Consider the following 70,139-nt stretch of genomic DNA (forward strand, 5'->3'; position numbering starts at 1 on the left):
TTGTCCCTTCTTCTGGGTTCCAGGTCCGAAGGCAAGCTCTTTCCAAGACCTCCAGCAACTGGAGTGGCCCGTGCACCGCTTAGCCCCAGCCCCAAAAGGAACATGCAGGAAGAGGCTGGTGATGACAATGCAAAGAAAGGTAATGTAAGACCCGACCCGACTTTCCGTAGCAGTTTGCAGGCTTTCGCTTTGTCCTTCTTGCTCGGGAATTCTAGCCAAGACGCAAATGCAATGCAGGGACAGGTACAACTGATTTGCTCACCGCTGTCCCTCTTCCAGGGAATCTTCCGGGGAAGCGCTTGTGTCGCCAACAGAGCCATTCTTCCCGGAGCGTAAGTGGGGTCCCTGTGCCGGCCAAAGGGAGGCAGAAGAGCCAGTCTCCTGTGAGGTGAGAGCTTTGCAGAAGGCAGCTGGGCACACAGTGTGCTCTGGTACTTGTGGGCAGGCAGTGTTGCTGGGACACAATGTTCTTCTGCACTCGGAAAGGTTGTTACCCTTCTCCCACCGTGGCTTCTGCTTTCTTGCTGAACAGCAAGCAGGTAGCGGGTTTTGCTAAGGCACTTCTGTCTGGCTCATTTTTCCCTTCCTCTTGCTTCCAGGTCCAAATGCAACCTTTTCCCAAGACCTCCAGCAGCTACAGCACACCGTGCACCTCTCAGCCCCAGCCCCAAAAAGAACAGGGAAGATCAGCTTGACAAGGACAATACAAACAAAGGTAATGTAAAAACCCAGAGGAGAATTTCCGGACGCTTGTAGGCCTTTGCTTGCTTCTCCTTGCTTGGGAATTCTAGCCACGATGCAAAGGCAAGGCACGGCCTCGTAGAGCCGATGAACTCCCCACTGTCCCCCTTGCAGGGAGTCTTCCTGGGAAACGCCAGTTTCCCCAACAGAGCCATTCTTCCCGGAGCATCAGTGGGCTCACTGTGCCGGCCAAAGGGAGGGAGAAGAGCGAGTCTCCCGCGAGGTGAGCGCTTTGGAGAAGGCGACTGGGCGGATAGTGTGCTCTACTACTTGTGGGAGGGGGATGTGGTGCTGGGACACAATGTTCTTGTGGACTCCGAATGTTGTTACCCCCTGCCACCACGGCCCCTGCTTTCTTGCTGCACCGCAAGCTTTTAGCAGCAGCTTGTGTCTCTGTCATGCCATACTCACCTCTGTCTCCTTGCTTCCAGGTCAAGCCTTTGGACAACCCCCAGAAGACCACCTTTAAAAAGTTCCTCTCTTCTCCCAAAGTCCTCCCACATGAAGAGGATGGCAGAAAGGGAGAGTACGGCCACAAACATGGCCACGAGGAAGTGCCCGACTTACTGGGAGACACTACAGGCACTAGGTTTGTTCCCTGTGGCAAAGGGAAGGCTAAGGCAGGCTGCCTGTATGGCTTGCTTTGACTCCCCCTCACACCCCCTTACTCACACCCACTGGTTGGTTACAGGGAAGACAGAGTCAGAGCTTTCTCAGGGGTACCCAGGGAGGGGTCGAGAGGCAAGAGGGAGAGGTTGCTGGAGGAGAAGCGCCCAAAGCCAAAACCATTCACAGGGAGGGCATGCAAACTTCAGACCAGGTTGCCAGGAGAGACCCTGGAATGGCCATCCTCGGCGATACTTCACCCTTGGCTGGACAGGAACCTGAGGACCCTGATCCAAGGCGGCCCCGCTCTCTGAAGAGTTTTCTCATTTCACCCTGTCAGGGAGCCTTCCTCTAACCCCTGCCTGCAAGCGACTCCTTGCTCGAAGGAGGATAACGCCTCAGAAGTTGGCGGCTAGAGCTAAGACTGTGCAGGAAGAAATGAGGAAGAGTGCCTATCGAGACGAGTCTCCTGTGAGGTGAGAGCCTTGCGCAAGCCTGTACTTGTGCATGGGCAGAGATGCTTCCCTTGGACACTGAGTCTCGCTGAGCTCGAGAGCTCTTGTCACAGTGACCTGTGCTTTCCTGCTGCAGGGCAGGCAAGGGCACAGCACGTTTCCATGAGACTCTCCATCTGCCCCTGCTTCTGGTGCTGGCCCATCTTTATCTGCTTCTTCCTTCCAGGTCTGAGCTTGAGATGGCACCTAAAAGAGCCGGCTCCAGATCTACCATCCTCCATGCTACACCCGCCCAAGGTAGTAAGCCCCAGGAAGAAGGGAACGTGGCCACGAAGGTCCCTAGGGGGCGAGCGCACGTGGTGGTCAAGGAGATGCTGGGGCATCTGGGTGTGGGGCAGAGAGGGCCTTGGCGGTGGGGGGAGCATTGTACTAGTGCCTTCAGCTACCCAGTGGGCAGTTTCTCCCAATTCCTGCTTTCAGGGAGCCCCGCAAAGTGCCTCCTTACGCTAAAGAGGCTTCGTCTTCAAAAGCGGTCCCAAGTTCATGTGCTGCCCAGCCTCAAGGAAGAAGCAGGGGAGGTGGCCAGCAGAGCAGTGCCTTCTGTCAGGTGAGACTCTTGGAGAAGTGCGGTGGGGTGGCCCTGTGTTCTTGTCCTGTGCGAGGGAGAGGTTTCCCCGGCACACAGGGTCTGCATGCACTCGGGAAGGTCTCTAGCAGCTGTGCCAAGTGGTGCGCATAGCTGCCTTCTCTTGTTGGGGAGGAAGGGTGTCACAGGTTGTTACGAGACTCCCATGTTGAGCTCGCTTTTCGGGGGACGGTGCTTCCAGTGCACACATCTCTTTGGGAACTAAGTGCAAGTAACCATTCACGAGGCTTAGCATCTTTGCCTCATTCCTTCTGCATTTAAAGGACCTTGATCCTTTTGATTCACAGGAGCCGTCTTCAAGATCTATAAGCATTTCATGACAAGGGGAGAAGTCAAAATGCTCTCCAGATAGCTTCCCAAGAGGGCACTTGTGGGAGCAATGACACTGCTCCTATTCTTGCTCTCTCTTACAGAGAGGGGGCCCAGGCCTGAGCTCCCTGCACCATGCTTGCGGAGTATTGGGGCACATCTGAGGGTTACAGCTCAGGGTTTTGCCTTCCTCTTTTGGTTTATCAAGCCCAGGAAGGCACTCCTGCAGAAGCACCTCCTGCTGCGGAAGCAGGCGTGCAGCTTTTGAGCACAAGGGGGACAACAAACTTATCCCGCACACACGTGAACGCATCTCTTTGCGTACTTGCAGATTGCCACCATATCCCAGCGGCTGCCGAGGGCAGGAAACCCGTGAAGCCCAGCGCCAGGCAGCACACCCTGTGTGTGAAGGATGTCTGACAGCAGGACAGGTACACTGTACGGATTGGTACGATTCTTGTGTCTGACTGCAGACAGCTGCACGAACACACTTGAACGGGTATTGAGCAGGGAGCCCTTCCTATGTGTTCATAGTAACATGCGGTTACTTCTTTTGGCTCTTACTTTCAAAGATGCCAGCTGCTCCACGTTTTTACAGAGTACTCTTCATGCCTAGAGTCTCACAAAACACTTTACAGCTCCTTCTTGGGGCATTGTTCATCCCAGAATGGTTAATTGCAAGGCTTTTGGGGGATAGCAAATGTGCAGTTTCCTTGTAGCGCCCTGATGGTTTCGAACTCCGGTCAATGCAGAAGGGCCACTCAGTTGTGCCTTGAGAACAAAACGCTGTGGACAGAAAGGCACGAAGAGAAGGGGCAGAAGCGAGAGCGAGCACTAGCTACTCGTCTGAAAAAGAAAAAGAAAGAAAAAAGGAGAAAGAAAAAAAGCTGAGACTAATCCTGCATACTCTTGCCTTTGTGTGGCCCTGCAGGAAATGTGCTTCCACTGCCTGCAGGAGGAGCAAAGAATCTTCTGGGCTTCTGTGGCTGCAGATATACAAAGGAAAGAAAAGGAAGAAAGAAAGAGATGGCAAGAGAGGCGGAAAGCAATATAAACGGGAAGCGGCATTCAAAGAAAGCGCCTGTGAGCCTTTGTCCTTTCCCATTCAAGTGCTGCCTGCTTGCGAGAGATGAGTTAGCCAGCTTTCCAGCTGAAGGGCATTGCTCTTGCCTGGTGCTCACTGGCATGCCCAGCCAGGGGCAGCAAGGAGTTTGGAGGTCACTGGGGGACCAGGCACTTCTGGGACAGAACCTAGGCTGAGGGAGGGCATCCTGGCCTCAGGGGCCATTAGCGTGCTGCCAGGCTGAAGAGAAAGGCTTCTCTCGGAACTATGTCAAGGCCCCACAGAAACATCTCTAAGTGTACCTCCCGCCGTACGCATGCACGCACCTGAACACGGATAAATAAGGCAGAGATACCTGCTTTTATTCTCTTTCTTATAGACATATGACTGATAGGAGTATATATGTACAAGGGAGGGCACATAGATAAAAGCATACATTTATCCACATATGTATGCATTTTATATATATATATATATATACACATGCCCCCCACTATTATCCTCCATTGCCCTCAGAGCAATGTCTGCTAGGCACCTCCAGGTGTACTCAGGCCCCCACCTGCTCCCTCCCTGTGTTTTCAGTGCTTCAAGTGCTGCTGTTGCAGAAAGAAAGGCAGCGGTTTCTTCCCTCTGCCACAGACTCACTTCCCTGCCTGGCCGTCACAGTGCCACTTCCACAGGAGAGCAGGAGCGCAATGGTGAGAGTGGAGAAGGCTGAAACCACCTGGGAGCTGGAAGGCTCAGAGGGGGCTAGCTAAACCATAATCAGGCTTCTTAAAAGCACCACGTTACACACTGGCCTTTTCTGTCCAACCATTTCCCGCCTGTGAGCGGGAAGCTTTCCAGCAGACAGCTGACCCAAGGGATGACCTCCTTCTTCCCTCACCTGCACCTGGTTGTCCCCTTCAGACCTCTCCTGCTGAGGCCTGGGCACTTGTCTCAGCGGGCAAATGAGCACGTACGAATGGCAGCCCCACCATCTCTCTGCTGCACCCGGCCAGGCTCTTCCATGCCGGCAGACAGCCCCAGAGGCACGCACAGCTGACTGCTGCAGCCACTGCTGCAACTCTCCTCACCAAGTCCCCAGGCAGGAGGCTTTGGAGACTGCTTCCTCCCCTCCCCGGGCTCCCCAGCAGCACTCCCTCAGCTGATGCTGCCATAGGGATGGGGGCTGCCGGAGAGGGCGTGCTCATGGCCCGGGCCACTGCGGCTGTCTTCAGCACGATCGGCGCTCTGGCTCTGACACCACCAGCCAGGGCAAAGGGCCACCAGGTGCCTTGACGGGAGGCCTGAGACCACCCCGACACACACTTTCCGCCTCTTCTTTCCCAAGCCCCGTCCTCCAGGGGCATGGGACCCCCTTCAGCACCTGGAAACCACTCCACATTTTCCCACACGCACGTATTGTCTGCAGAGCGAGCAGCCCCCTCCGAAGCCCAGGAGGCAGTGAGCAGTGCCCAGTCTCTTGGCTCTACGCCCACGCGGAGGTCTGCCCCAGGCAGGTAGGGCGCTGCCCTTCCTGGAGCACTTGGAGCACGCAGACACACAGAAGCCAACTCTGCCAGCACCGTTGCTCCCGCCCCACTGACCACGGTGCCACTGACTCCCCTGCTGCATGTAAAGCCTGACCAAGGTAATCACGTGCAGCAAGGAGAGAGGACAGCCACCAAGGTCATTAGGGGACAGGAACAGGAGTGGTGTTAGCTTGCTGGAGGGCATGGAGGGAGGCAGCACCATGCTTCTACTGCCCCTGGCTCTGCCCTCCAAACGCCTGAGTGCTGATGCAGAAAGGGCTTGTCATGGCTGCTTTCAAGGCATTCATTTGTGCTGTGTAAGTGAAATGACACTTTCTGGAAACCAGCTGTCTGGTATGGTGGTAAACAGTCCAGCACGTGCAGTCCTCAGAATGTGAGAAGTGCTCATAGAGCGGTGTGGTGCGAGGCCTTCTTTCCCACACGTTGTCAGGTTGGCCACCTGTAGGCGCCTCTGCCTTAACCCTAACCCCCTTATGAAAGAGCAGGTGGTGCTGGGCTCTCGGAAGATGCTTTGAGGAATGGCAAGGGCAGAGAAATCCCATTTGCTCGCCAGTCTCTACCATTCTAATGCCAGACTAATAAACACAGGGGAGCATCTCCATCGAAGCAGCACACTTCCATTGCACATGGAATGGGAAGCAGATGAACCCCTGCTAGAAAGCAGCTTTTGGTTTCTATACCTGTTGGGTTGTGTAGTATTGTTGGTAGTGCGCGTAGGCACTCAGCTAACACTGGTGCATGAGATCCCCGAAAGAGAAAAGCCAAGAGCAGCCAGACAAGCAGTCAGGGCAACGACTGTGGCTGGCTACCACAGAAATGCTGTAGTTTGGCTGAGAAATGCTCTCCTTGGCAAGCTTTCACCTACTTTCTCTTCCTGGTCAGAAGGGGTTTAAAGGCCCCCTGACTCTTTTCTCTCCCTTCAATCGGGCTGGGCGCTGTCAGCATTTCTTCTCCATTGTCGCGGCCTCTTTCATCAGGAGCCCCTCTGGATGCGGGGCCGCTTGGGTTTGCGAGGGTTAGGGGGGATTTGTAGTCTTTGGAGGCTCAAAGGGTATTGTAAAGTGTTCACTGAGGAAGCGCCCCGAGTTGTATCCCCTTTCCTGTCTGTCTCTCCTTCAGGGGAATTCTGGTGGATTTCATCGTCCGTTTGTTTGAGGCTTGCTTGTTGTTCCCAGTGGGGAAAGAAGACTTGGCGAGGGAGTGCGTGTGTGGGGTGGACTTAATTCGACAGTGCGTGTGAAAATACTTTCTCCTGCAAGAAGCACTCGTGTGGCAGTGATGCTGCCTGAAGCAAGTTACTTAGCAGGTTTGTGCCCAAGTCCCATTCAGCAGTATCAGTGCAGGAGAGATCAGCAGTCCCGGGGGCCTGGGCAGTGAAGAGGACGAAGAAACATGAGGGGAACGACTTTGCCCTGAGATTTCTCTGAGGAGGAAAAGGGGAAATGATGCCTAGCCATGAGCACCTAGTGGCATCCGTTGTGCTCTCCCTTATCCATGAGCTGATCATGTAGCTTGTTAGGAAGCCATCCGTGAGGGCAGGCATCAGATCTGTCTCTGTGCAAGGCGGCCTGGGACTTTCGAGCTTCTCAGCTCCCGTGCACTACCTCTGGAGCCAACGGTTCAGGCTGCAGGCTAGCTCTGTGCATTCTTGATCAAGGCGCACTGGTGAGCACAGGGCAAGGGTGCCTACCTGGCTTCCTGAGGGGGACAGCCACACCGGAAGGGACTTGGTGAGACAGAAAACGGGGGGAAAACTTGGCTCGGCAGGACACACTGCTCCCTGCCCTGATTCTTCCATTGCAGCCGTGTCCCAGGGGGAAACTCTCCTTTCTGCAGGAGTGCTTACTACTGCAGGGGCTAGAGACCTGGTGCTTTTCAAAGGCTCGTGTGTGACTGAGGAGTGTGACCCCGAGAGAGCTGTAAATCATCAGATTATGTTACAGGCGGGCGCTATTTCCAGGCATCGTTGGGGTCCCTCTTGTTGTGTTGCCATGATCTGGATCAGGAGTGGGTCTAAAAGTCCTCCAGAGGACAGGAGTGTGGGAGGCTGCAAGTGAGTTTTGTGGCCTGCTTGCACAAAAGGAGCAATCTGCAGTCAAAGTTGGTGTTCAGCCTCCCATCACAACCTCAGCCTCGATCTCCTCCCGTGTGATTGTGAGGACTGCTTAAGAAAACACAAACGATGTCACACCAAAAGAACCCCCCCCACCACCACCACCCCAGCCTTCTCAGCGCTCCTCAGCATGGCGGGAGATTTGGGCAGCACGAGCAGAAGCAAACTGTCCCGTGTCCGACTGGAGAGTCTTCACAGGCTTTGGCACCACCTGGTGGCAACCACGATAAGACTTGCTTCCAAGTTTTTGAGAATCCCTGTGGGAAGAGGAAGTAACCCTTCCTCAAGCTGACAGGGGAAATCTCTGCTCCTTTGCCAGGCTGTGCTATTTCCACGCGCATGGCCTACTGAAATACCAGCCAGCATCAGCCCTTCCTTCCCACTGGCCGCATGAGCGTATAGCCAACAGTGCAGGCCTCTTTATTCATTCCCTCCCCTGGGCAGCAGGGAGAGCAGGAGGAGGGCAGCTCCCCCAAAGGGCCAGTGCCACCGCCATGTCCATTGTAGGGCATGATCTGGCAGGCCGGTCAGGGCCCTGCAGCCCCTCCGGGTGTGACAAGGCCTGGGGTCACAGTGGGGCACTCACGCATCATAGCCACAGCTCCCCTCTCCCCACGGGGCCCCTGGCTCCCACCCGCACTTCACTGTGAGGCCTGCAGCATCCCCAGCGCTAGCTGCTGCTCTCTGTGCTGCCTTTCTCCTCCTCAGGAGCTGCTTTTCCGAGAGACGGAGAAGGCAAAGGGAGGCAGTACACTAGCAGTGGAGGGCCGTTTGGTGAAGTGCAGAAGGGGAGAAGGAGAAGGAGATTGGAGAGGAGGAAGTTCCTTTTCCCCCGCCTTCTGCTGGTGTTAAGCTGGAGAGAGGGTGTGGAAAGATGGAAGGCATGAAGCCTGGCATGTTTCCAACGCTGCGCGATCTCACCACTGATGGTAAGGCCTTGCAGAGCCGTTTCATGTCTCTATTTGAAGAGAGGAGCAAGTGTAAGAGGTGCTGTGAAGACCCTGGAGCCTGTGGGGGACGTCTGGGCAGGACTGGGAGCTGCAAAGGGAGCCCGGAGAGAGATTGTCCCTCACGGGCCTGGGTGTCAGTTTGGCAGCCAGCATTCCGGGGTTCTGTTGCCTTGGAGAAGGCACTGGCCACCGCTGGCAGGAAGAATTGGCGTTGCCCCTGTGGAAGTGCCAAGTCTGTGCGGGCAGGCATCGAATATGGGTGAAGCTGGCCCCTGCCAGGGACAAACCTCGGCATTCCCTGAGCCCATGGGACTCCTGCGGGCACAGCAGCATCCTCTTGCGGGCTGGGAGCCCGTTGGCGAGTTTCCCTAGGGAATGGCTCTCACTTGGAGAGCTGCCCAGGACGGAGAGGAGTCTCCTTTCCAGATGGCTCAGCTGTGCGGCAGCTCTGGCCCAACTCGAGAGAGGCTGCCTGAAAGGCAGGTCTGCAAAGTGAAAGCTCGTACTTTTGACAGGCGGATCTCAAGAGCACTTGGAGCTCTCTGTTTCCCTTTGGGAGCTCTCCTGGGCTGAGAATGAGGCTGATAGCATAACGCCACGCAAAATGTTGGCTCTGCAGCCCCCGCCTCGGGTGCTTTTGATGTGGGAGGGCGCCGGAGGAGGCGAGGCTCGCTCATTCCCTTTGCAGCCACTGCCTCCCTGGTTAGGAGCGAGCAGGATGATTGTGAGCTTGCTGACTTAGAGCACGGTTATCTCTCGCTTGCCTTCCAGATATCGTTGCTATCTGGGGTGGTGTGTCGGATTACATTTTCCGAGAACTTATCCTGGACAAGGTATCCCCTTTCTCCCCTCAAATTCCAAGGATGTGGGTAGCCCTGACACCCCCGTGCCATCGAGTGCCCTAATGCTCCCCCTCCTTTTAAGGCAGAAAAGACAGCCCAGCAGTGCCCTGCGCTTGACCAACGTGGGGCAGAGCAGCTTCTCTCTCACTTGGGAGAAAGGAAAAAGCCCAGCTCTAGCAGAAGAAAGGGCTGTGCACTTTCTGCGGCTCCTCGAGGCCCCACAGCCAGAGTGGAAGGAGCAAGCCCAGACAGCCTTGGACACTTTGCGGGGCCTGTCCCATTGTAGGACACCCGTGGAGCTGAGCTAGCATAGGGAAGTTGCTCTGCTTCTGCTTCGCCCGCTGTCTGTTAGAGCGGGCAGAGGCAAGAGAGCACCAGACTCCACATCTTCCCCAAAGCTCTCCCAAGCTGAGAGACCCTTTGTGCGTCTGGAGTGGGCAAGGCACCAAGCACCAGGGCCATGCTCTGACAAGCCATCAGTCACTTTGCCTGCCTAAACAAAGATGTTTTCTTCCTGCCCTTCTCTTCTCTTCTCTTCTCTTCTCTTCTCTTCTCTTCTCTTCTCTTCTCTTCTCAGGCTGTCAGAATGGAAATCGGGACATTCTGCCTTCTGGACCAGGACCTCTACATGAAAAACCGTGCCCCTTTGACTGTTCGGAGGCCTGTGTTTTGTCTGTCTGCCTCCTATGCACAGTCATTAGGGCTCAGACCTGTCTGCAATGATATTTCTGGTAAGCAGACCGATCCAACCCTTTGCTTTGCTCCGCAGCGTATGTGGAGCATGCACTGCCTGGGCTCTGGCCACGGCTGGTCGATGTACAGAGGTCCCTGAGAAGCTCCTGAGAACAACTTCAGCTCTTGAAAACCAAATAGCCACCAAGTAGCACAAACTTAGGCTACGTGCCTTGGAACGGCTTTAGCCACATAGGGGCAGCTGCGGCTCTCTCAGGCCGTCCACCTTGTACAGGGAACTGGCCCCATTCTGCCCGACTTGTCCTGCAACCCTCTTCTGCTCTTCCCTAGGTTTTATGCAAACTGTTCCGCTCAACTCTGCTCTGATAACCTTGGCCACCCGGTACCCTCAGCACACGGTGGAAGCCTGTATCCGAGAGACGCTGCGTTTCTTCTCTCGGGTCTTAGCCAACGGGAAGGATGCTGACTTGGTTTTCAACAACATTGGCATCCTGGTTATCAGAGAAAAGAAAGTGAAAATGAGGTTTTACGAGGACTTTCTTCAGAGCGTGGATAGGACGGGGTACCTGCTGGAATCTCTTCTCTGTGTAAGTTGGGGCGTTTCCGCGGTGCTCCTTGCAGTTCCTTCCCAACCCGGCCAAAGCTCCATTGATCTGATCACTGCTGGCCTGCCAGGACCCAAGGAGCCCCACGGCCTCAGCATGTTCTGCACTATTGACAGCTCTCTGCAGATTTACTCTCCAGCATTTGGTGCTCTTTGCAACATAGAAGAGGTGTCTTGGGTCAGACAAAGATCGGAGTTGCTCTCTATCCCATGGTGCTTCCCTTGCTCTTCCCACACACACCTTCCAGAAAGCCATGCCTTAGAGTCCCTTTGTGTGAACAAAACGTGGTGATCCGTCTCTGCCACTGTTGCAGACCCCCTGGGCAAGGGATTCGGTCATACGAAGCAGCAAAGCCACTGTCTTTGACATGCGTTCCGTTGGTGTCTTCCTGCTTCCAAGGTGAGTAGGTTGCTTTCTGTAGCCCCTGGCTGACCAAGCTGGCAGCTTCTCGGCTCCAGAGTGGTAGCAGCACATTTCCAAGGCTTGTCTACTTGTGAAGTCATTCACAACTAGTGCTTTCTAAGGAACGGTTCCCCCGTAACTCCAAGCCTGTGACACGGAGAGGAGCTAAGGCAACCTTTCCCACACAGCTTCAGCCCATTGCTCTCTTAGCAGGTGGCTCAAAGAGCAGGTCCATCCAAGTCATCTGCTTGTGACTTGGGCGGACCACATCTCTTGGAGGACTCCAGTAAATAAAAGTTACCAGAAAGCCTTTGTCTTGGGCCAAAAGTGTACAGGACGAGGGATTTCTCAGCAAAACCTCCCGTGGGTCTCTGCGGAGATGCGTGCAAAGGGAATCCAGTGCTGCTAGGAAGTTCCGTTAGGGACCTAGGCGACTGACACTACGCTTCCCAGTCGCAATGACATGGCGTTACTCAGGGAGGGTCTGCAAGTGAACTCAAGGGCGAGATTAGAATTTAGTTTCACCGTGGCAACTGGGAGGAAAACCAGACGGTTCTCCACAAACTTTATGAGCCCCAGGCGAGAGCTGGGCTAACAGCACAAGAGAGCGCACTGGTGTTCGAATACGCTTTCTCACAGTAAGGCCCCCCAAAGCCCCTGAGCTTACTAACAAAGATGCTCCTGGCATCCTCCAGGCACGGGAATTCTTTCCTGTGTAACTCGCGTTCTGAATATAGCCCCCCCAGACATTGCATATTCTGCTTTGGAAAACTATGGCCTTCCCAACAGCCCTGGGACACCTACACAGCGGCCTTGCTAGCGCAAGCTACAAAGGGACCTGGAGGCCTGTGTTCAAACTGATGTTGTCCGCTTGTTTCCAGGTTCGAGCTCCACCTACCCCCAAAGAGAAGAGGCACAAAATTGGCCACCGTGTCCGTAAAGCCCAGAGCAGAAGAGGCTGCGGAAGAAGAGACCGATGGTCACGGTAACAAACAAGGTAACGTAAGAGCAGGCACATGAGCACGCTTTCTACACTTTCATCCTGGCCGTCTTGCTATGCGATTTGAGACACCTCGTGAATGCACTGCAGGGGACAAGCAGACTGTGGCAAGACTACCTACCCATCATGACAAATCTCCCTACAAGCACCCTACAAATCAAGCTCAGAGAACAGCCCAGCACTGCAAACTGCAGTTGGCAGGGCCGGAGGACACTTCCCGCCGGACTCTCTTCCCTCACAGTCACAGACATTGCAAACTGCCCTTTGCTTTGCGGTGGAGAAGAGGAAACCTGTAGGCAGGTCTCATCAGCCTTCTGGGGGACTAATTCTACCTTGAGTCATCAGCTATGGCAGGGGTTGACCCCATGTCGGGAAAACTGGTTGTACTCTTTCCATGAGAAGAGGGGGCTCGGACTGAATAGGCGGCTAGCAAGATTGTCTGTATGAGAGTGATACAGACATGCCAAAACGTGCTCCCCTGGTGTGAAGGTATTCCCCTAAAAGAGACTATGTCAGCTCCTGGAAAGGTCCCTGCTATCCACCCTGTGAAGCACAGGGACTGGGAAAAGCAGGCAAAGGGTGATGCCCCAGGGAATAAGGCTCGGCTGTGGACGTTCAGAGGCAACAAGGCAGCTGCCCTAGCCACGGAGGATAAAAGAGCCCAAAGACCTCTTCAGAAGCATGGCGTGGATGGAATGCGGCTTGCTGCTGCCATTTTCTAAGAGGCTGGATCAGATCGGAACGGCGTTTTAGTTCAAGCTGACCATGGGCTTCTGATCTGAGGAGCTCTCTCCTGTTGCCCTTGCAGGGAATCTTCCTGGGACGCGCCAGTTTCCCCAACAGAGCCATTCTTCCCGGAGCATGAGTGGGCTCACTGTGCCGGCCAAAGGGAGGGAGGAGAGCAAGTCTCCTGTGAGGTGAGAGCCTCGGAGAAGGCAGCTGGGTGGATTGTTTGCTCTGGTACTTTGGGGAGGGGAATGTGGTGCTGAGACACAATGTTCTTCAGCACCCGGAGGGATTGTGGCTCCCTGCCACCAGGGCCTCTCTGTTCTTGCTGCGTGGCTAGCAGGTATCGGGCTTTGGTGAGACTCTCCTGTCAGGCTCATTTGCCTCTTCCTCTTTGTTCCAGGTCTGAACGCAAGCTCTTTCCAAGACCTCCACCAACTAGAGTGGCCCGTGCACCGCTTTGCCCCAGCCCAACAAGCAATGTGGAAGAAGAGCTGGGCCGTGACAATACAAACAAAGGTAACGCGAAAACCCAGGGGAGAATTTGTGAAGGTTTGTAGGCCTTTGCTTTCTTCTTCTTGCTCAGGAATTCTAGCCGAGACGCAAGTGCAGTGCAGGGACCATTAGAGCTGATGTACTCTCACTGCTCGCCTTGCAGGGAGTCTTCCTGGGAAGGGCCAGCTTCCTCATCAGAGCCATTCTTCCCGGGGCACAAGTGGGCTCCCAGCGCTGGCAAAAGCAGGGACAAAGAGCAAGTCTCCTGTGAGGTGGGTGCCTTGGAGAAGGGGATTGGGCTGATCCTGTGCTCTGGTACTTGTGGAGGGAGATGTGTCACTGGGACACAATCTTCTTCCGGACCCGGAAGATTGTTACCCTTTCCCACCAGGGCCTCTCTGTTCTTGCTGCACGGCAGGCAGGTAGCTCTTCCAGGTGAAATTCTCCTGTCAGGATCATTTGTCCCTTCTTCTGGGTTCCAGGTCCGAAGGCAAGCTCTTTCCAAGACCTCCAGCAACTGGAGTGGCCCGTGCACCGCTTAGCCCCAGCCCCAAAAGGAACATGCAGGAAGAGGCTGGTGATGACAATGCAAAGAAAGGTAATGTAAGACCCGACCCGACTTTCCGTAGCAGTTTGCAGGCTTTCGCTTTGTCCTTCTTGCTCGGGAATTCTAGCCAAGACGCAAATGCAATGCAGGGACAGGTACAACTGATTTGCTCACCGCTGTCCCTCTTCCAGGGAATCTTCCGGGGAAGCGCTTGTGTCGCCAACAGAGCCATTCTTCCCAGAGCGTAAGTGGGGTCCCTGTGCCGGCCAAGGGGAGGCAGAAGAGCCAGTCTCCTGTGAGGTGAGAGCTTTGCAGAAGGCAGCTGGGCACACAGTGTGCTCTGGTACTTGTGGGCAGGCAGTGTTGCTGGGACACAATGTTCTTCTGCACTCGGAAAGGTTGTTACCCTTCTCCCACCGTGGCTTCTGCTTTCTTGCTGAACAGCAAGCAGGTAGCGGGTTTTGCTAAGGCACTTCTGTCTGGCTCATTTTTCCCTTCCTCTTGCTTCCAGGTCCAAATGCAACCTTTTCCCAAGACCTCCAGCAGCTACAGCGCACTGTGCACCTCTCAGCCCCAGCCCAAAAAAGAACAGGGAAGATCAGCTTGACAAGGACAATACAAACAAAGGTAATGTAAAAACCCAGAGGAGAATTTCCGGACGCTTGTAGGCCTTTGCTTGCTTCTCCTTGCTTGGGAATTCTAGCCACGATGCAAAGGCAACGCACGGCCTCGTAGAGCCGATGAACTCCCCACTGTCCCCCTTGCAGGGAGTCTTCCTGGGAAACGCCAGTTTCCCCAACAGAGCCATTCTTCCCAGAGCATCAGTGGGCTCACTGTGCCGGCCAAAGGGAGGGAGAAGAGCGAGTCTCCCGCGAGGTGAGCGCTTTGGAGAAGGCGACTGGGCGGATAGTGTGCTCTACTACTTGTGGGAGGGGGATGTGGTGCTGGGACACAATGTTCTTGTGGACGCCGAATGTTGTTACCCCCTGCCACCACGGCCCCTGCTTTCTTGCTGCACCGCAAGCTTTTAGCAGCAGCTTGTGTCTCTGCCATGCCATACTCACCTCTGTCTCCTTGCTTCCAGGTCAAGCCTTTGGACAACCCCCAGAAGACCACCTTTAAAAAGTTCCTCTCTTCTCCCAAAGTCCTCCCACGTGAAGAGGATGGCAGAAAGGGAGAGTACGGCCACAAACATGGCCACGAGGAAGTGCCCGACTTACTGGGAGACACTACAGGCACTAGGTTTGTTCCCTGTGGCAAAGGGAAGGCTAAGGCAGGCTGCCTGTATGGCTTGCTTTGACTCCCCCTCACACCCCCTTACTCACACCCACTGGTTGGTTACAGGGAAGACAGAGTCAGAGCTTTCTCAGGGGTACCCAGGGAGGGGTCGAGAGGCAAGAGGGAGAGGTTGCTGGAGGAGAAGCGCCCAAAGCCAAAACCATTCACGGGGAGGGCATGCAAACTTCAGACCAGGTTGCCAGGAGAGACCCTGGAATGGCCATCCTCGGCGATACTTCACCCTTGGCTGGACAGGAACCTGAGGACCCTGATCCAAGGCGGCCCCGCTCTCTGAAGAGTTTTCTCATTTCACCCTGTCAGGGAGCCTTCCTCTAACCCCTGCCTGCAAGCGACTCCTTGCTCGAAGGAGGATAACGCCTCAGAAGTTGGCGGCTAGAGCTAAGACTGTGCAGGAAGAAATGAGGAAGAGTGCCTATCGAGACGAGTCTCCTGTGAGGTGAGAGCCTTGCGCAAGCCTGTACTTGTGCGTGGGCAGAGATGCTTCCCTTGGACACTGAGTCTCGCTGAGCTCGAGAGCTCTTGTCACAGTGACCTGTGCTTTCCTGCTGCAGGGCAGGCAAGGGCACAGCACGTTTCCATGAGACTCTCCATCTGCCCCTGCTTCTGGTGCTGGCCCATCTTTATCTGCTTCTTCCTTCCAGGTCTGAGCTTGAGATGGCACCTAAAAGAGCCGGCTCCAGATCTACCATCCTCCATGCTACACCCGCCCAACGTAGTAAGCCCCAGGAAGAAGGGAACGTGGCCACGAAGGTCCCTAGGGGGCGAGCGCACGTGGTGGTCAAGGAGATGCTGGGGCATCTGGGTGTGGGGCAGAGAGGGCCTTGGCGGTGGGGGGAGCATTGTACTAGTGCCTTCAGCTACCCAGTGGGCAGTTTCTCCCAATTCCTGCTTTCAGGGAGCCCCGCAAAGTGCCTCCTTACGCTAAAGAGGCTTCGTCTTCAAAAGCGGTCCCAAGTTCATGTGCTGCCCAGTCTCAAGGAAGAAGCAGGGGAGGTGGCCAGCAGAGCAGTGCCTTCTGTCAGGTGAGACTCTTGGAGAAGTGCGGTGGGGTGGCCCTGTGTTCTTGTCCTGTGCGAGGGAGAGGTTTCCCCGGCACACAGGGTCTGCATGCACTCGGGAAGGTCTCTAGCAGCTGTGCCAAGTGGTGCGCATAGCTGCCTTCTCTTGTTGGGGAGGAAGGGTGTCACAGGTTGTTACGAGACTCCCATGTTGAGCTCGCTTTTCGGGGGACGGTGCTTCCAGTGCACACATCTCTTTGGGAACTAAGTGCAAGTAACCATTCACGAGGCTTAGCATCTTTGCCTCATTCCTTCTGCATTTAAAGGACCTTGATCCTTTTGATTCACAGGAGCCGTCTTCAAGATCTATAAGCATTTCATGACAAGGGGAGAAGTCAAAATGCTCTCCAGATAGCTTCCCAAGAGGGCACTTGTGGGAGCAATGACACTGCTCCTATTCTTGCTCTCTCTTACAGAGAGGGGGCCCAGGCCTGAGCTCCCTGCACCATGCTTGCGGAGTATTGGGGCACATCTGAGGGTTACAGCTCAGGGTTTTGCCTTCCTCTTTTGGTTTATCAAGCCCAGGAAGGCACTCCTGCAGAAGCACCTCCTGCTGCGGAAGCAGGCGTGCAGCTTTTGAGCACAAGGGGGACAACAAACTTATCCCGCACACACGTGAACGCATCTCTTTGCGTACTTGCAGATTGCCACCATATCCCAGCGGCTGCCGAGGGCAGGAAACCCGTGAAGCCCAACGCCAGGCAGCACACCCTGTGTGTGAAGGATGTCTGACAGCAGGACAGGTACACTGTACGGATTGGTACGATTCTTGTGTCTGACTGCAGACAGCTGCACGAACACACTTGAACGGGTATTGAGCAGGGAGCCCTTCCTATGTGTTCATAGTAACATGCGGTTACTTCTTTTGGCTCTTACTTTCAAAGATGCCAGCTGCTCCACGTTTTTACAGAGTACTCTTCATGCCTAGAGTCTCACAAAACACTTTACAGCTCCTTCTTGGGGCATTGTTCATCCCAGAATGGTTAATTGCAAGGCTTTTGGGGGATAGCAAATGTGCAGTTTCCTTGTAGCGCCCTGATGGTTTCGAACTCTGGTCAATGCAGAAGGGCCTCTCAGTTGTGCCTTGAGAACAAAACGCTGTGGACAGAAAGGCACGAAGAGAAGGGGCAGAAGCGAGAGCGAGCACTAGCTACTCGTCTGAAAAAGAAAAAGAAAGAAAAAAGGAGAAAGAAAAAAAGCTGAGACTAATCCTGCATACTCTTGCCTTTGTGTGGCCCTGCAGGAAATGTGCTTCCACTGCCTGCAGGAGGAGCAAAGAATCTTCTGGGCTTCTGTGGCTGCAGATATACAAAGGAAAGAAAAGGAAGAAAGAAAGAGATGGCAAGAGAGGCGGAAAGCAATATAAACGGGAAGCGGCATTCAAAGAAAGCGCCTGTGAGCCTTTGTCCTTTCCCATTCAAGTGCTGCCTGCTTGCGAGAGATGAGTTAGCCAGCTTTCCAGCTGAAGGGCATTGCTCTTGCCTGGTGCTCACTGGCATGCCCAGCCAGGGGCAGCAAGGAGTTTGGAGGTCACTGGGGGACCAGGCACTTCTGGGACAGAACCTAGGCTGAGGGAGGGCATCCTGGCCTCAGGGGCCATTAGCGTGCTGCCAGGCTGAAGAGAAAGGCTTCTCTCGGAACGATGTCAAGGCCCCACAGAAACATCTCTAAGTGTACCTCCCGCCGTACGCATGCACGCACCTGAACACGGATAAATAAGGCAGAGATACCTGCTTTTATTCTCTTTCTTATAGACATATGACTGATAGGAGTATATATGTACAAGGGAGGGCACATAGATAAAAGCATACATTTATCCACATATGTATGCATTTTATATATATATATATATATACACATGCCCCCCACTATTATCCTCCATTGCCCTCAGAGCAATGTCTGCTAGGCACCTCCAGGTGTACTCAGGCCCCCACCTGCTCCCTCCCTGTGTTTTCAGTGCTTCAAGTGCTGCTGTTGCAGAAAGAAAGGCAGCGGTTTTTTCCCTCTGCCACAGACTCACTTCCCTGCCTGGCCGTCACAGTGCCACTTCCACAGGAGAGCAGGAGCGCAATGGTGAGAGTGGAGAAGGCTGAAACCACCTGGGAGCTGGAAGGCTCAGAGGGGGCTAGCTAAACCATAATCAGGCTTCTTAAAAGCACCACGTTACACACTGGCCTTTTCTGTCCAACCATTTCCCGCCTGTGAGCGGGAAGCTTTCCAGCAGACAGCTGACCCAAGGGATGACCTCCTTCTTCCCTCACCTGCACCTGGTTGTCCCCTTCAGACCTCTCCTGCTGAGGCCTGGGCACTTGTCTCAGCGGGCAAATGAGCACGTACGAATGGCAGCCCCACCATCTCTCTGCTGCACCCGGCCAGGCTCTTCCATGCCGGCAGACAGCCCCAGAGGCACGCACAGCTGACTGCTGCAGCCACTGCTGCAACTCTCCTCACCAAGTCCCCAGGCAGGAGGCTTTGGAGACTGCTTCCTCCCCTCCCCGGGCTCCCCAGCAGCACTCCCTCAGCTGATGCTGCCATAGGGATGGGGGCTGCCGGAGAGGGCGTGCTCATGGCCCGGGCCACTGCGGCTGTCTTCAGCACGATCGGCGCTCTGGCTCTGACACCACCAGCCAGGGCAAAGGGCCACCAGGGGCCTTGACGGGAGGCCTGAGACCACCCCGACACACACTTTCCGCCTCTTCTTTCCCAAGCCCCGTCCTCCAGGGGCATGGGACCCCCTTCAGCACCTGGAAACCACTCCACATTTTCCCACACGCACGTATTGTCTGCAGAGCGAGCAGCCCCCTCCGAAGCCCAGGAGGCAGTGAGCAGTGCCCAGTCTCTTGGCTCTACGCCCACGCGGAGGTCTGCCCCAGGCAGGTAGGGCGCTGCCCTTCCTGGAGCACTTGGAGCACGCAGACACACAGAAGCCAACTCTGCCAGCACCGTTGCTCCCGCCCCACTGACCACGGTGCCACTGACTCCCCTGCTGCATGTAAAGCCTGACCAAGGTAATCACGTGCAGCAAGGAGAGAGGACAGCCACCAAGGTCATTAGGGGACAGGAACAGGAGTGGTGTTAGCTTGCTGGAGGGCATGGAGGGAGGCAGCACCATGCTTCTACTGCCCCTGGCTCTGCCCTCCAAACGCCTGAGTGCTGATGCAGAAAGGGCTTGTCATGGCTGCTTTCAAGGCATTCATTTGCGCTGTGTAAGTGAAATGACACTTTCTGGAAACCAGCTGTCTGGTATGGTGGTAAACAGTCCAGCACGTGCAGTCCTCAGAATGTGAGAAGTGCTCATAGAGCGGTGTGGTGCGAGGCCTTCTTTCCCACACGTTGTCAGGTTGGCCACCTGTAGGCGCCTCTGCCTTAACCCTAACCCCCTTATGAAAGAGCAGGTGGTGCTGGGCTCTCGGAAGATGCTTTGAGGAATGGTAAGGGCAGAGAAATCCCATTTGCTCGCCAGTCTCAACCATTCTAATGCCAGACTAATAAACACAGGGGAGCATCTCCATCGAAGCAGCACACTTCCATTGCACATGGAATGGGAAGCAGATGAACCCCTGCTAGAAAGCAGCTTTTGGTTTCTATACCTGTTGGGTTGTGTAGTATTGTTGGTAGTGCGCGTAGGCACTCAGCTAACACTGGTGCATGAGATCCCCGAAAGAGAAAAGCCAAGAGCAGCCAGACAAGCAGTCAGGGCAACGACTGTGGCTGGCTACCACAGAAATGCTGTAGTTTGGCTGAGAAATGCTCTCCTTGGCAAGCTTCCACCTACTTTCTCTTCCTGGTCAGAAGGGGTTTAAAGGCCCCCTGACTCTTTTCTCTCCCTTCAATCGGGCTGGGCGCTGTCAGCATTTCTTCTCCATTGTCGCGGCCTTCTTTCATCAGGAGCCCCTCTGGATGCGGGGCCGCTTGGGTTTGCGAGGGTTAGGGGGGATTTGTAGTCTTTGGAGGCTCAAAGGGTATTGTAAAGTGTTCACTGAGGAAGCGCCCCGAGTTGTATCCCCTTTCCTGTCTGTCTCTCCTTCAGGGGAATTCTGGTGGATTTCATCGTCCGTTTGTTTGAGGCTTGCTTGTTGTTCCCAGTGGGGAAAGAAGACTTGGCGAGGGAGTGCGTGTGTGGGGTGGACTTAATTCGACAGTGCGTGTGAAAATACTTTCTCCTGCAAGAAGCACTCGTGTGGCAGTGATGCTGCCTGAAGCAAGTTACTTAGCAGGTTTGTGCCCAAGTCCCATTCAGCAGTATCAGTGCAGGAGAGATCAGCAGTCCCGGGGGCCTGGGCAGTGAAGAGGACGAAGAAACATGAGGGGAACGACTTTGCCCTGAGATTTCTCTGAGGAGGAAAAGGGGAAATGATGCCTAGCCATGAGCACCTAGTGGCATCCGTTGTGCTCTCCCTTATCCATGAGCTGATCATGTAGCTTGTTAGGAAGCCATCCGTGAGGGCAGGCATCAGATCTGTCTCTGTGCAAGGCGGCCTGGGACTTTCGAGCTTCTCAGCTCCCGTGCACTACCTCTGGAGCCAACGGTTCAGGCTGCAGGCTAGCTCTGTGCATTCTTGATCAAGGCGCACTGGTGAGCACAGGGCAAGGGTGCCTACCTGGCTTCCTGAGGGGGACAGCCACACCGGAAGGGACTTGGTGAGACAGAAAACGGGGGGAAAACTTGGCTCGGCAGGACACACTGCTCCCTGCCCTGATTCTTCCATTGCAGCCGTGTCCCAGGGGGAAACTCGCCTTTCTGCAGGAGTGCTTACTACTGCAGGGGCTAGAGACCTGGTGCTTTTCAAAGGCTCGTGTGTGACTGAGGAGTGTGACCCCGAGAGAGCTGTAAATCATCAGATTATGTTACAGGCGGGCGCTATTTCCAGGCATCGTTGGGGTCCCTCTTGTTGTGTTGCCATGATCTGGATCAGGAGTGGGTCTAAAAGTCCTCCAGAGGACAGGAGTGTGGGAGGCTGCAAGTGAGTTTTGTGGCCTGCTTGCACAAAAGGAGCAATCTGCAGTCAAAGTTGGTGTTCAGCCTCCCATCACAACCTCAGCCTCGATCTCCTCCCGTGTGATTGTGAGGACTGCTTAAGAAAACACAAATGATGTCACACCAAAAGAACCCCCCCCACCACCACCACCCCAGCCTTCTCAGCGCTCCTCAGCATGGCGGGAGATTTGGGCAGCACGAGCAGAAGCAAACTGTCCCGTGTCCGACTGGAGAGTCTTCACAGGCTTTGGCACCACCTGGTGGCAACCACGATAAGACTTGCTTCCAAGTTTTTGAGAATCCCTGTGGGAAGAGGAAGTAACCCTTCCTCAAGCTGACAGGGGAAATCTCTCTGCTCCTTTGCCAGGCTGTGCTATTTCCACGCGCATGGCCTACTGAAATACCAGCCAGCATCAGCCCTTCCTTCCCACTGGCCGCATGAGCGTATAGCCAACAGTGCAGGCCTCTTTATTCATTCCCTCCCCTGGGCAGCAGGGAGAGCAGGAGGAGGGCAGCTCCCCCAAAGGGCCAGTGCCACCGCCATGTCCATTGTAGGGCATGATCTGGCAGGCCGGTCAGGGCCCTGCAGCCCCTCCGGGTGTGACAAGGCCTGGGGTCACAGTGGGGCACTCACGCATCATAGCCACAGCTCCCCTCTCCCCACGGGGCCCCTGGCTCCCACCCGCACTTCACTGTGAGGCCTGCAGCATCCCCAGCGCTAGCTGCTGCTCTCTGTGCTGCCTTTCTCCTCCTCAGGAGCTGCTTTTCCGAGAGACGGAGAAGGCAAAGGGAGGCAGTACACTAGCAGTGGAGGGCCGTTTGGTGAAGTGCAGAAGGGGAGAAGGAGAAGGAGATTGGAGAGGAGGAAGTTCCTTTTCCCCCGCCTTCTGCTGGTGTTAAGCTGGAGAGAGGGTGTGGAAAGATGGAAGGCATGAAGCCTGGCATGTTTCCAACGCTGCGCGATCTCACCACTGATGGTAAGGCCTTGCAGAGCCGTTTCATGTCTCTATTTGAAGAGAGGAGCAAGTGTAAGAGGTGCTGTGAAGACCCTGGAGCCTGTGGGGGACGTCTGGGCAGGACTGGGAGCTGCAAAGGGAGCCCGGAGAGAGATTGTCCCTCACGGGCCTGGGTGTCAGTTTGGCAGCCAGCATTCCGGGGTTCTGTTGCCTTGGAGAAGGCACTGGCCACCGCTGGCAGGAAGAATTGGCGTTGCCCCAGTGGAAGTGCCAAGTCTGTGCGGGCAGGCATCGAATATGGGTGAAGCTGGCCCCTGCCAGGGACAAACCTCGGCATTCCCTGAGCCCATGGGACTCCTGCGGGCACAGCAGCATCCTCTTGCGGGCTGGGAGCCCGTTGGCGAGTTTCCCTAGGGAATGGCTCTCCCTTGGAGAGCTGCCCAGGACGGAGAGGAGTCTCCTTTCCAGATGGCTCAGCTGTGCGGCAGCTCTGGCCCAACTCGAGAGAGGCTGCCTGAAAGGCAGGTCTGCAAAGTGAAACCTCGTACTTTTGACAGGCGGATCTCAAGAGCACTTGGAGCTCTCTGTTTCCCTTTGGGAGCTCTCCTGGGCTGAGAATGAGGCTGATAGCATAACGCCACGCAAAATGTTGGCTCTGCAGCCCCCGCCTCGGGTGCTTTTGATGTGGGAGGGCGCCGGAGGAGGCGAGGCTCGCTCATTCCCTTTGCAGCCACTGCCTCCCTGGTTAGGAGCGAGCAGGATGATTGTGAGCTTGCTGACTTAGAGCACGGTTATCTCTCGCTTGCCTTCCAGATATCGTTGCTATCTGGGGTGGTGTGTCGGATTACATTTTCCGAGAACTTATCCTGGACAAGGTATCCCCTTTCTCCCCTCAAATTCCAAGGATGTGGGTAGCCCTGACACCCCCGTGCCATCGAGTGCCCTAATGCTCCCCCTCCTTTTAAGGCAGAAAAGACAGCCCAGCAGTGCCCTGCGCTTGACCAACGTGGGGCAGAGCAGCTTCTCTCTCACTTGGGAGAAAGGAAAAAGCCCAGCTCTAGCAGAAGAAAGGGCTGTGCACTTTCTGCGGCTCCTCGAGGCCCCACGGCCAGAGTGGAAGGAGCAAGCCCAGACAGCCTTGGACACTTTGCGGGGCCTGTCCCATTGTAGGACACCCGTGGAGCTGAGCTAGCATAGGGAAGTTGCTCTGCTTCTGCTTCGCCCGCTGTCTGTTAGAGCGGGCAGAGGCAAGAGAGCACCAGACTCCACATCTTCCCCAAAGCTCTCCCAAGCTGAGAGACCCTTTGTGCGTCTGGAGTGGGCAAGGCACCAAGCACCAGGGCCATGCTCTGACAAGCCATCAGTCACTTTGCCTGCCTAAACAAAGATGTTTTCTTCCTGCCCTTCTCTTCTCTTCTCTTCTCTTCTCTTCTCTTCTCTTCTCTTCTCTTCTCTTCTCTTCTCTTCTCTTCTCAGGCTGTCAGAATGGAAATCGGGACATTCTGCCTTCTGGACCAGGACCTCTACATGAAAAACCGTGCCCCTTTGACTGTTCGGAGGCCTGTGTTTTGTCTGTCTGCCTCCTATGCACAGTCATTAGGGCTCAGACCTGTCTGCAATGATATTTCTGGTAAGCAGACCGATCCAACCCTTTGCTTTGCTCCGCAGCGTATGTGGAGCATGCACTGCCTGGGCTCTGGCCACGGCTGGTCGATGTACAGAGGTCCCTGAGAAGCTCCTGAGAACAACTTCAGCTCCTGAAAACCAAATAGCCACCAAGTAGCACAAACTTAGGCTACGTGCCTTGGAACGGCTTTAGCCACATAGGGGCAGCTGCGGCTCTCTCAGGCCGTCCACCTTGTACAGGGAACTGGCCCCATTCTGCCCGACTTGTCCTGCAACCCTCTTCTGCTCTTCCCTAGGTTTTATGCAAACTGTTCCGCTCAACTCTGCTCTGATAACCTTGGCCACCCGGTACCCTCAGCACACGGTGGAAGCCTGTATCCGAGAGACGCTGCGTTTCTTCTCTCGGGTCTTAGCCAACGGGAAGGATGCTGACTTGGTTTTCAACAACATTGGCATCCTGGTTATCAGAGAAAAGAAAGTGAAAATGAGGTTTTACGAGGACTTTCTTCAGAGCGTGGATAGGACGGGGTACCTGCTGGAATCTCTTCTCTGTGTAAGTTGGGGCGTTTCCGCGGTGCTCCTTGCAGTTCCTTCCCAACCCGGCCAAAGCTCCATTGATCTGATCACCGCTGGCCTGCCAGGACCCAAGGAGCCCCACGGCCTCAGCATGTTCTGCACTATTGACAGCTCTCTGCAGATTTACTCTCCAGCATTGGTGCTCTTTGCAACATAGAAGAGGTGTCTTGGGTCAGATAAAGATCGGAGTTGCTCTCTATCCCATGGTGCTTCCCTTGCTCTTCCCACACACACCTTCCAGAAAGCCATGCCTTAGAGACCCTTTGTGTGAATAAAACGTGGTGTTCCGTCTCTGCCACTGTTGCAGACCCCCTGGGCAAGGGATTCGGTCATACGAAGCAGCGAAGCCACCGTCTTTGACATGCGTTCCGTTGGTGTCTTCCTGCTTCCAAGGTGAGTAGGTTGCTTTCTGTAGCCCCTGGCTGACCAAGCTGGCAGCTTCTCGGCTCCAGAATGGTAGCAGCACATTTCCAAGGCTTGTCTACTTGTGAAGTCATTCACAACCAGTGCTTTCTAAGGAACGGTTCCCCCGTAACTCCAAGCCTGTGACACGGAGAGGAGCTAAGGCAACCTTTCCCACACAGCTTCAGCCCATTGCTCTCTTAGCAGGTGGCTCAAAGAGCAGGTCCATCCAAGTCATCTGCTTGTGACTTGGGCGGACCACATCTCTTGGAGGACTCCAGTAAATAAAAGTTACCAGAAAGCCTTTGTCTTGGGCCAAAAGTGTACAGGACGAGGGATTTCTCAGCAAAACCTCCCGTGGGTCTCTGCGGAGATGCGTGCAAAGGGAATCCAGTGCTGCTAGGAAGTTCCGTTAGGGACCTAGGCGACTGACACTACGCTTCCCAGTCGCAATGACATGGCGTTACTCAGGGAGGGTCTGCAAGTGAACTCAAGGGCGAGATTAGAATTTAGTTTCACCGTGGCGACTGGGAGGAAAACCAGACGGTTCTCCACAAACTTTATGAGCCCCAGGCGAGAGCTGGGCTAACAGCACAAGAGAGCGCACTGGTGTTCGAATACGCTTTCTCACAGTAAGGCCCCCCCAAAGCCCCTGAGCTTACTAACAAAGATGCTCCTGGCATCCTCCAGGCACGGGAATTCTTTCCTGTGTAACTCGCGTTCTGAATATAGCCCCCCCAGACATTGCATATTCTGCTTTGGAAAACTATGGCCTTCCCAACAGCCCTGGGACACCTACACAGCGGCCTTGCTAGCGCAAGCTACAAAGGGACCTGGAGGCCTGTGTTCAAACTGATGTTGTCCGCTTGTTTCCAGGTTCGAGCTCCACCTACCCCCAAAGAGAAGAGGCACAAAATTGGCCACCGTGTCCGTAAAGCCCAGAGCAGAAGAGGCTGCGGAAGAAGAGACCGATGGTCACGGTAACAAACAAGGTAACGTAAGAGCAGGCACATGAGCACGCTTTCTACACTTTCATCCTGGCCTTCTTGCTATGCGATTTGAGACACCTCGTGAATGCACTGCAGGGGACAAGCAGACTGTGGCAAGACTACCTACCCATCATGACAAATCTCCCTACAAGCACCCTACAAATCAAGCTCAGAGAACAGCCCAGCACTGCAAACTGCAGTTGGCAGGGCCGGAGGACACTTCCCACTGGACTCTCTTCCCTCACAGTCACAGACATTGCAAACTGCCCTTTGCTTTGCGGTGGAGAAGAGGAAACCTGTAGGCAGGTCTCATCAGCCTTCTGGGGGACTAATTCTACCTTGAGTCATCAGCTATGGCAGGGGTTGACCCCATGTCGGGAAAACTGGTTGTACTCTTTCCATGAGAAGAGGGGGCTCGGACTGAATAGGCGGCTAGCAAGATTGTCTGTATGAGAGTGATACAGACATGCCAAAACGTGCTCCTCTGGTGTGAAGGTATTCCCCTAAAAGAGACTATGTCAGCTCCTGGAAAGGTCCCTGCTATCCACCCTGTGAAGCACAGGGACTGGGAAAAGCAGGCAAAGGGTGATGCCCCAGGGAATAAGGCTCGGCTGTGGACGTTCAGAGGCAACAAGGCAGCTGCCCTAGCCACGGAGGATAAAAGAGCCCAAAGACCTCTTCAGAAGCATGGCGTGGATGGAATGCGGCTTGCTGCTGCCATTTTCTAAGAGGCTGGATCAGATCGGAACGGCGTTTTAGTTCAAGCTGACCATGGGCTTCTGATCTGAGGAGCTCTCTCCTGTTGCCCTTGCAGGGAATCTTCCTGGGACGCGCCAGTTTCCCCAACAGAGCCATTCTTCCCGGAGCATGAGTGGGCTCACTGTGCCGGCCAAAGGGAGGGAGGAGAGCAAGTCTCCTGTGAGGTGAGAGCCTCGGAGAAGGCAGCTGGGTGGATTGTTTGCTCTGGTACTTTGGGGAGGGGAATGTGGTGCTGAGACACAATGTTCTTCAGCACCCGGAGAGATTGTGGCTCCCTGCCACCAGGGCCTCTCTGTTCTTGCTGCGTGGCTAGCAGGTATCGGGCTTTGGTGAGACTCTCCTGTCAGGCTCATTTGCCTCTTCCTCTTTGTTCCAGGTCTGAACGCAAGCTCTTTCCAAGACCTCCACCAACTAGAGTGGCCCGTGCACCGCTTTGCCCCAGCCCAACAAGCAATGTGGAAGAAGAGCTGGGCCGTGACAATACAAACAAAGGTAACGCGAAAACCCAGGGGAGAATTTGTGAAGGTTTGTAGGCCTTTGCTTTCTTCTTCTTGCTCAGGAATTCTAGCCGAGACGCAAGTGCAGTGCAGGGACCATTAGAGCTGATGTACTCTCACTGCTCGCCTTGCAGGGAGTCTTCCTGGGAAGGGCCAGCTTCCTCATCAGAGCCATTCTTCCCGGGGCACAAGTGGGCTCCCAGCGCTGGCAAAAGCAGGGACAAAGAGCAAGTCTCCTGTGAGGTGGGTGCCTTGGAGAAGGGGATTGGGCTGATCCTGTGCTCTGGTACTTGTGGAGGGAGATGTGTCACTGGGACACAATCTTCTTCCGGACCCGGAAGATTGTTACCCTTTCCCACCAGGGCCTCTCTGTTCTTGCTGCACGGCAGGCAGGTAGCTCTTCCAGGTGAAATTCTCCTGTCAGGATCATTTGTCCCTTCTTCTGGGTTCCAGGTCCGAAGGCAAGCTCTTTCCAAGACCTCCAGCAACTGGAGTGGCCCGTGCACCGCTTAGCCCCAGCCCCAAAAGGAACATGCAGGAAGAGGCTGGTGATGACAATGCAAAGAAAGGTAATGTAAGACCCGACCCGACTTTCCGTAGCAGTTTGCAGGCTTTCGCTTTGTCCTTCTTGCTCGGGAATTCTAGCCAAGACGCAAATGCAATGCAGGGACAGGTACAACTGATTTGCTCACCGCTGTCCCTCTTCCAGGGAATCTTCCGGGGAAGCGCTTGTGTCGCCAACAGAGCCATTCTTCCCGGAGCGTAAGTGGGGTCCCTGTGCCGGCCAAGGGGAGGCAGAAGAGCCAGTCTCCTGTGAGGTGAGAGCTTTGCAGAAGGCAGCTGGGCACACAGTGTGCTCTGGTACTTGTGGGCAGGCAGTGTTGCTGGGACACAATGTTCTTCTGCACTCGGAAAGGTTGTTACCCTTCTCCCACCGTGGCTTCTGCTTTCTTGCTGAACAGCAAGCAGGTAGCGGGTTTTGCTAAGGCACTTCTGTCTGGCTCATTTTTCCCTTCCTCTTGCTTCCAGGTCCAAATGCAACCTTTTCCCAAGACCTCCAGCAGCTACAGCGCACTGTGCACCTCTCAGCCCCAGCCCAAAAAAGAACAGGGAAGATCAGCTTGACAAGGACAATACAAACAAAGGTAATGTAAAAACCCAGAGGAGAATTTCCGGACGCTTGTAGGCCTTTGCTTGCTTCTCCTTGCTTGGGAATTCTAGCCACGATGCAAAGGCAACGCACGGCCTCGTAGAGCTGATGAACTCCCCACTGTCCCCCTTGCAGGGAGTCTTCCTGGGAAACGCCACTTTCCCCAACAGAGCCATTCTTCCCGGAGCATCAGTGGGCTCACTGTGCCGGCCAAAGGGAGGGAGAAGAGCGAGTCTCCCGCGAGGTGAGCGCTTTGGAGAAGGCGACTGGGCGGATAGTGTGCTCTACTACTTGTGGGAGGGGGATGTGGTGCTGGGACACAATGTTCTTGTGGACTCCGAATGTTGTTACCCCCTGCCACCACGGCCCCTGCTTTCTTGCTGCACCGCAAGCTTTTAGCAGCAGCTTGTGTCTCTGTCATGCCATACTCACCTCTGTCTCCTTGCTTCCAGGTCAAGCCTTTGGACAACCCCCAGAAGACCACCTTTAAAAAGTTCCTCTCTTCTCCCAAAGTCCTCCCACGTGAAGAGGATGGCAGAAAGGGAGAGTACGGCCACAAACATGGCCACGAGGAAGTGCCCGACTTACTGGGAGACACTACAGGCACTAGGTTTGTTCCCTGTGGCAAAGGGAAGGCTAAGGCAGGCTGCCTGTATGGCTTGCTTTGACTCCCCCTCACACCCCCTTACTCACACCCACTGGTTGGTTACAGGGAAGACAGAGTCAGAGCTTTCTCAGGGGTACCCAGGGAGGGGTCGAGAGGCAAGAGGGAGAGGTTGCTGGAGGAGAAGCGCCCAAAGCCAAAACCATTCACGGGGAGGGCATGCAAACTTCAGACCAGGTTGCCAGGAGAGGCCCTGGAATGGCCATCCTCGGCGATACTTCACCCTTGGCTGGACAGGAACCTGAGGACCCTGATCCAAGGCGGCCCCGCTCTCTGAAGAGTTTTCTCATTTCACCCTGTCAGGGAGCCTTCCTCTAACCCCTGCCTGCAAGCGACTCCTTGCTCGAAGGAGGATAACGCCTCAGAAGTTGGCGGCTAGAGCTAAGACTGTGCAGGAAGAAATGAGGAAGAGTGCCTATCGAGACGAGTCTCCTGTGAGGTGAGAGCCTTGCGCAAGCCTGTACTTGTGCATGGGCAGAGATGCTTCCCTTGGACACTGAGTCTCGCTGAGCTCGAGAGCTCTTGTCACAGTGACCTGTGCTTTCCTGCTGCAGGGCAGGCAAGGGCACAGCACGTTTCCATGAGACTCTCCATCTGCCCCTGCTTCTGGTGCTGGCCCATCTTTATCTGCTTCTTCCTTCCAGGTCTGAGCTTGAGATGGCACCTAAAAGAGCCGGCTCCAGATCTACCATCCTCCATGCTACACCCGCCCAAGGTAGTAAGCCCCAGGAAGAAGGGAACGTGGCCACGAAGGTCCCTAGGGGGCGAGCGCACGTGGTGGTCAAGGAGATGCTGGGGCATCTGGGTGTGGGGCAGAGAGGGCCTTGGCGGTGGGGGGAGCATTGTACTAGTGCCTTCAGCTACCCAGTGGGCAGTTTCTCCCAATTCCTGCTTTCAGGGAGCCCCGCAAAGTGCCTCCTTACGCTAAAGAGGCTTCGTCTTCAAAAGCGGTCCCAAGTTCATGTGCTGCCCAGCCTCAAGGAAGAAGCAGGGGAGGTGGCCAGCAGAGCAGTGCCTTCTGTCAGGTGAGACTCTTGGAGAAGTGCGGTGGGGTGGCCCTGTGTTCTTGTCCTGTGCGAGGGAGAGGTTTCCCCGGCACACAGGGTCTGCATGCACTCGGGAAGGTCTCTAGCAGCTGTGCCAAGTGGTGCGCATAGCTGCCTTCTCTTGTTGGGGAGGAAGGGTGTCACAGGTTGTTACGAGACTCCCATGTTGAGCTCGCTTTTTGGGGGACGGTGCTTCCAGTGCACACATCTCTTTGGGAACTAAGTGCAAGTAACCATTCACGAGGCTTAGCATCTTTGCCTCATTCCTTCTGCATTTAAAGGACCTTGATCCTTTTGATTCACAGGAGCCGTCTTCAAGATCTATAAGCATTTCATGACAAGGGGAGAAGTCAAAATGCTCTCCAGATAGCTTCCCAAGAGGGCACTTGTGGGAGCAATGACACTGCTCCTATTCTTGCTCTCTCTTACAGAGAGGGGGCCCAGGCCTGAGCTCCCTGCACCATGCTTGCGGAGTATTGGGGCACATCTGAGGGTTACAGCTCAGGGTTTTGCCTTCCTCTTTTGGTTTATCAAGCCCAGGAAGGCACTCCTGCAGAAGCACCTCCTGCTGCGGAAGCAGGCGTGCAGCTTTTGAGCACAAGGGGGACAACAAACTTATCCCGCACACACGTGAACGCATCTCTTTGCGTACTTGCAGATTGCCACCATATCCCAGCGGCTGCCGAGGGCAGGAAACCCGTGAAGCCCAACGCCAGGCAGCACACCCTGTGTGTGAAGGATGTCTGACAGCAGGACAGGTACACTGTACGGATTGGTACGATTCTTGTGTCTGACTGCAGACAGCTGCACGAACACACTTGAACGGGTATTGAGCAGGGAGCCCTTCCTATGTGTTCATAGTAACATGCGGTTACTTCTTTTGGCTCTTACTTTCAAAGATGCCAGCTGCTCCACGTTTTTACAGAGTACTCTTCATGCCTAGAGTCTCACAAAACACTTTACAGCTCCTTCTTGGGGCATTGTTCATCCCAGAATGGTTAATTGCAAGGCTTTGGGGGGATAGCAAATGTGCAGTTTCCTTGTAGCGCCCTGATGGTTTCGAACTCCGGTCAATGCAGAAGGGCCTCTCAGTTGTGCCTTGAGAACAAAACGCTGTGGACAGAAAGGCACGAAGAGAAGGGGCAGAAGCGAGAGCGAGCACTAGCTACTCGTCTGAAAAAGAAAAAGAAAGAAAAAAGGAGAAAGAAAAAAAGCTGAGACTAATCCTGCATACTCTTGCCTTTGTGTGGCCCTGCAGGAAATGTGCTTCCACTGCCTGCAGGAGGAGCAAAGAATCTTCTGGGCTTCTGTGGCTGCAGATATACAAAGGAAAGAAAAGGAAGAAAGAAAGAGATGGCAAGAGAGGCGGAAAGCAATATAAACGGGAAGCGGCATTCAAAGAAAGCGCCTGTGAGCCTTTGTCCTTTCCCATTCAAGTGCTGCCTGCTTGCGAGAGATGAGTTAGCCAGCTTTCCAGCTGAAGGGCATTGCTCTTGCCTGGTGCTCACTGGCATGCCCAGCCAGGGGCAGCAAGGAGTTTGGAGGTCACTGGGGGACCAGGCACTTCTGGGACAGAACCTAGGCTGAGGGAGGGCATCCTGGCCTCAGGGGCCATTAGCGTGCTGCCAGGCTGAAGAGAAAGGCTTCTCTCGGAACTATGTCAAGGCCCCACAGAAACATCTCTAAGTGTACCTCCCGCCGTACGCATGCACGCACCTGAACACGGATAAATAAGGCAGAGATACCTGCTTTTATTCTCTTTCTTATAGACATATGACTGATAGGAGTATATATGTACAAGGGAGGGCACATAGATAAAAGCATACATTTATCCACATATGTATGCATTTTATATATATATATATATATACACATGCCCCCCACTATTATCCTCCATTGCCCTCAGAGCAATGTCTGCTAGGCACCTCCAGGTGTACTCAGGCCCCCACCTGCTCCCTCCCTGTGCTTTCAGTGCTTCAAGTGCTGCTGTTGCAGAAAGAAAGGCAGCGGTTTCTTCCCTCTGCCACAGACTCACTTCCCTGCCTGGCCGTCACAGTGCCACTTCCACAGGAGAGCAGGAGCGCAATGGTGAGAGTGGAGAAGGCTGAAACCACCTGGGAGCTGGAAGGCTCAGAGGGGGCTAGCTAAACCATAATCAGGCTTCTTAAAAGCACCACGTTACACACTGGCCTTTTCTGTCCAACCATTTCCCGCCTGTGAGCGGGAAGCTTTCCAGCAGACAGCTGACCCAAGGGATGACCTCCTTCTTCCCTCACCTGCACCTGGTTGTCCCCTTCAGACCTCTCCTGCTGAGGCCTGGGCACTTGTCTCAGCGGGCAAATGAGCACGTACGAATGGCAGCCCCACCATCTCTCTGCTGCACCCGGCCAGGCTCTTCCATGCCGGCAGACAGCCCCAGAGGCACGCACAGCTGACTGCTGCAGCCACTGCTGCAACTCTCCTCACCAAGTCCCCAGGCAGGAGGCTTTGGAGACTGCTTCCTCCCCTCCCCGGGCTCCCCAGCAGCACTCCCTCAGCTGATGCTGCCATAGGGATGGGGGCTGCCGGAGAGGGCGTGCTCATGGCCCGGGCCACTGCGGCTGTCTTCAGCACGATCGGCGCTCTGGCTCTGACACCACCAGCCAGGGCAAAGGGCCACCAGGTGCCTTGACGGGAGGCCTGAGACCACCCCGACACACACTTTCCGCCTCTTCTTTCCCAAGCCCCGTCCTCCAGGGGCATGGGACCCCCTTCAGCACCTGGAAACCACTCCACATTTTCCCACACGCACGTATTGTCTGCAGAGCGAGCAGCCCCCTCCGAAGCCCAGGAGGCAGTGAGCAGTGCCCAGTCTCTTGGCTCTACGCCCACGCGGAGGTCTGCCCCAGGCAGGTAGGGCGCTGCCCTTCCTGGAGCACTTGGAGCACGCAGACACACAGAAGCCAACTCTGCCAGCACCGTTGCTCCCGCCCCACTGACCACGGTGCCACTGACTCCCCTGCTGCATGTAAAGCCTGACCAAGGTAATCACGTGCAGCAAGGAGAGAGGACAGCCACCAAGGTCATTAGGGGACAGGAACAGGAGTGGTGTTAGCTTGCTGGAGGGCATGGAGGGAGGCAGCACCATGCTTCTACTGCCCCTGGCTCTGCCCTCCAAACGCCTGAGTGCTGATGCAGAAAGGGCTTGTCATGGCTGCTTTCAAGGCATTCATTTGTGCTGTGTAAGTGAAATGACACTTTCTGGAAACCAGCTGTCTGGTATGGTGGTAAACAGTCCAGCACGTGCAGTCCTCAGAATGTGAGAAGTGCTCATAGAGCGGTGTGGTGCGAGGCCTTCTTTCCCACACGTTGTCAGGTTGGCCACCTGTAGGCGCCTCTGCCTTAACCCTAACCCCCTTATGAAAGAGCAGGTGGTGCTGGGCTCTCGGAAGATGCTTTGAGGAATGGTAAGGGCAGAGAAATCCCATTTGCTCGCCAGTCTCAACCATTCTAACGCCAGACTAATAAACACAGGGGAGCATCTCCATCGAAGCAGCACACTTCCATTGCACATGGAATGGGAAGCAGATGAACCCCTGCTAGAAAGCAGCTTTTGGTTTCTATACCTGTTGGGTTGTGTAGTATTGTTGGTAGTGCGCGTAGGCACTCAGCTAACACTGGTGCATGAGATCCCCGAAAGAGAAAAGCCAAGAGCAGCCAGACAAGCAGTCAGGGCAACGACTGTGGCTGGCTACCACAGAAATGCTGTAGTTTGGCTGAGAAATGCTCTCCTTGGCAAGCTTCCACCTACTTTCTCTTCCTGGTCAGAAGGGGTTTAAAGGCCCCCTGACTCTTTTCTCTCCCTTCAATCGGGCTGGGCGCTGTCAGCATTTCTTCTCCATTGTCGCGGCCTCTTTCATCAGGAGCCCCTCTGGATGCGGGGCCGCTTGGGTTTGCGAGGGTTAGGGGGGATTTGTAGTCTTTGGAGGCTCAAAGGGTATTGTAAAGTGTTCACTGAGGAAGCGCCCCGAGTTGTATCCCCTTTCCTGTCTGTCTCTCCTTCAGGGGAATTCTGGTGGATTTCATCGTCCGTTTGTTTGAGGCTTGCTTGTTGTTCCCAGTGGGGAAAGAAGACTTGGCGAGGGAGTGCGTGTGTGGGGTGGACTTAGTTCGACAGTGCGTGTGAAAATACTTTCTCCTGCAAGAAGCACTCGTGTGGCAGTGATGCTGCCTGAAGCAAGTTACTTAGCAGGTTTGTGCCCAAGTCCCATTCAGCAGTATCAGTGCAGGAGAGATCAGCAGTCCCGGGGGCCTGGGCAGTGAAGAGGACGAAGAAACATGAGGGGAACGACTTTGCCCTGAGATTTCTCTGAGGAGGAAAAGGGGAAATGATGCCTAGCCATGAGCACCTAGTGGCATCCGTTGTGCTCTCCCTTATCCATGAGCTGATCATGTAGCTTGTTAGGAAGCCATCCGTGAGGGCAGGCATCAGATCTGTCTCTGTGCAAGGCGGCCTGGGACTTTCGAGCTTCTCAGCTCCCGTGCACTACCTCTGGAGCCAACGGTTCAGGCTGCAGGCTAGCTCTGTGCATTCTTGATCAAGGCGCACTGGTGAGCACAGGGCAAGGGTGCCTACCTGGCTTCCTGAGGGGGACAGCCACACCGGAAGGGACTTGGTGAGACAGAAAACGGGGGGAAAACTTGGCTCGGCAGGACACACTGCTCCCTGCCCTGATTCTTCCATTGCAGCCGTGTCCCAGGGGGAAACTCTCCTTTCTGCAGGAGTGCTTACTACTGCAGGGGCTAGAGACCTGGTGCTTTTCAAAGGCTCGTGTGTGACTGAGGAGTGTGACCCCGAGAGAGCTGTAAATCATCAGATTATGTTACAGGCGGGCGCTATTTCCAGGCATCGTTGGGGTCCCTCTTGTTGTGTTGCCATGATCTGGATCAGGAGTGGGTCTAAAAGTCCTCCAGAGGACAGGAGTGTGGGAGGCTGCAAGTGAGTTTTGTGGCCTGCTTGCACAAAAGGAGCAATCTGCAGTCAAAGTTGGTGTTCAGCCTCCCATCACAACCTCAGCCTCGATCTCCTCCCGTGTGATTGTGAGGACTGCTTAAGAAAACACAAATGATGTCACACCAAAAGAACCCCCCCCACCACCACCACCCCAGCCTTCTCAGCGCTCCTCAGCATGGCGGGAGATTTGGGCAGCACGAGCAGAAGCAAACTGTCCCGTGTCCGACTGGAGAGTCTTCACAGGCTTTGGCACCACCTGGTGGCAACCACGATAAGACTTGCTTCCAAGTTTTTGAGAATCCCTGTGGGAAGAGGAAGTAACCCTTCCTCAAGCTGACAGGGGAAATCTCTCTGCTCCTTTGCCAGGCTGTGCTATTTCCACGCGCATGGCCTACTGAAATACCAGCCAGCATCAGCCCTTCCTTCCCACTGGCCGCATGAGCGTATAGCCAACAGTGCAGGCCTCTTTATTCATTCCCTCCCCTGGGCAGCAGGGAGAGCAGGAGGAGGGCAGCTCCCCCAAAGGGCCAGTGCCACCGCCATGTCCATTGTAGGGCATGATCTGGCAGGCCGGTCAGGGCCCTGCAGCCCCTCCGGGTGTGACAAGGCCTGGGGTCACAGTGGGGCACTCACGCATCATAGCCACAGCTCCCCTCTCCCCACGGGGCCCCTGGCTCCCACCCGCACTTCACTGTGAGGCCTGCAGCATCCCCAGCGCTAGCTGCTGCTCTCTGTGCTGCCTTTCTCCTCCTCAGGAGCTGCTTTTCCGAGAGACGGAGAAGGCAAAGGGAGGCAGTACACTAGCAGTGGAGGGCCGTTTGGTGAAGTGCAGAAGGGGAGAAGGAGAAGGAGATTGGAGAGGAGGAAGTTCCTTTTCCCCCGCCTTCTGCTGGTGTTAAGCTGGAGAGAGGGTGTGGAAAGATGGAAGGCATGAAGCCTGGCATGTTTCCAACGCTGCGCGATCTCACCACTGATGGTAAGGCCTTGCAGAGCCGTTTCATGTCTCTATTTGAAGAGAGGAGCAAGTGTAAGAGGTGCTGTGAAGACCCTGGAGCCTGTGGGGGACGTCTGGGCAGGACTGGGAGCTGCAAAGGGAGCCCGGAGAGAGATTGTCCCTCACGGGCCTGGGTGTCAGTTTGGCAGCCAGCATTCCGGGGTTCTGTTGCCTTGGAGAAGGCACTGGCCACCGCTGGCAGGAAGAATTGGCGTTGCCCCAGTGGAAGTGCCAAGTCTGTGCGGGCAGGCATCGAATATGGGTGAAGCTGGCCCCTGCCAGGGACAAACCTCGGCATTCCCTGAGCCCATGGGACTCCTGCGGGCACAGCAGCATCCTCTTGCGGGCTGGGAGCCCGTTGGCGAGTTTCCCTAGGGAATGGCTCTCCCTTGGAGAGCTGCCCAGGACGGAGAGGAGTCTCCTTTCCAGATGGCTCAGCTGTGCGGCAGCTCTGGCCCAACTCGAGAGAGGCTGCCTGAAAGGCAGGTCTGCAAAGTGAAACCTCGTACTTTTGACAGGCGGATCTCAAGAGCACTTGGAGCTCTCTGTTTCCCTTTGGGAGCTCTCCTGGGCTGAGAATGAGGCTGATAGCATAACGCCACGCAAAATGTTGGCTCTGCAGCCCCCGCCTCGGGTGCTTTTGATGTGGGAGGGCGCCGGAGGAGGCGAGGCTCGCTCATTCCCTTTGCAGCCACTGCCTCCCTGGTTAGGAGCGAGCAGGATGATTGTGAGCTTGCTGACTTAGAGCACGGTTATCTCTCGCTTGCCTTCCAGATATCGTTGCTATCTGGGGTGGTGTGTCGGATTACATTTTCCGAGAACTTATCCTGGACAAGGTATCCCCTTTCTCCCCTCAAATTCCAAGGATGTGGGTAGCCCTGACACCCCCGTGCCATCGAGTGCCCTAATGCTCCCCCTCCTTTTAAGGCAGAAAAGACAGCCCAGCAGTGCCCTGCGCTTGACCAACGTGGGGCAGAGCAGCTTCTCTCTCACTTGGGAGAAAGGAAAAAGCCCAGCTCTAGCAGAAGAAAGGGCTGTGCACTTTCTGCGGCTCCTCGAGGCCCCACGGCCAGAGTGGAAGGAGCAAGCCCAGACAGCCTTGGACACTTTGCGGGGCCTGTCCCATTGTAGGACACCCGTGGAGCTGAGCTAGCATAGGGAAGTTGCTCTGCTTCTGCTTCGCCCGCTGTCTGTTAGAGCGGGCAGAGGCAAGAGAGCACCAGACTCCACATCTTCCCCAAAGCTCTCCCAAGCTGAGAGACCCTTTGTGCGTCTGGAGTGGGCAAGGCACCAAGCACCAGGGCCATGCTCTGACAAGCCATCAGTCACTTTGCCTGCCTAAACAAAGATGCTTTCTTCCTGCCCTTCTCTTCTCTTCTCTTCTCTTCTCTTCTCTTCTCTTCTCTTCTCTTCTCTTCTCTTCTCAGGCTGTCAGAATGGAAATCGGGACATTCTGCCTTCTGGACCAGGACCTCTACATGAAAAACCGTGCCCCTTTGACTGTTCGGAGGCCTGTGTTTTGTCTGTCTGCCTCCTATGCACAGTCATTAGGGCTCAGACCTGTCTGCAATGATATTTCTGGTAAGCAGACCGATCCAACCCTTTGCTTTGCTCCGCAGCGTATGTGGAGCATGCACTGCCTGGGCTCTGGCCATGGCTGGTCGATGTACAGAGGTCCCTGAGAAGCTCCTGAGAACAACTTCAGCTCTTGAAAACCAAATAGCCACCAAGTAGCACAAACTTAGGCTACGTGCCTTGGAACGGCTTTAGCCACATAGGGGCAGCTGCGGCTCTCTCAGGCCGTCCACCTTGTACAGGGAACTGGCCCCATTCTGCCCGACTTGTCCTGCAACCCTCTTCTGCTCTTCCCTAGGTTTTATGCAAACTGTTCCGCTCAACTCTGCTCTGATAACCTTGGCCACCCGGTACCCTCAGCACACGGTGGAAGCCTGTATCCGAGAGACGCTGCGTTTCTTCTCTCGGGTCTTAGCCAACGGGAAGGATGCTGACTTGGTTTTCAACAACATTGGCATCCTGGTTATCAGAGAAAAGAAAGTGAAAATGAGGTTTTACGAGGACTTTCTTCAGAGCGTGGATAGGACGGGGTACCTGCTGGAATCTCTTCTCTGTGTAAGTTGGGGCGTTTCCGCGGTGCTCCTTGCAGTTCCTTCCCAACCCGGCCAAAGCTCCATTGATCTGATCACCGCTGGCCTGCCAGGACCCAAGGAGCCCCACGGCCTCAGCATGTTCTGCACTATTGACAGCTCTCTGCAGATTTACTCTCCAGCATTTGGTGCTCTTTGCAACATAGAAGAGGTGTCTTGGGTCAGACAAAGATCGGAGTTGCTCTCTATCCCATGGTGCTTCCCTTGCTCTTCCCACACACACCTTCCAGAAAGCCATGCCTTAGAGACCCTTTGTGTGAACAAAACGTGGTGATCCGTCTCTGCCACTGTTGCAGACCCCCTGGGCAAGGGAGTCGGTCATACGAAGCAGCGAAGCCACTGTCTTTGACATGCGTTCCGTTGGTGTCTTCCTGCTTCCAAGGTGAGTAGGTTGCTTTCTGTAGCCCCTGGCTGACCAAGCTGGCAGCTTCTCGGCTCCAGAGTGGTAGCAGCACATTTCCAAGGCTTGTCTACTTGTGAAGTCATTCACAACTAGTGCTTTCTAAGGAACGGTTCCCCCGTAACTCCAAGCCTGTGACACGGAGAGGAGCTAAGGCAACCTTTCCCACACAGCTTCAGCCCATTGCTCTCTTAGCAGGTGGCTCAAAGAGCAGGTCCATCCAAGTCATCTGCTTGTGACTTGGGCGGACCACATCTCTTGGAGGACTCCAGTAAATAAAAGTTACCAGAAAGCCTTTGTCTTGGGCCAAAAGTGTACAGGACGAGGGATTTCTCAGCAAAACCTCCCGTGGGTCTCTGCGGAGATGCGTGCAAAGGGAATCCAGTGCTGCTAGGAAGTTCCGTTAGGGACCTAGGCGACTGACACTACGCTTCCCAGTCGCAATGACATGGCGTTACTCAGGGAGGGTCTGCAAGTGAACTCAAGGGCGAGATTAGAATTTAGTTTCACCATGGCAACTGGGAGGAAAACCAGACGGTTCTCCACAAACTTTATGAGCCCCAGGCGAGAGCTGGGCTAACAGCACAAGAGAGCGCACTGGTGTTCGAATACGCTTTCTCACAGTAAGGCCCTCCCAAAGCCCCTGAGCTTACTAACAAAGATGCTCCTGGCATCCTCCAGGCACGGGAATTCTTTCCTGTGTAACTCGCGTTCTGAATATAGCCCCCCCAGACATTGCATATTCTGCTTTGGAAAACTATGGCCTTCCCAACAGCCCTGGGACACCTACACAGCGGCCTTGCTAGCGCAAGCTACAAAGGGACCTGGAGGCCTGTGTTCAAACTGATGTTGTCCGCTTGTTTCCAGGTTCGAGCTCCACCTACCCCCAAAGAGAAGAGGCACAAAATTGGCCACCGTGTCCGTAAAGCCCAGAGCAGAAGAGGCTGCGGAAGAAGAGACCGATGGTCACGGTAACAAACAAGGTAACGTAAGAGCAGGCACATGAGCACGCTTTCTACACTTTCATCCTGGCCTTCTTGCTATGCGATTTGAGACACCTCGTGAATGCACTGCAGGGGACAAGCAGACTGTGGCAAGACTACCTACCCATCATGACAAATCTCCCTACAAGCACCCTACAAATCAAGCTCAGAGAACAGCCCAGCACTGCAAACTGCAGTTGGCAGGGCCGGAGGACACTTCCCGCCGGACTCTCTTCCCTCACAGTCACAGACATTGCAAACTGCCCTTTGCTTTGCGGTGGAGAAGAGGAAACCTGTAGGCAGGTCTCATCAGCCTTCTGGGGGACTAATTCTACCTTGAGTCATCAGCTATGGCAGGGGTTGACCCCATGTCGGGAAAACTGGTTGTACTCTTTCCATGAGAAGAGGGGGCTCGGACTGAATAGGCGGCTAGCAAGATTGTCTGTATGAGAGTGATACAGACATGCCAAAACGTGCTCCTCTGGTGTGAAGGTATTCCCCTAAAAGAGACTATGTCAGCTCCTGGAAAGGTCCCTGCTATCCACCCTGTGAAGCACAGGGACTGGGAAAAGCAGGCAAAGGGTGATGCCCCAGGGAATAAGGCTCGGCTGTGGACGTTCAGAGGCAACAAGGCAGCTGCCCTAGCCACGGAGGATAAAAGAGCCCAAAGACCTCTTCAGAAGCATGGCGTGGATGGAATGCGGCTTGCTGCTGCCATTTTCTAAGAGGCTGGATCAGATCGGAACGGCGTTTTAGTTCAAGCTGACCATGGGCTTCTGATCTGAGGAGCTCTCTCCTGTTGCCCTTGCAGGGAATCTTCCTGGGACGCGCCAGTTTCCCCAACAGAGCCATTCTTCCCGGAGCATGAGTGGGCTCACTGGGCCGGCCAAAGGGAGGGAGGAGAGCAAGTCTCCTGTGAGGTGAGAGCCTCGGAGAAGGCAGCTGGGTGGATTGTTTGCTCTGGTACTTTGGGGAGGGGAATGTGGTGCTGAGACACAATGTTCTTCAGCACCCCGAGAGATTGTGGCTCCCTGCCACCAGGGCCTCTCTGTTCTTGCTGCGTGGCTAGCAGGTATCGGGCTTTGGTGAGACTCTCCTGTCAGGCTCATTTGCCTCTTCCTCTTTGTTCCAGGTCTGAACACAAGCTCTTTCCAAGACCTCCACCAACTAGAGTGGCCCGTGCACCGCTTTGCCCCAGCCCAACAAGCAATGTGGAAGAAGAGCTGGGCCGTGACAATACAAACAAAGGTAACGCGAAAACCCAGGGGAGAATTTGTGAAGGTTTGTAGGCCTTTGCTTTCTTCTTCTTGCTCAGGAATTCTAGCCGAGACGCAAGTGCAGTGCAGGGACCATTAGAGCTGATGTACTCTCACTGCTCGCCTTGCAGGGAGTCTTCCTGGGAAGGGCCAGCTTCCTCATCAGAGCCATTCTTCCCGGGGCACAAGTGGGCTCCCAGCGCTGGCAAAAGCAGGGACAAAGAGCAAGTCTCCTGTGAGGTGGGTGCCTTGGAGAAGGGGATTGGGCTGATCCTGTGCTCTGGTACTTGTGGAGGGAGATGTGTCACTGGGACACAATCTTCTTCCGGACCCGGAAGATTGTTACCCTTTCCCACCAGGGCCTCTCTGTTCTTGCTGCACGGCAGGCAGGTAGCTCTTCCAGGTGAAATTCTCCTGTCAGGATCATTTGTCCCTTCTTCTGGGTTCCAGGTCCGAAGGCAAGCTCTTTCCAAGACCTCCAGCAACTGGAGTGGCCCGTGCACCGCTTAGCCCCAGCCCCAAAAGGAACATGCAGGAAGAGGCTGGTGATGACAATGCAAAGAAAGGTAATGTAAGACCCGACCCGACTTTCCGTAGCAGTTTGCAGGCTTTCGCTTTGTCCTTCTTGCTCGGGAATTCTAGCCAAGACGCAAATGCAATGCAGGGACAGGTACAACTGATTTGCTCACCGCTGTCCCTCTTCCAGGGAATCTTCCGGGGAAGCGCTTGTGTCGCCAACAGAGCCATTCTTCCCGGAGCGTAAGTGGGGTCCCTGTGCCGGCCAAAGGGAGGCAGAAGAGCCAGTCTCCTGTGAGGTGAGAGCTTTGCAGAAGGCAGCTGGGCACACAGTGTGCTCTGGTACTTGTGGGCAGGCAGTGTTGCTGGGACACAATGTTCTTCTGCACTCGGAAAGGTTGTTACCCTTCTCCCACCGTGGCTTCTGCTTTCTTGCTGAACAGCAAGCAGGTAGCGGGTTTTGCTAAGGCACTTCTGTCTGGCTCATTTTTCCCTTCCTCTTGCTTCCAGGTCCAAATGCAACCTTTTCCCAAGACCTCCAGCAGCTACAGCGCACCGTGCACCTCTCAGCCCCAGCCCAAAAAAGAACAGGGAAGATCAGCTTGACAAGGACAATACAAACAAAGGTAATGTAAAAACCCAGAGGAGAATTTCCGGACGCTTGTAGGCCTTTGCTTGCTTCTCCTTGCTTGGGAATTCTAGCCACGATGCAAAGGCAACGCACGGCCTCGTAGAGCCGATGAACTCCCCACTGTCCCCCTTGCAGGGAGTCTTCCTGGGAAACGCCAGTTTCCCCAACAGAGCCATTCTTCCCGGAGCATCAGTGGGCTCACTGTGCCGGCCAAAGGGAGGGAGAAGAGCGAGTCTCCCGCGAGGTGAGCGCTTTGGAGAAGGCGACTGGGCGGATAGTGTGCTCTACTACTTGTGGGAGGGGGATGTGGTGCTGGGACACAATGTTCTTGTGGACTCCGAATGTTGTTACCCCCTGCCACCACGGCCCCTGCTTTCTTGCTGCACCGCAAGCTTTTAGCAGCAGCTTGTGTCTCTGTCATGCCATACTCACCTCTGTCTCCTTGCTTCCAGGTCAAGCCTTTGGACAACCCCCAGAAGACCACCTTTAAAAAGTTCCTCTCTTCTCCCAAAGTCCTCCCACGTGAAGAGGATGGCAGAAAGGGAGAGTACGGCCACAAACATGGCCACGAGGAAGTGCCCGACTTACTGGGAGACACTACAGGCACTAGGTTTGTTCCCTGTGGCAAAGGGAAGGCTAAGGCAGGCTGCCTGTATGGCTTGCTTTGACTCCCCCTCACACCCCCTTACTCACACCCACTGGTTGGTTACAGGGAAGACAGAGTCAGAGCTTTCTCAGGGGTACCCAGGGAGGGGTCGAGAGGCAAGAGGGAGAGGTTGCTGGAGGAGAAGCGCCCAAAGCCAAAACCATTCACGGGGAGGGCATGCAAACTTCAGACCAGGTTGCCAGGAGAGGCCCTGGAATGGCCATCCTCGGCGATACTTCACCCTTGGCTGGACAGGAACCTGAGGACCCTGATCCAAGGCGGCCCCGCTCTCTGAAGAGTTTTCTCATTTCACCCTGTCAGGGAGCCTTCCTCTAACCCCTGCCTGCAAGCGACTCCTTGCTCGAAGGAGGATAACGCCTCAGAAGTTGGCGGCTAGAGCTAAGACTGTGCAGGAAGAAATGAGGAAGAGTGCCTATCGAGACGAGTCTCCTGTGAGGTGAGAGCCTTGCGCAAGCCTGTACTTGTGCATGGGCAGAGATGCTTCCCTTGGACACTGAGTCTCGCTGAGCTCGAGAGCTCTTGTCACAGTGACCTGTGCTTTCCTGCTGCAGGGCAGGCAAGGGCACAGCACGTTTCCATGAGACTCTCCATCTGCCCCTGCTTCTGGTGCTGGCCCATCTTTATCTGCTTCTTCCTTCCAGGTCTGAGCTTGAGATGGCACCTAAAAGAGCCGGCTCCAGATCTACCATCCTCCATGCTACACCCGCCCAAGGTAGTAAGCCCCAGGAAGAAGGGAACGTGGCCACGAAGGTCCCTAGGGGGCGAGCGCACGTGGTGGTCAAGGAGATGCTGGGGCATCTGGGTGTGGGGCAGAGAGGGCCTTGGCGGTGGGGGGAGCATTGTACTAGTGCCTTCAGCTACCCAGTGGGCAGTTTCTCCCAATTCCTGCTTTCAGGGAGCCCCGCAAAGTGCCTCCTTACGCTAAAGAGGCTTCGTCTTCAAAAGCGGTCCCAAGTTCATGTGCTGCCCAGCCTCAAGGAAGAAGCAGGGGAGGTGGCCAGCAGAGCAGTGCCTTCTGTCAGGTGAGACTCTTGGAGAAGTGCGGTGGGGTGGCCCTGTGTTCTTGTCCTGTGCGAGGGAGAGGTTTCCCCGGCACACAGGGTCTGCATGCACTCGGGAAGGTCTCTAGCAGCTGTGCCAAGTGGTGCGCATAGCTGCCTTCTCTTGTTGGGGAGGAAGGGTGTCACAGGTTGTTACGAGACTCCCATGTTGAGCTCGCTTTTTGGGGGACGGTGCTTCCAGTGCACACATCTCTTTGGGAACTAAGTGCAAGTAACCATTCACGAGGCTTAGCATCTTTGCCTCATTCCTTCTGCATTTAAAGGACCTTGATCCTTTTGATTCACAGGAGCCGTCTTCAAGATCTATAAGCATTTCATGACAAGGGGAGAAGTCAAAATGCTCTCCAGATAGCTTCCCAAGAGGGCACTTGTGGGAGCAATGACACTGCTCCTATTCTTGCTCTCTCTTACAGAGAGGGGGCCCAGGCCTGAGCTCCCTGCACCATGCTTGCGGAGTATTGGGGCACATCTGAGGGTTACAGCTCAGGGTTTTGCCTTCCTCTTTTGGTTTATCAAGCCCAGGAAGGCACTCCTGCAGAAGCACCTCCTGCTGCGGAAGCAGGCGTGCAGCTTTTGAGCACAAGGGGGACAACAAACTTATCCCGCACACACGTGAACGCATCTCTTTGCGTACTTGCAGATTGCCACCATATCCCAGCGGCTGCCGAGGGCAGGAAACCCGTGAAGCCCAACGCCAGGCAGCACACCCTGTGTGTGAAGGATGTCTGACAGCAGGACAGGTACACTGTACGGATTGGTACGATTCTTGTGTCTGACTGCAGACAGCTGCACGAACACACTTGAACGGGTATTGAGCAGGGAGCCCTTCCTATGTGTTCATAGTAACATGCGGTTACTTCTTTTGGCTCTTACTTTCAAAGATGCCAGCTGCTCCACGTTTTTACAGAGTACTCTTCATGCCTAGAGTCTCACAAAACACTTTACAGCTCCTTCTTGGGGCATTGTTCATCCCAGAATGGTTAATTGCAAGGCTTTGGGGGGATAGCAAATGTGCAGTTTCCTTGTAGCGCCCTGATGGTTTCGAACTCCGGTCAATGCAGAAGGGCCTCTCAGTTGTGCCTTGAGAACAAAACGCTGTGGACAGAAAGGCACGAAGAGAAGGGGCAGAAGCGAGAGCGAGCACTAGCTACTCGTCTGAAAAAGAAAAAGAAAGAAAAAAGGAGAAAGAAAAAAAGCTGAGACTAATCCTGCATACTCTTGCCTTTGTGTGGCCCTGCAGGAAATGTGCTTCCACTGCCTGCAGGAGGAGCAAAGAATCTTCTGGGCTTCTGTGGCTGCAGATATACAAAGGAAAGAAAAGGAAGAAAGAAAGAGATGGCAAGAGAGGCGGAAAGCAATATAAACAGGAAGCGGCATTCAAAGAAAGCGCCTGTGAGCCTTTGTCCTTTCCCATTCAAGTGCTGCCTGCTTGCGAGAGATGAGTTAGCCAGCTTTCCAGCTGAAGGGCATTGCTCTTGCCTGGTGCTCACTGGCATGCCCAGCCAGGGGCAGCAAGGAGTTTGGAGGTCACTGGGGGACCAGGCACTTCTGGGACAGAACCTAGGCTGAGGGAGGGCATCCTGGCCTCAGGGGCCATTAGCGTGCTGCCAGGCTGAAGAGAAAGGCTTCTCTCGGAACTATGTCAAGGCCCCACAGAAACATCTCTAAGTGTACCTCCCGCCGTACGCATGCACGCACCTGAACACGGATAAATAAGGCAGAGATACCTGCTTTTATTCTCTTTCTTATAGACATATGACTGATAGGAGTATATATGTACAAGGGAGGGCACATAGATAAAAGCATACATTTATCCACATATGTATGCATTTTATATATATATATATATATACACATGCCCCCCACTATTATCCTCCATTGCCCTCAGAGCAATGTCTGCTAGGCACCTCCAGGTGTACTCAGGCCCCCACCTGCTCCCTCCCTGTGCTTTCAGTGCTTCAAGTGCTGCTGTTGCAGAAAGAAAGGCAGCGGTTTCTTCCCTCTGCCACAGACTCACTTCCCTGCCTGGCCGTCACAGTGCCACTTCCACAGGAGAGCAGGAGCGCAATGGTGAGAGTGGAGAAGGCTGAAACCACCTGGGAGCTGGAAGGCTCAGAGGGGGCTAGCTAAACCATAATCAGGCTTCTTAAAAGCACCACGTTACACACTGGCCTTTTCTGTCCAACCATTTCCCGCCTGTGAGCGGGAAGCTTTCCAGCAGACAGCTGACCCAAGGGATGACCTCCTTCTTCCCTCACCTGCACCTGGTTGTCCCCTTCAGACCTCTCCTGCTGAGGCCTGGGCACTTGTCTCAGCGGGCAAATGAGCACGTACGAATGGCAGCCCCACCATCTCTCTGCTGCACCCGGCCAGGCTCTTCCATGCCGGCAGACAGCCCCAGAGGCACGCACAGCTGACTGCTGCAGCCACTGCTGCAACTCTCCTCACCAAGTCCCCAGGCAGGAGGCTTTGGAGACTGCTTCCTCCCCTCCCCGGGCTCCCCAGCAGCACTCCCTCAGCTGATGCTGCCATAGGGATGGGGGCTGCCGGAGAGGGCGTGCTCATGGCCCGGGCCACTGCGGCTGTCTTCAGCACGATCGGCGCTCTGGCTCTGACACCACCAGCCAGGGCAAAGGGCCACCAGGTGCCTTGACGGGAGGCCTGAGACCACCCCGACACACACTTTCCGCCTCTTCTTTCCCAAGCCCCGTCCTCCAGGGGCATGGGACCCCCTTCAGCACCTGGAAACCACTCCACATTTTCCCACACGCACGTATTGTCTGCAGAGCGAGCAGCCCCCTCCGAAGCCCAGGAGGCAGTGAGCAGTGCCCAGTCTCTTGGCTCTACGCCCACGCGGAGGTCTGCCCCAGGCAGGTAGGGCGCTGCCCTTCCTGGAGCACTTGGAGCACGCAGACACACAGAAGCCAACTCTGCCAGCACCGTTGCTCCCGCCCCACTGACCACGGTGCCACTGACTCCCCTGCTGCATGTAAAGCCTGACCAAGGTAATCACGTGCAGCAAGGAGAGAGGACAGCCACCAAGGTCATTAGGGGACAGGAACAGGAGTGGTGTTAGCTTGCTGGAGGGCATGGAGGGAGGCAGCACCATGCTTCTACTGCCCCTGGCTCTGCCCTCCAAACGCCTGAGTGCTGATGCAGAAAGGGCTTGTCATGGCTGCTTTCAAGGCATTCATTTGTGCTGTGTAAGTGAAATGACACTTTCTGGAAACCAGCTGTCTGGTATGGTGGTAAACAGTCCAGCACGTGCAGTCCTCAGAATGTGAGAAGTGCTCATAGAGCGGTGTGGTGCGAGGCCTTCTTTCCCACACGTTGTCAGGTTGGCCACCTGTAGGCGCCTCTGCCTTAACCCTAACCCCCTTATGAAAGAGCAGGTGGTGCTGGGCTCTCGGAAGATGCTTTGAGGAATGGTAAGGGCAGAGAAATCCCATTTGCTCGCCAGTCTCAACCATTCTAACGCCAGACTAATAAACACAGGGGAGCATCTCCATCGAAGCAGCACACTTCCATTGCACATGGAATGGGAAGCAGATGAACCCCTGCTAGAAAGCAGCTTTTGGTTTCTATACCTGTTGGGTTGTGTAGTATTGTTGGTAGTGCGCGTAGGCACTCAGCTAACACTGGTGCATGAGATCCCCGAAAGAGAAAAGCCAAGAGCAGCCAGACAAGCAGTCAGGGCAACGACTGTGGCTGGCTACCACAGAAATGCTGTAGTTTGGCTGAGAAATGCTCTCCTTGGCAAGCTTCCACCTACTTTCTCTTCCTGGTCAGAAGGGGTTTAAAGGCCCCCTGACTCTTTTCTCTCCCTTCAATCGGGCTGGGCGCTGTCAGCATTTCTTCTCCATTGTCGCGGCCTCTTTCATCAGGAGCCCCTCTGGATGCGGGGCCGCTTGGGTTTGCGAGGGTTAGGGGGGATTTGTAGTCTTTGGAGGCTCAAAGGGTATTGTAAAGTGTTCACTGAGGAAGCGCCCCGAGTTGTATCCCCTTTCCTGTCTGTCTCTCCTTCAGGGGAATTCTGGTGGATTTCATCGTCCGTTTGTTTGAGGCTTGCTTGTTGTTCCCAGTGGGGAAAGAAGACTTGGCGAGGGAGTGCGTGTGTGGGGTGGACTTAGTTCGACAGTGCGTGTGAAAATACTTTCTCCTGCAAGAAGCACTCGTGTGGCAGTGATGCTGCCTGAAGCAAGTTACTTAGCAGGTTTGTGCCCAAGTCCCATTCAGCAGTATCAGTGCAGGAGAGATCAGCAGTCCCGGGGGCCTGGGCAGTGAAGAGGACGAAGAAACATGAGGGGAACGACTTTGCCCTGAGATTTCTCTGAGGAGGAAAAGGGGAAATGATGCCTAGCCATGAGCACCTAGTGGCATCCGTTGTGCTCTCCCTTATCCATGAGCTGATCATGTAGCTTGTTAGGAAGCCATCCGTGAGGGCAGGCATCAGATCTGTCTCTGTGCAAGGCGGCCTGGGACTTTCGAGCTTCTCAGCTCCCGTGCACTACCTCTGGAGCCAACGGTTCAGGCTGCAGGCTAGCTCTGTGCATTCTTGATCAAGGCGCACTGGTGAGCACAGGGCAAGGGTGCCTACCTGGCTTCCTGAGGGGGACAGCCACACCGGAAGGGACTTGGTGAGACAGAAAACGGGGGGAAAACTTGGCTCGGCAGGACACACTGCTCCCTGCCCTGATTCTTCCATTGCAGCCGTGTCCCAGGGGGAAACTCTCCTTTCTGCAGGAGTGCTTACTACTGCAGGGGCTAGAGACCTGGTGCTTTTCAAAGGCTCGTGTGTGACTGAGGAGTGTGACCCCGAGAGAGCTGTAAATCATCAGATTATGTTACAGGCGGGCGCTATTTCCAGGCATCGTTGGGGTCCCTCTTGTTGTGTTGCCATGATCTGGATCAGGAGTGGGTCTAAAAGTCCTCCAGAGGACAGGAGTGTGGGAGGCTGCAAGTGAGTTTTGTGGCCTGCTTGCACAAAAGGAGCAATCTGCAGTCAAAGTTGGTGTTCAGCCTCCCATCACAACCTCAGCCTCGATCTCCTCCCGTGTGATTGTGAGGACTGCTTAAGAAAACACAAATGATGTCACACCAAAAGAACCCCCCCCACCACCACCACCCCAGCCTTCTCAGCGCTCCTCAGCATGGCGGGAGATTTGGGCAGCACGAGCAGAAGCAAACTGTCCCGTGTCCGACTGGAGAGTCTTCACAGGCTTTGGCACCACCTGGTGGCAACCACGATAAGACTTGCTTCCAAGTTTTTGAGAATCCCTGTGGGAAGAGGAAGTAACCCTTCCTCAAGCTGACAGGGGAAATCTCTCTGCTCCTTTGCCAGGCTGTGCTATTTCCACGCGCATGGCCTACTGAAATACCAGCCAGCATCAGCCCTTCCTTCCCACTGGCCGCATGAGCGTATAGCCAACAGTGCAGGCCTCTTTATTCATTCCCTCCCCTGGGCAGCAGGGAGAGCAGGAGGAGGGCAGCTCCCCCAAAGGGCCAGTGCCACCGCCATGTCCATTGTAGGGCATGATCTGGCAGGCCGGTCAGGGCCCTGCAGCCCCTCCGGGTGTGACAAGGCCTGGGGTCACAGTGGGGCACTCACGCATCATAGCCACAGCTCCCCTCTCCCCACGGGGCCCCTGGCTCCCACCCGCACTTCACTGTGAGGCCTGCAGCATCCCCAGCGCTAGCTGCTGCTCTCTGTGCTGCCTTTCTCCTCCTCAGGAGCTGCTTTTCCGAGAGACGGAGAAGGCAAAGGGAGGCAGTACACTAGCAGTGGAGGGCCGTTTGGTGAAGTGCAGAAGGGGAGAAGGAGAAGGAGATTGGAGAGGAGGAAGTTCCTTTTCCCCCGCCTTCTGCTGGTGTTAAGCTGGAGAGAGGGTGTGGAAAGATGGAAGGCATGAAGCCTGGCATGTTTCCAACGCTGCGCGATCTCACCACTGATGGTAAGGCCTTGCAGAGCCGTTTCATGTCTCTATTTGAAGAGAGGAGCAAGTGTAAGAGGTGCTGTGAAGACCCTGGAGCCTGTGGGGGACGTCTGGGCAGGACTGGGAGCTGCAAAGGGAGCCCGGAGAGAGATTGTCCCTCACGGGCCTGGGTGTCAGTTTGGCAGCCAGCATTCCGGGGTTCTGTTGCCTTGGAGAAGGCACTGGCCACCGCTGGCAGGAAGAATTGGCGTTGCCCCAGTGGAAGTGCCAAGTCTGTGCGGGCAGGCATCGAATATGGGTGAAGCTGGCCCCTGCCAGGGACAAACCTCGGCATTCCCTGAGCCCATGGGACTCCTGCGGGCACAGCAGCATCCTCTTGCGGGCTGGGAGCCCGTTGGCGAGTTTCCCTAGGGAATGGCTCTCCCTTGGAGAGCTGCCCAGGACGGAGAGGAGTCTCCTTTCCAGATGGCTCAGCTGTGCGGCAGCTCTGGCCCAACTCGAGAGAGGCTGCCTGAAAGGCAGGTCTGCAAAGTGAAACCTCGTACTTTTGACAGGCGGATCTCAAGAGCACTTGGAGCTCTCTGTTTCCCTTTGGGAGCTCTCCTGGGCTGAGAATGAGGCTGATAGCATAACGCCACGCAAAATGTTGGCTCTGCAGCCCCCGCCTCGGGTGCTTTTGATGTGGGAGGGCGCCGGAGGAGGCGAGGCTCGCTCATTCCCTTTGCAGCCACTGCCTCCCTGGTTAGGAGCGAGCAGGATGATTGTGAGCTTGCTGACTTAGAGCACGGTTATCTCTCGCTTGCCTTCCAGATATCGTTGCTATCTGGGGTGGTGTGTCGGATTACATTTTCCGAGAACTTATCCTGGACAAGGTATCCCCTTTCTCCCCTCAAATTCCAAGGATGTGGGTAGCCCTGACACCCCCGTGCCATCGAGTGCCCTAATGCTCCCCCTCCTTTTAAGGCAGAAAAGACAGCCCAGCAGTGCCCTGCGCTTGACCAACGTGGGGCAGAGCAGCTTCTCTCTCACTTGGGAGAAAGGAAAAAGCCCAGCTCTAGCAGAAGAAAGGGCTGTGCACTTTCTGCGGCTCCTCGAGGCCCCACGGCCAGAGTGGAAGGAGCAAGCCCAGACAGCCTTGGACACTTTGCGGGGCCTGTCCCATTGTAGGACACCCGTGGAGCTGAGCTAGCATAGGGAAGTTGCTCTGCTTCTGCTTCGCCCGCTGTCTGTTAGAGCGGGCAGAGGCAAGAGAGCACCAGACTCCACATCTTCCCCAAAGCTCTCCCAAGCTGAGAGACCCTTTGTGCGTCTGGAGTGGGCAAGGCACCAAGCACCAGGGCCATGCTCTGACAAGCCATCAGTCACTTTGCCTGCCTAAACAAAGATGCTTTCTTCCTGCCCTTCTCTTCTCTTCTCTTCTCTTCTCTTCTCTTCTCTTCTCTTCTCTTCTCTTCTCTTCTCTTCTCTTCTCAGGCTGTCAGAATGGAAATCGGGACATTCTGCCTTCTGGACCAGGACCTCTACATGAAAAACCGTGCCCCTTTGACTGTTCGGAGGCCTGTGTTTTGTCTGTCTGCCTCCTATGCACAGTCATTAGGGCTCAGACCTGTCTGCAATGATATTTCTGGTAAGCAGACCGATCCAACCCTTTGCTTTGCTCCGCAGCGTATGTGGAGCATGCACTGCCTGGGCTCTGGCCACGGCTGGTCGATGTACAGAGGTCCCTGAGAAGCTCCTGAGAACAACTTCAGCTCTTGAAAACCAAATAGCCACCAAGTAGCACAAACTTAGGCTACGTGCCTTGGAACGGCTTTAGCCACATAGGGGCAGCTGCGGCTCTCTCAGGCCGTCCACCTTGTACAGGGAACTGGCCCCATTCTGCCCGACTTGTCCTGCAACCCTCTTCTGCTCTTCCCTAGGTTTTATGCAAACTGTTCCGCTCAACTCTGCTCTGATAACCTTGGCCACCCGGTACCCTCAGCACACGGTGGAAGCCTGTATCCGAGAGACGCTGCGTTTCTTCTCTCGGGTCTTAGCCAACGGGAAGGATGCTGACTTGGTTTTCAACAACATTGGCATCCTGGTTATCAGAGAAAAGAAAGTGAAAATGAGGTTTTACGAGGACTTTCTTCAGAGCGTGGATAGGACGGGGTACCTGCTGGAATCTCTTCTCTGTGTAAGTTGGGGCGTTTCCGCGGTGCTCCTTGCAGTTCCTTCCCAACCCGGCCAAAGCTCCATTGATCTGATCACCGCTGGCCTGCCAGGACCCAAGGAGCCCCACGGCCTCAGCATGTTCTGCACTATTGACAGCTCTCTGCAGATTTACTCTCCAGCATTTGCTGCTCTTTGCAACATAGAAGAGGTGTCTTGGGTCAGACAAAGATCGGAGTTGCTCTCTATCCCATGGTGCTTCCCTTGCTCTTCCCACACACACCTTCCAGAAAGCCATGCCTTAGAGACCCTTTGTGTGAACAAAACGTGGTGATCCGTCTCTGCCACTGTTGCAGACCCCCTGGGCAAGGGAGTCGGTCATACGAAGCAGCGAAGCCACTGTCTTTGACATGCGTTCCGTTGGTGTCTTCCTGCTTCCAAGGTGAGTAGGTTGCTTTCTGTAGCCCCTGGCTGACCAAGCTGGCAGCTTCTCGGCTCCAGAGTGGTAGCAGCACATTTCCAAGGCTTGTCTACTTGTGAAGTCATTCACAACTAGTGCTTTCTAAGGAACGGTTCCCCCGTAACTCCAAGCCTGTGACACGGAGAGGAGCTAAGGCAACCTTTCCCACACAGCTTCAGCCCATTGCTCTCTTAGCAGGTGGCTCAAAGAGCAGGTCCATCCAAGTCATCTGCTTGTGACTTGGGCGGACCACATCTCTTGGAGGACTCCAGTAAATAAAAGTTACCAGAAAGCCTTTGTCTTGGGCCAAAAGTGTACAGGACGAGGGATTTCTCAGCAAAACCTCCCGTGGGTCTCTGCGGAGATGCGTGCAAAGGGAATCCAGTGCTGCTAGGAAGTTCCGTTAGGGACCTAGGCGACTGACACTACGCTTCCCAGTCGCAATGACATGGCGTTACTCAGGGAGGGTCTGCAAGTGAACTCAAGGGCGAGATTAGAATTTAGTTTCACCATGGCAACTGGGAGGAAAACCAGACGGTTCTCCACAAACTTTATGAGCCCCAGGCGAGAGCTGGGCTAACAGCACAAGAGAGCGCACTGGTGTTCGAATACGCTTTCTCACAGTAAGGCCCCCCAAAGCCCCTGAGCTTACTAACAAAGATGCTCCTGGCATCCTCCAGGCACGGGAATTCTTTCCTGTGTAACTCGCGTTCTGAATATAGCCCCCCCAGACATTGCATATTCTGCTTTGGAAAACTATGGCCTTCCCAACAGCCCTGGGACACCTACACAGCGGCCTTGCTAGCGCAAGCTACAAAGGGACCTGGAGGCCTGTGTTCAAACTGATGTTGTCCGCTTGTTTCCAGGTTCGAGCTCCACCTACCCTCAAAGAGAAGAGGCACAAAATTGGCCACCGTGTCCGTAAAGCCCAGAGCAGAAGAGGCTGCGGAAGAAGAGACCGATGGTCACGGTAACAAACAAGGTAACGTAAGAGCAGGCACATGAGCACGCTTTCTACACTTTCATCCTGGCCTTCTTGCTATGCGATTTGAGACACCTCGTGAATGCACTGCAGGGGACAAGCAGACTGTGGCAAGACTACCTACCCATCATGACAAATCTCCCTACAAGCACCCTACAAATCAAGCTCAGAGAACAGCCCAGCACTGCAAACTGCAGTTGGCAGGGCCGGAGGACACTTCCCGCCGGACTCTCTTCCCTCACAGTCACAGACATTGCAAACTGCCCTTTGCTTTGCGGTGGAGAAGAGGAAACCTGTAGGCAGGTCTCATCAGCCTTCTGGGGGACTAATTCTACCTTGAGTCATCAGCTATGGCAGGGGTTGACCCCATGTCGGGAAAACTGGTTGTACTCTTTCCATGAGAAGAGGGGGCTCGGACTGAATAGGCGGCTAGCAAGATTGTCTGTATGAGAGTGATACAGACATGCCAAAACGTGCTCCTCTGGTGTGAAGGTATTCCCCTAAAAGAGACTATGTCAGCTCCTGGAAAGGTCCCTGCTATCCACCCTGTGAAGCACAGGGACTGGGAAAAGCAGGCAAAGGGTGATGCCCCAGGGAATAAGGCTCGGCTGTGGACGTTCAGAGGCAACAAGGCAGCTGCCCTAGCCACGGAGGATAAAAGAGCCCAAAGACCTCTTCAGAAGCATGGCGTGGATGGAATGCGGCTTGCTGCTGCCATTTTCTAAGAGGCTGGATCAGATCGGAACGGCGTTTTAGTTCAAGCTGACCATGGGCTTCTGATCTGAGGAGCTCTCTCCTGTTGCCCTTGCAGGGAATCTTCCTGGGACGCGCCAGTTTCCCCAACAGAGCCATTCTTCCCGGAGCATGAGTGGGCTCACTGGGCCGGCCAAAGGGAGGGAGGAGAGCAAGTCTCCTGTGAGGTGAGAGCCTCGGAGAAGGCAGCTGGGTGGATTGTTTGCTCTGGTACTTTGGGGAGGGGAATGTGGTGCTGAGACACAATGTTCTTCAGCACCCCGAGAGATTGTGGCTCCCTGCCACCAGGGCCTCTCTGTTCTTGCTGCGTGGCTAGCAGGTATCGGGCTTTGGTGAGACTCTCCTGTCAGGCTCATTTGCCTCTTCCTCTTTGTTCCAGGTCTGAACACAAGCTCTTTCCAAGACCTCCACCAACTAGAGTGGCCCGTGCACCGCTTTGCCCCAGCCCAACAAGCAATGTGGAAGAAGAGCTGGGCCGTGACAATACAAACAAAGGTAACGCGAAAACCCAGGGGAGAATTTGTGAAGGTTTGTAGGCCTTTGCTTTCTTCTTCTTGCTCAGGAATTCTAGCCGAGACGCAAGTGCAGTGCAGGGACCATTAGAGCTGATGTACTCTCACTGCTCGCCTTGCAGGGAGTCTTCCTGGGAAGGGCCAGCTTCCTCATCAGAGCCATTCTTCCCGGGGCACAAGTGGGCTCCCAGCGCTGGCAAAAGCAGGGACAAAGAGCAAGTCTCCTGTGAGGTGGGTGCCTTGGAGAAGGGGATTGGGCTGATCCTGTGCTCTGGTACTTGTGGAGGGAGATGTGTCACTGGGACACAATCTTCTTCCGGACCCGGAAGATTGTTACCCTTTCCCACCAGGGCCTCTCTGTTCTTGCTGCACGGCAGGCAGGTAGCTCTTCCAGGTGAAATTCTCCTGTCAGGATCATTTGTCCCTTCTTCTGGGTTCCAGGTCCGAAGGCAAGCTCTTTCCAAGACCTCCAGCAACTGGAGTGGCCCGTGCACCGCTTAGCCCCAGCCCCAAAAGGAACATGCAGGAAGAGGCTGGTGATGACAATGCAAAGAAAGGTAATGTAAGACCCGACCCGACTTTCCGTAGCAGTTTGCAGGCTTTCGCTTTGTCCTTCTTGCTCGGGAATTCTAGCCAAGACGCAAATGCAATGCAGGGACAGGTACAACTGATTTGCTCACCGCTGTCCCTCTTCCAGGGAATCTTCCGGGGAAGCGCTTGTGTCGCCAACAGAGCCATTCTTCCCGGAGCGTAAGTGGGGTCCCTGTGCCGGCCAAAGGGAGGCAGAAGAGCCAGTCTCCTGTGAGGTGAGAGCTTTGCAGAAGGCAGCTGGGCACACAGTGTGCTCTGGTACTTGTGGGCAGGCAGTGTTGCTGGGACACAATGTTCTTCTGCACTCGGAAAGGTTGTTACCCTTCTCCCACCGTGGCTTCTGCTTTCTTGCTGAACAGCAAGCAGGTAGCGGGTTTTGCTAAGGCACTTCTGTCTGGCTCATTTTTCCCTTCCTCTTGCTTCCAGGTCCAAATGCAACCTTTTCCCAAGACCTCCAGCAGCTACAGCGCACCGTGCACCTCTCAGCCCCAGCCCAAAAAAGAACAGGGAAGATCAGCTTGACAAGGACAATACAAACAAAGGTAATGTAAAAACCCAGAGGAGAATTTCCGGACGCTTGTAGGCCTTTGCTTGCTTCTCCTTGCTTGGGAATTCTAGCCACGATGCAAAGGCAACGCACGGCCTCGTAGAGCCGATGAACTCCCCACTGTCCCCCTTGCAGGGAGTCTTCCTGGGAAACGCCAGTTTCCCCAACAGAGCCATTCTTCCCGGAGCATCAGTGGGCTCACTGTGCCGGCCAAAGGGAGGGAGAAGAGCGAGTCTCCCGCGAGGTGAGCGCTTTGGAGAAGGCGACTGGGCGGATAGTGTGCTCTACTACTTGTGGGAGGGGGATGTGGTGCTGGGACACAATGTTCTTGTGGACTCCGAATGTTGTTACCCCCTGCCACCACGGCCCCTGCTTTCTTGCTGCACCGCAAGCTTTTAGCAGCAGCTTGTGTCTCTGTCATGCCATACTCACCTCTGTCTCCTTGCTTCCAGGTCAAGCCTTTGGACAACCCCCAGAAGACCACCTTTAAAAAGTTCCTCTCTTCTCCCAAAGTCCTCCCACGTGAAGAGGATGGCAGAAAGGGAGAGTACGGCCACAAACATGGCCACGAGGAAGTGCCCGACTTACTGGGAGACACTACAGGCACTAGGTTTGTTCCCTGTGGCAAAGGGAAGGCTAAGGCAGGCTGCCTGTATGGCTTGCTTTGACTCCCCCTCACACCCCCTTACTCACACCCACTGGTTGGTTACAGGGAAGACAGAGTCAGAGCTTTCTCAGGGGTACCCAGGGAGGGGTCGAGAGGCAAGAGGGAGAGGTTGCTGGAGGAGAAGCGCCCAAAGCCAAAACCATTCACGGGGAGGGCATGCAAACTTCAGACCAGGTTGCCAGGAGAGGCCCTGGAATGGCCATCCTCGGCGATACTTCACCCTTGGCTGGACAGGAACCTGAGGACCCTGATCCAAGGCGGCCCCGCTCTCTGAAGAGTTTTCTCATTTCACCCTGTCAGGGAGCCTTCCTCTAACCCCTGCCTGCAAGCGACTCCTTGCTCGAAGGAGGATAACGCCTCAGAAGTTGGCGGCTAGAGCTAAGACTGTGCAGGAAGAAATGAGGAAGAGTGCCTATCGAGACGAGTCTCCTGTGAGGTGAGAGCCTTGCGCAAGCCTGTACTTGTGCATGGGCAGAGATGCTTCCCTTGGACACTGAGTCTCGCTGAGCTCGAGAGCTCTTGTCACAGTGACCTGTGCTTTCCTGCTGCAGGGCAGGCAAGGGCACAGCACGTTTCCATGAGACTCTCCATCTGCCCCTGCTTCTGGTGCTGGCCCATCTTTATCTGCTTCTTCCTTCCAGGTCTGAGCTTGAGATGGCACCTAAAAGAGCCGGCTCCAGATCTACCATCCTCCATGCTACACCCGCCCAAGGTAGTAAGCCCCAGGAAGAAGGGAACGTGGCCACGAAGGTCCCTAGGGGGCGAGCGCACGTGGTGGTCAAGGAGATGCTGGGGCATCTGGGTGTGGGGCAGAGAGGGCCTTGGCGGTGGGGGGAGCATTGTACTAGTGCCTTCAGCTACCCAGTGGGCAGTTTCTCCCAATTCCTGCTTTCAGGGAGCCCCGCAAAGTGCCTCCTTACGCTAAAGAGGCTTCGTCTTCAAAAGCGGTCCCAAGTTCATGTGCTGCCCAGCCTCAAGGAAGAAGCAGGGGAGGTGGCCAGCAGAGCAGTGCCTTCTGTCAGGTGAGACTCTTGGAGAAGTGCGGTGGGGTGGCCCTGTGTTCTTGTCCTGTGCGAGGGAGAGGTTTCCCCGGCACACAGGGTCTGCATGCACTCGGGAAGGTCTCTAGCAGCTGTGCCAAGTGGTGCGCATAGCTGCCTTCTCTTGTTGGGGAGGAAGGGTGTCACAGGTTGTTACGAGACTCCCATGTTGAGCTCGCTTTTTGGGGGACGGTGCTTCCAGTGCACACATCTCTTTGGGAACTAAGTGCAAGTAACCATTCACGAGGCTTAGCATCTTTGCCTCATTCCTTCTGCATTTAAAGGACCTTGATCCTTTTGATTCACAGGAGCCGTCTTCAAGATCTATAAGCATTTCATGACAAGGGGAGAAGTCAAAATGCTCTCCAGATAGCTTCCCAAGAGGGCACTTGTGGGAGCAATGACACTGCTCCTATTCTTGCTCTCTCTTACAGAGAGGGGGCCCAGGCCTGAGCTCCCTGCACCATGCTTGCGGAGTATTGGGGCACATCTGAGGGTTACAGCTCAGGGTTTTGCCTTCCTCTTTTGGTTTATCAAGCCCAGGAAGGCACTCCTGCAGAAGCACCTCCTGCTGCGGAAGCAGGCGTGCAGCTTTTGAGCACAAGGGGGACAACAAACTTATCCCGCACACACGTGAACGCATCTCTTTGCGTACTTGCAGATTGCCACCATATCCCAGCGGCTGCCGAGGGCAGGAAACCCGTGAAGCCCAACGCCAGGCAGCACACCCTGTGTGTGAAGGATGTCTGACAGCAGGACAGGTACACTGTACGGATTGGTACGATTCTTGTGTCTGACTGCAGACAGCTGCACGAACACACTTGAACGGGTATTGAGCAGGGAGCCCTTCCTATGTGTTCATAGTAACATGCGGTTACTTCTTTTGGCTCTTACTTTCAAAGATGCCAGCTGCTCCACGTTTTTACAGAGTACTCTTCATGCCTAGAGTCTCACAAAACACTTTACAGCTCCTTCTTGGGGCATTGTTCATCCCAGAATGGTTAATTGCAAGGCTTTTGGGGGATAGCAAATGTGCAGTTTCCTTGTAGCGCCCTGATGGTTTCGAACTCCGGTCAATGCAGAAGGGCCTCTCAGTTGTGCCTTGAGAACAAAACGCTGTGGACAGAAAGGCACGAAGAGAAGGGGCAGAAGCGAGAGCGAGCACTAGCTACTCGTCTGAAAAAGAAAAAGAAAGAAAAAAGGAGAAAGAAAAAAAGCTGAGACTAATCCTGCATACTCTTGCCTTTGTGTGGCCCTGCAGGAAATGTGCTTCCACTGCCTGCAGGAGGAGCAAAGAATCTTCTGGGCTTCTGTGGCTGCAGATATACAAAGGAAAGAAAAGGAAGAAAGAAAGAGATGGCAAGAGAGGCGGAAAGCAATATAAACGGGAAGCGGCATTCAAAGAAAGCGCCTGTGAGCCTTTGTCCTTTCCCATTCAAGTGCTGCCTGCTTGCGAGAGATGAGTTAGCCAGCTTTCCAGCTGAAGGGCATTGCTCTTGCCTGGTGCTCACTGGCATGCCCAGCCAGGGGCAGCAAGGAGTTTGGAGGTCACTGGGGGACCAGGCACTTCTGGGACAGAACCTAGGCTGAGGGAGGGCATCCTGGCCTCAGGGGCCATTAGCGTGCTGCCAGGCTGAAGAGAAAGGCTTCTCTCGGAACGATGTCAAGGCCCCACAGAAACATCTCTAAGTGTACCTCCCGCCGTACGCATGCACGCACCTGAACACGGATAAATAAGGCAGAGATACCTGCTTTTATTCTCTTTCTTATAGACATATGACTGATAGGAGTATATATGTACAAGGGAGGGCACATAGATAAAAGCATACATTTATCCACATATGTATGCATTTTATATATATATATATATATATACACATGCCCCCCACTATTATCCTCCATTGCCCTCAGAGCAATGTCTGCTAGGCACCTCCAGGTGTACTCAGGCCCCCACCTGCTCCCTCCCTGTGTTTTCAGTGCTTCAAGTGCTGCTGTTGCAGAAAGAAAGGCAGCGGTTTCTTCCCTCTGCCACAGACTCACTTCCCTGCCTGGCCGTCACAGTGCCACTTCCACAGGAGAGCAGGAGCGCAATGGTGAGAGTGGAGAAGGCTGAAACCACCTGGGAGCTGGAAGGCTCAGAGGGGGCTAGCTAAACCATAATCAGGCTTCTTAAAAGCACCACGTTACACACTGGCCTTTTCTGTCCAACCATTTCCCGCCTGTGAGCGGGAAGCTTTCCAGCAGACAGCTGACCCAAGGGATGACCTCCTTCTTCCCTCACCTGCACCTGGTTGTCCCCTTCAGACCTCTCCTGCTGAGGCCTGGGCACTTGTCTCAGCGGGCAAATGAGCACGTACGAATGGCAGCCCCACCATCTCTCTGCTGCACCCGGCCAGGCTCTTCCATGCCGGCAGACAGCCCCAGAGGCATGCACAGCTGACTGCTGCAGCCACTGCTGCAACTCTCCTCACCAAGTCCCCAGGCAGGAGGCTTTGGAGACTGCTTCCTCCCCTCCCCGGGCTCCCCAGCAGCACTCCCTCAGCTGATGCTGCCATAGGGATGGGGGCTGCCGGAGAGGACGTGCTCATGGCCCGGGCCACTGCGGCTGTCTTCAGCACGATCGGCGCTCTGGCTCTGACACCACCAGCCAGGGCAAAGGGCCACCAGGTGCCTTGACGGGAGGCCTGAGACCACCCCGACACACACTTTCCGCCTCTTCTTTCCCAAGCCCCGTCCTCCAGGGGCATGGGACCCCCTTCAGCACCTGGAAACCACTCCACATTTTCCCACACGCACGTATTGTCTGCAGAGCGAGCAGCCCCCTCCGAAGCCCAGGAGGCAGTGAGCAGTGCCCAGTCTCTTGGCTCTACGCCCACGCGGAGGTCTGCCCCAGGCAGGTAGGGCGCTGCCCTTCCTGGAGCACTTGGAGCACGCAGACACACAGAAGCCAACTCTGCCAGCACCGTTGCTCCCGCCCCACTGACCACGGTGCCACTGACTCCCCTGCTGCATGTAAAGCCTGACCAAGGTAATCACGTGCAGCAAGGAGAGAGGACAGCCACCAAGGTCATTAGGGGACAGGAACAGGAGTGGTGTTAGCTTGCTGGAGGGCATGGAGGGAGGCAGCACCATGCTTCTACTGCCCCTGGCTCTGCCCTCCAAACGCCTGAGTGCTGATGCAGAAAGGGCTTGTCATGGCTGCTTTCAAGGCATTCATTTGTGCTGTGTAAGTGAAATGACACTTTCTGGAAACCAGCTGTCTGGTATGGTGGTAAACAGTCCAGCACGTGCAGTCCTCAGAATGTGAGAAGTGCTCATAGAGCGGTGTGGTGCGAGGCCTTCTTTCCCACACGTTGTCAGGTTGGCCACCTGTAGGCGCCTCTGCCTTAACCCTAACCCCCTTATGAAAGAGCAGGTGGTGCTGGGCTCTCGGAAGATGCTTTGAGGAATGGTAAGGGCAGAGAAATCCCATTTGCTCGCCAGTCTCAACCATTCTAATGCCAGACTAATAAACACAGGGGAGCATCTCCATCGAAGCAGCACACTTCCATTGCACATGGAATGGGAAGCAGATGAACCCCTGCTAGAAAGCAGCTTTTGGTTTCTATACCTGTTGGGTTGTGTAGTATTGTTGGTAGTGCGCGTAGGCACTCAGCTAACACTGGTGCATGAGATCCCCGAAAGAGAAAAGCCAAGAGCAGCCAGACAAGCAGTCAGGGCAACGACTGTGGCTGGCTACCACAGAAATGCTGTAGTTTGGCTGAGAAATGCTCTCCTTGGCAAGCTTCCACCTACTTTCTCTTCCTGGTCAGAAGGGGTTTAAAGGCCCCCTGACTCTTTTCTCTCCCTTCAATCGGGCTGGGCGCTGTCAGCATTTCTTCTCCATTGTCGCGGCCTCTTTCATCAGGAGCCCCTCTGGATGCGGGGCCGCTTGGGTTTGCGAGGGTTAGGGGGGATTTGTAGTCTTTGGAGGCTCAAAGGGTATTGTAAAGTGTTCACTGAGGAAGCGCCCCGAGTTGTATCCCCTTTCCTGTCTGTCTCTCCTTCAGGGGAATTCTGGTGGATTTCATCGTCCGTTTGTTTGAGGCTTGCTTGTTGTTCCCAGTGGGGAAAGAAGACTTGGCGAGGGAGTGCGTGTGTGGGGTGGACTTAGTTCGACAGTGCGTGTGAAAATACTTTCTCCTGCAAGAAGCACTCGTGTGGCAGTGATGCTGCCTGAAGCAAGTTACTTAGCAGGTTTGTGCCCAAGTCCCATTCAGCAGTATCAGTGCAGGAGAGATCAGCAGTCCCGGGGGCCTGGGCAGTGAAGAGGACGAAGAAACATGAGGGGAACGACTTTGCCCTGAGATTTCTCTGAGGAGGAAAAGGGGAAATGATGCCTAGCCATGAGCACCTAGTGGCATCCGTTGTGCTCTCCCTTATCCATGAGCTGATCATGTAGCTTGTTAGGAAGCCATCCGTGAGGGCAGGCATCAGATCTGTCTCTGTGCAAGGCGGCCTGGGACTTTCGAGCTTCTCAGCTCCCGTGCACTACCTCTGGAGCCAACGGTTCAGGCTGCAGGCTAGCTCTGTGCATTCTTGATCAAGGCGCACTGGTGAGCACAGGGCAAGGGTGCCTACCTGGCTTCCTGAGGGGGACAGCCACACCGGAAGGGACTTGGTGAGACAGAAAACGGGGGGAAAACTTGGCTCGGCAGGACACACTGCTCCCTGCCCTGATTCTTCCATTGCAGCCGTGTCCCAGGGGGAAACTCTCCTTTCTGCAGGAGTGCTTACTACTGCAGGGGCTAGAGACCTGGTGCTTTTCAAAGGCTCGTGTGTGACTGAGGAGTGTGACCCCGAGAGAGCTGTAAATCATCAGATTATGTTACAGGCGGGCGCTATTCCAGGCATCGTTGGGGTCCCTCTTGTTGTGTTGCCATGATCTGGATCAGGAGTGGGTCTAAAAGTCCTCCAGAGGACAGGAGTGTGGGAGGCTGCAAGTGAGTTTTGTGGCCTGCTTGCACAAAAGGAGCAATCTGCAGTCAAAGTTGGTGTTCAGCCTCCCATCACAACCTCAGCCTCGATCTCCTCCCGTGTGATTGTGAGGACTGCTTAAGAAAACACAAACGATGTCACACCAAAAGAACCCCCCCCACCACCACCACCCCAGCCTTCTCAGCGCTCCTCAGCATGGCGGGAGATTTGGGCAGCACGAGCAGAAGCAAACTGTCCCGTGTCCGACTGGAGAGTCTTCACAGGCTTTGGCACCACCTGGTGGCAACCACGATAAGACTTGCTTCCAAGTTTTTGAGAATCCCTGTGAGAAGAGGAAGTAACCCTTCCTCAAGCTGACAGGGGAAATCTCTCTGCTCCTTTGCCAGGCTGTGCTATTTCCACGCGCATGGCCTACTGAAATACCAGCCAGCATCAGCCCTTCCTTCCCACTGGCCGCATGAGCGTATAGCCAACAGTGCAGGCCTCTTTATTCATTCCCTCCCCTGGGCAGCAGGGAGAGCAGGAGGAGGGCAGCTCCCCCAAAGGGCCAGTGCCACCGCCATGTCCATTGTAGGGCATGATCTGGCAGGCCGGTCAGGGCCCTGCAGCCCCTCCGGGTGTGACAAGGCCTGGGGTCACAGTGGGGCACTCACGCATCATAGCCACAGCTCCCCTCTCCCCACGGGGCCCCTGGCTCCCACCCGCACTTCACTGTGAGGCCTGCAGCATCCCCAGCGCTAGCTGCTGCTCTCTGTGCTGCCTTTCTCCTCCTCAGGAGCTGCTTTTCCGAGAGACGGAGAAGGCAAAGGGAGGCAGTACACTAGCAGTGGAGGGCCGTTTGGTGAAGTGCAGAAGGGGAGAAGGAGAAGGAGATTGGAGAGGAGGAAGTTCCTTTTCCCCCGCCTTCTGCTGGTGTTAAGCTGGAGAGAGGGTGTGGAAAGATGGAAGGCATGAAGCCTGGCATGTTTCCAACGCTGCGCGATCTCACCACTGATGGTAAGGCCTTGCAGAGCCGTTTCATGTCTCTATTTGAAGAGAGGAGCAAGTGTAAGAGGTGCTGTGAAGACCCTGGAGCCTGTGGGGGACGTCTGGGCAGGACTGGGAGCTGCAAAGGGAGCCCGGAGAGAGATTGTCCCTCACGGGCCTGGGTGTCAGTTTGGCAGCCAGCATTCCGGGGTTCTGTTGCCTTGGAGAAGGCACTGGCCACCGCTGGCAGGAAGAATTGGCGTTGCCCCAGTGGAAGTGCCAAGTCTGTGCGGGCAGGCATCGAATATGGGTGAAGCTGGCCCCTGCCAGGGACAAACCTCGGCATTCCCTGAGCCCATGGGACTCCTGCGGGCACAGCAGCATCCTCTTGCGGGCTGGGAGCCCGTTGGCGAGTTTCCCTAGGGAATGGCTCTCACTTGGAGAGCTGCCCAGGACGGAGAGGAGTCTCCTTTCCAGATGGCTCAGCTGTGCGGCAGCTCTGGCCCAACTCGAGAGACGCTGCCTGAAAGGCAGGTCTGCAAAGTGAAACCTCGTACTTTTGACAGGCGGATCTCAAGAGCACTTGGAGCTCTCTGTTTCCCTTTGGGAGCTCTCCTGGGCTGAGAATGAGGCTGATAGCATAACGCCACGCAAAATGTTGGCTCTGCAGCCCCCGCCTCGGGTGCTTTTGATGTGGGAGGGCGCCGGAGGAGGCGAGGCTCGCTCATTCCCTTTGCAGCCACTGCCTCCCTGGTTAGGAGCGAGCAGGATGATTGTGAGCTTGCTGACTTAGAGCACGGTTATCTCTCGCTTGCCTTCCAGATATCGTTGCTATCTGGGGTGGTGTGTCGGATTACATTTTCCGAGAACTTATCCTGGACAAGGTATCCCCTTTCTCCCCTCAAATTCCAAGGATGTGGGTAGCCCTGACACCCCCGTGCCATCGAGTGCCCTAATGCTCCCCCTCCTTTTAAGGCAGAAAAGACAGCCCAGCAGTGCCCTGCGCTTGACCAACGTGGGGCAGAGCAGCTTCTCTCTCACTTGGGAGAAAGGAAAAAGCCCAGCTCTAGCAGAAGAAAGGGCTGTGCACTTTCTGCGGCTCCTCGAGGCCCCACGGCCAGAGTGGAAGGAGCAAGCCCAGACAGCCTTGGACACTTTGCGGGGCCTGTCCCATTGTAGGACACCCGTGGAGCTGAGCTAGCATAGGGAAGTTGCTCTGCTTCTGCTTCGCCCGCTGTCTGTTAGAGCGGGCAGAGGCAAGAGAGCACCAGACTCCACATCTTCCCCAAAGCTCTCCCAAGCGGAGAGACCCTTTGTGCGTCTGGAGTGGGCAAGGCACCAAGCACCAGGGCCATGCTCTGACAAGCCATCAGTCACTTTGCCTGCCTAAACAAAGATGCTTTCTTCCTGCCCTTCTCTTCTCTTCTCTTCTCTTCTCTTCTCTTCTCTTCTCTTCTCTTCTCTTCTCTTCTCAGGCTGTCAGAATGGAAATCGGGACATTCTGCCTTCTGGACCAGGACCTCTACATGAAAAACCGTGCCCCTTTGACTGTTCGGAGGCCTGTGTTTTGTCTGTCTGCCTCCTATGCACAGTCATTAGGGCTCAGACCTGTCTGCAATGATATTTCTGGTAAGCAGACCGATCCAACCCTTTGCTTTGCCCTGCAGCGTATGTGGAGCATGCACTGCCTGGGCTCTGGCCACGGCTGGTCGATGTACAGAGGTCCCTGAGAAGCTCCTGAGAACAACTTCAGCTCCTGAAAACCAAATAGCCACCAAGTAGCACAAACTTAGGCTACGTGCCTTGGAACAGCTTTAGCCACATAGGGGCAGCTGCGGCTCTCTCAGGCCGTCCACCTTGTACAGGGAACTGGCCCCATTCTGCCCGACTTGTCCTGCAACCCTCTTCTGCTCTTCCCTAGGTTTTATGCAAACTGTTCCGCTCAACTCTGCTCTGATAACCTTGGCCACCCGGTACCCTCAGCACACGGTGGAAGCCTGTATCCGAGAGACGCTGCGTTTCTTCTCTCGGGTCTTAGCCAACGGGAAGGATGCTGACTTGGTTTTCAACAACATTGGCATCCTGGTTATCAGAGAAAAGAAAGTGAAAATGAGGTTTTACGAGGACTTTCTTCAGAGCGTGGATAGGACGGGGTACCTGCTGGAATCTCTTCTCTGTGTAAGTTGGGGCGTTTCCGCGGTGCTCCTTGCAGTTCCTTCCCAACCCGGCCAAAGCTCCATTGATCTGATCACCGCTGGCCTGCCAGGACCCAAGGAGCCCCACGGCCTCAGCATGTTCTGCACTATTGACAGCTCTCTGCAGATTTACTCTCCAGCATTGGTGCTCTTTGCAACATAGAAGAGGTGTCTTGGGTCAGACAAAGATCGGAGTTGCTCTCTATCCCATGGTGCTTCCCTTGCTCTTCCCACACACACCTTCCAGAAAGCCATGCCTTAGAGACCCTTTGTGTGAATAAAACGTGGTGTTCCATCTCTGCCACTGTTGCAGACCCCCTGGGCAAGGGATTCGGTCATACGAAGCAGCGAAGCCACCGTCTTTGACATGCGTTCCGTTGGTGTCTTCCTGCTTCCAAGGTGAGTAGGTTGCTTTCTGTAGCCCCTGGCTGACCAAGCTGGCAGCTTCTCGGCTCCAGAATGGTAGCAGCACATTTCCAAGGCTTGTCTACTTGTGAAGTCATTCACAACCAGTGCTTTCTAAGGAACGGTTCCCCCGTAACTCCAAGCCTGTGACACGGAGAGGAGCTAAGGCAACCTTTCCCACACAGCTTCAGCCCATTGCTCTCTTAGCAGGTGGCTCAAAGAGCAGGTCCATCCAAGTCATCTGCTTGTGACTTGGGCGGACCACATCTCTTGGAGGACTCCAGTAAATAAAAGTTACCAGAAAGCCTTTGTCTTGGGCCAAAAGTGTACAGGACGAGGGATTTCTCAGCAAAACCTCCCGTGGGTCTCTGCGGAGACGCGTGCAAAGGGAATCCAGTGCTGCTAGGAAGTTCCGTTAGGGACCTAGGCGACTGACACTACGCTTCCCAGTCGCAATGACATGGCGTTACTCAGGGAGGGTCTGCAAGTGAACTCAAGGGCGAGATTAGAATTTAGTTTCACCGTGGCAACTGGGAGGAAAACCAGACGGTTCTCCACAAACTTTATGAGCCCCAGGCGAGAGCTGGGCTAACAGCACAAGAGAGCGCACTGGTGTTCGAATACGCTTTCTCACAGTAAGGCCCCCCAAAGCCCCTGAGCTTACTAACAAAGATGCTCCTGCCCCTCCAGGCACGGGAATTCTTTCCTGTGTAACTCGCGTTCTGAATATAGCCCCCCCAGACATTGCATATTCTGCTTTGGAAAACTATGGCCTTCCCAACAGCCCTGGGACACCTACACAGCGGCCTTGCTAGCGCAAGCTACAAAGGGACCTGGAGGCCTGTGTTCAAACTGATGTTGTCCGCTTGTTTCCAGGTTCGAGCTCCACCTACCCCCAAAGAGAAGAGGCACAAAATTGGCCACCGTGTCCGTAAAGCCCAGAGCAGAAGAGGCTGCGGAAGAAGAGACCGATGGTCACGGTAACAAACAAGGTAACGTAAGAGCAGGCACATGAGCACGCTTTCTACACTTTCATCCTGGCCTTCTTGCTATGCGATTTGAGACACCTCGTGAATGCACTGCAGGGGACAAGCAGACTGTGGCAAGACTACCTACCCATCATGACAAATCTCCCTACAAGCACCCTACAAATCAAGCTCAGAGAACAGCCCAGCACTGCAAACTGCAGTTGGCAGGGCCGGAGGACACTTCCCGCCGGACTCTCTTCCCTCACAATCACAGACATTGCAAACTGCCCTTTGCTTTGCGGTGGAGAAGAGGAAACCTGTAGGCAGGTCTCATCAGCCTTCTGGGGGACTAATTCTACCTTGAGTCATCAGCTATGGCAGGGGTTGACCCCATGTCGGGAAAACTGGTTGTACTCTTTCCATGAGAAGAGGGGGCTCGGACTGAATAGGCGGCTAGCAAGATTGTCTGTATGAGAGTGATACAGACATGCCAAAACGTGCTCCTCTGGTGTGAAGGTATTCCCCTAAAAGAGACTATGTCAGCTCCTGGAAAGGTCCCTGCTATCCACCCTGTGAAGCACAGGGACTGGGAAAAGCAGGCAAAGGGTGATGCCCCAGGGAATAAGGCTCGGCTGTGGACGTTCAGAGGCAACAAGGCAGCTGCCCTAGCCACGGAGGATAAAAGAGCCCAAAGACCTCTTCAGAAGCATGGCGTGGATGGAATGCGGCTTGCTGCTGCCATTTTCTAAGAGGCTGGATCAGATCGGAACGGCGTTTTAGTTCAAGCTGACCATGGGCTTCTGATCTGAGGAGCTCTCTCCTGTTGCCCTTGCAGGGAATCTTCCTGGGACGCGCCAGTTTCCCCAACAGAGCCATTCTTCCCGGAGCATGAGTGGGCTCACTGGGCCGGCCAAAGGGAGGGAGGAGAGCAAGTCTCCTGTGAGGTGAGAGCCTCGGAGAAGGCAGCTGGGTGGATTGTTTGCTCTGGTACTTTGGGGAGGGGAATGTGGTGCTGAGACACAATGTTCTTCAGCACCCCGAGAGATTGTGGCTCCCTGCCACCAGGGCCTCTCTGTTCTTGCTGCGTGGCTAGCAGGTATCGGGCTTTGGTGAGACTCTCCTGTCAGGCTCATTTGCCTCTTCCTCTTTGTTCCAGGTCTGAACGCAAGCTCTTTCCAAGACCTCCACCAACTAGAGTGGCCCGTGCACCGCTTTGCCCCAGCCCAACAAGCAATGTGGAAGAAGAGCTGGGCCGTGACAATACAAACAAAGGTAACGCGAAAACCCAGGGGAGAATTTGTGAAGGTTTGTAGGCCTTTGCTTTCTTCTTCTTGCTCAGGAATTCTAGCCGAGACGCAAGTGCAGTGCAGGGACCATTAGAGCTGATGTACTCTCACTGCTCGCCTTGCAGGGAGTCTTCCTGGGAAGGGCCAGCTTCCTCATCAGAGCCATTCTTCCCGGGGCACAAGTGGGCTCCCAGCACTGGCAAAAGCAGGGACAAAGAGCAAGTCTCCTGTGAGGTGGGTGCCTTGGAGAAGGGGATTGGGCTGATCCTGTGCTCTGGTACTTGTGGAGGGAGATGTGTGACTGGGACACAATCTTCTTCCGGACCCGGAAGATTGTTACCCTTTCCCACCAGGGCCTCTCTGTTCTTGCTGCACGGCAGGCAGGTAGCTCTTCCAGGTGAAATTCTCCTGTCAGGATCATTTGTCCCTTCTTCTGGGTTCCAGGTCCGAAGGCAAGCTCTTTCCAAGACCTCCAGCAACTGGAGTGGCCCGTGCACCGCTTAGCCCCAGCCCCAAAAGGAACATGCAGGAAGAGGCTGGTGATGACAATGCAAAGAAAGGTAATGTAAGACCCGACCCGACTTTCCGTAGCAGTTTGCAGGCTTTCGCTTTGTCCTTCTTGCTCGGGAATTCTAGCCAAGACGCAAATGCAATGCAGGGACAGGTACAACTGATTTGCTCACCGCTGTCCCTCTTCCAGGGAATCTTCCGGGGAAGCGCTTGTGTCGCCAACAGAGCCATTCTTCCCGGAGCGTAAGTGGGGTCCCTGTGCCGGCCAAGGGGAGGCAGAAGAGCCAGTCTCCTGTGAGGTGAGAGCTTTGCAGAAGGCAGCTGGGCACACAGTGTGCTCTGGTACTTGTGGGCAGGCAGTGTTGCTGGGACACAATGTTCTTCTGCACTCGGAAAGGTTGTTACCCTTCTCCCACCGTGGCTTCTGCTTTCTTGCTGAACAGCAAGCAGGTAGCGGGTTTTGCTAAGGCACTTCTGTCTGGCTCATTTTTCCCTTCCTCTTGCTTCCAGGTCCAAATGCAACCTTTTCCCAAGACCTCCAGCAGCTACAGCGCACTGTGCACCTCTCAGCCCCAGCCCAAAAAAGAACAGGGAAGATCAGCTTGACAAGGACAATACAAACAAAGGTAATGTAAAAACCCAGAGGAGAATTTCCGGACGCTTGTAGGCCTTTGCTTGCTTCTCCTTGCTTGGGAATTCTAGCCATGATGCAAAGGCAACGCACGGCCTCGTAGAGCCGATGAACTCCCCACTGTCCCCCTTGCAGGGAGTCTTCCTGGGAAACGCCACTTTCCCCAACAGAGCCATTCTTCCCAGAGCATCAGTGGGCTCACTGTGCCGGCCAAAGGGAGGGAGAAGAGCGAGTCTCCCGCGAGGTGAGCGCTTTGGAGAAGGCGACTGGGCGGATAGTGTGCTCTACTACTTGTGGGAAGGGGATGTGGTGCTGGGACACAATGTTCTTGTGGACTCCGAATGTTGTTACCCCCTGCCACCACGGCCCCTGCTTTCTTGCTGCACCGCAAGCTTTTAGCAGCAGCTTGTGTCTCTGTCATGCCATACTCACCTCTGTCTCCTTGCTTCCAGGTCAAGCCTTTGGACAACCCCCAGAAGACCACCTTTAAAAAGTTCCTCTCTTCTCCCAAAGTCCTCCCACGTGAAGAGGATGGCAGAAAGGGAGAGTACGGCCACAAACATGGCCACGAGGAAGTGCCCGACTTACTGGGAGACACTACAGGCACTAGGTTTGTTCCCTGTGGCAAAGGGAAGGCTAAGGCAGGCTGCCTGTATGGCTTGCTTTGACTCCCCCTCACACCCCCTTACTCACACCCACTGGTTGGTTACAGGGAAGACAGAGTCAGAGCTTTCTCAGGGGTACCCAGGGAGGGGTCGAGAGGCAAGAGGGAGAGGTTGCTGGAGGAGAAGCGCCCAAAGCCAAAACCATTCACGGGGAGGGCATGCAAACTTCAGACCAGGTTGCCAGGAGAGGCCCTGGAATGGCCATCCTCGGCGATACTTCACCCTTGGCTGGACAGGAACCTGAGGACCCTGATCCAAGGCGGCCCCGCTCTCTGAAGAGTTTTCTCATTTCACCCTGTCAGGGAGCCTTCCTCTAACCCCTGCCTGCAAGCGACTCCTTGCTCGAAGGAGGATAACGCCTCAGAAGTTGGCGGCTAGAGCTAAGACTGTGCAGGAAGAAATGAGGAAGAGTGCCTATCGAGACGAGTCTCCTGTGAGGTGAGAGCCTTGCGCAAGCCTGTACTTGTGCGTGGGCAGAGATGCTTCCCTTGGACACTGAGTCTCGC

The sequence above is a fragment of the Rhea pennata genome, chromosome 23 (genome assembly GCF_028389875.1).
Source record: "Rhea pennata isolate bPtePen1 chromosome 23, bPtePen1.pri, whole genome shotgun sequence".
Classification (NCBI taxonomy): domain Eukaryota; kingdom Metazoa; phylum Chordata; class Aves; order Rheiformes; family Rheidae; genus Rhea; species Rhea pennata.